General features: G+C 37.0%; 1 protein-coding gene and 2 pseudogenes across 2 annotated transcripts; 1 reads left to right on the top strand and 2 right to left on the bottom strand.

Moving 5' to 3' along the window:
• Positions 1-7,579: 7,579 nt before the first annotated feature.
• On the top strand, positions 7,580-8,866 carry LOC143610366 (uncharacterized). Its single transcript, XM_077084866.1, has 2 exons — positions 7,580-8,161; positions 8,240-8,866. Exons 1-2 carry the CDS (start codon positions 7,580-7,582, stop codon positions 8,864-8,866), a joined length of 1,209 nt encoding a protein of 402 aa, XP_076940981.1.
• An 8,658-nt stretch (positions 8,867-17,524) lies between these two features.
• On the bottom strand, positions 17,525-20,476 carry LOC143610357 (epi-cedrol synthase-like; annotated as a pseudogene). Its single transcript, XR_013149577.1, has 7 exons — positions 20,402-20,476; positions 20,001-20,274; positions 19,532-19,913; positions 18,901-19,119; positions 18,685-18,823; positions 17,927-18,175; positions 17,525-17,818 (listed from the first exon to the last, which is right to left on the bottom strand). The product of XR_013149577.1 is annotated as an epi-cedrol synthase-like (transcript).
• A 22,456-nt stretch (positions 20,477-42,932) lies between these two features.
• Positions 42,933-45,707, bottom strand: LOC143610362 (epi-cedrol synthase-like; annotated as a pseudogene).
• Between the last annotated feature and the right edge of the window lie 17,026 nt (positions 45,708-62,733).

Genomic DNA, 62,733 nt, shown 5'->3' with positions numbered 1-62,733 from the left:
ATCTTATTGTTGTTATTATTATTCTTGTCCCAAAAAGTTTATACACAAACTTGATGTTGCGCAACACATATATAACAATCCGCTGCCTATATATTTTTTAAAATTAAATATAATAAGATATATTACATGTGTTTGAAAAATAAAAATACAAAATTGTTGTTACATTGAGTATTCACATATGTTAAAACTTTTCATTTCAAGTTTGAATTTCACGCTTTATACTACTATATACAATATATGCCTATAATTCATCCAACTATTTTATAACCTTTTTTTTTGAACGGCCAACTAAGTAACGCCGAGTATCCCTACGCGGCCCCCATTGGCTAAAGGTAGCCCGAGCCTGCCACTAGTCCAGACGGACGGAGCCCCTAGCGGTTCACTTGTTGAGGGATTCACCGGATAAAACCCGACCCCCACGCCCGCCAAACGGCACGACAGCGAGGAGCCGGTAAAACCGGGTGAGATCAGGACTCGAACCCTGGCAAGCCAGGGTCATCCCTCATATCTCCCATATAAGTTGGTGGTAGTGAGGTTTGATCCCTCTACCTCTCACTTGTAAAGTGAGTGCTCTACCATTGAGCCACAACCAACTTGTATCTATTTTCTAACTTGAATTTTCTTTTGTTTGTTAATTTTTATTCATTATTTTTAAAATGCTGAACATGCGGTTTTGTTTAATTTTTTTTCTCAAGATGTTCGGGCATAAATTTTGTTGTAAAAGGAGTCATACTCGAACTAGGGTATTTTTTTTTGTTATCATAAGGTACTTTACGTGCCGACAACGTAATGGTACTCTGATGAACGAAATCGATATCAACCGAACAACATCCGTGCCATATGGTTATTATCAAAACCGGTACCAATTCATTTTTATGATTTTTAATCGATGTAAAACGACTTTATTTTTAGGCTACATCAGACAACTTTTATGAAATAGAACCTTTGTAAATAAGCATTTTTTTTGTATCTTAGCGTACCAAGTCGTGTTATTATAATGCATTATTTGTTTTTTATTGATATTATCAAAACCAGTCTTAATATTCGTTTTTATGGTTTTCGATCAATGTAAATATTTTGTTTCTTATCAAATATCACGATTTATAAAATTCTAAATATCGCCGCAACGCGCTAACATAAACCACTGGTTAACTAATTGTTAATAGTTTGAATTTTATCCGACTATGTTGATTCTTTTGAACTTCTATGTGTTTTTACATCGAAATAAAGACAAACAAACAACAAACTATGCCGCTAGCTATCATTTCAATTGCAAAGCCATGTTTTTTATAAACAATTGATTGTTTTGGATTCATAACAGGACTATCTATAACCTCTAGACTACTGAGAATATATGTATATTTTTTTGTTGTTTTTATAATGCTATATTATTCCCAAGAATTTACAAATAAATATTTTGACATCATTTCCGATAACTACAGTTATTAGAATATCTGAAAAAAATAAAAGGATACGTGTAATACTAATTAGGCTGAGGGGTGTGGGGGGCGTGAGAGGGGGCGCGAGTGGGGGCTCCAGCCAATAATATTATGACGTGTGGCAGAGAGAGAAACTTGATAAGATGGGTGTTGGTTGTGGTGCTCGCGCCCCGGGCCATGGTGTGGAGGGGCGCGAGAGGGGGCGCGAGCGGTTTTTTTTTTATTTTTTTATAAATGTATTAAAAAAACGAATTATTATAAAAACTCATAAACACATGCAGCCATTCTATTTCGAACGATCACAAAACACATGCAGCCATGAATAATAATAATAATAATAATAAAGCAACCTCATAAATCATAATTTTAACTTCTCTCTCACTCCAACCCCTTTATTATTATTATTATGATATTATCTCTCACCGACTGCTACCCACTGAATCATAGATCTCCGGCTACAATACCCAGTTCTCCGATCACCGGTCAGCCAGGTCAGTCACTTTTCCGGACAGTATTGCCAACATCATAAAATTTTTTTTTTTTTAATAAACAAAGAGCCCAACGGCTCTATTTACGCATTCCCATGCCGTTCACGAGCGCTACCCCTCTTGCGCCTGCCTCTTTTTCCGCGCTCGCGCCCCTCTCGCGCCCCTCTCGCGCCTCGGTGGTGTGGTGCTCGCGCCCCGGGGCGCGAGCGGCTGGCCTCGCGCGCCCTTTCTCGCGCTCCACACCCCTCAGCCTTAGGATAAATAGTTTGAATTTTAGACATCCCATCGCAGTTTCTCATCGTCTTGTACACACTAATAAGTGTAATGTTAACTATTTATAAATGGTTTAACATTTTTATTCAAAGATTTATTATTTAATACATTTTTTTCAAGACAAATTAAAATACTATTAAATGAAGTATAAAACTGACTCTAACAACATCTAAATTTAAACCATTTCTTGATTAAAAGAAGCATCACTTCATTTTTCAGAAGTAGCATAGAAAGAATGATAATACACAAATCGTGTTACCATTGAAGTTATATATAAATTAGTAAAAAACTTAAAAAAAAGAGAGAGATAAAAAAACCTTCATAAATATAAAATCTGAACTATATATATAGTATAAAGTTTCATATTCTAAAGCAAAAAAAAAGTAAAAAAGTAATTCAAGAAACAAAATAAGAATAGGCCGATAACTAACTCTTGAAGAGCTTAATCATGTACAAAAAGACAAATATAGCCTTGCAAAACAAGAGTTCTTGTTCATGGATGCATGGTGTTGATGCCGATGGAGTTGTGGTGGTGTGAAGGTCCCGATGGCGGTATCGGTAACGCCTTTGGAAGAAACCCCTTAACTGTGGCACCATCATACACATACTTAACTTTTTGGGGCAATATTTGAGGCCTCATTGTCTTGAAGAATTCTGTTTTTGACACTCCTCTTGAAGACCCTTTTGTTTTAGTAACACAAGAACATATCAATATCAAGAACATCATCCATATGAGCAATGAAGGGCAGCCTGGTCTTTTAACACTTCTCATATCCCCAAACTTGACCATATTTTTCAGAGACTTGTGTGGTTTTTGAGAGGGGTAGGAAGATATTAAGATTTGGTGTGTGTATGGAGGTGACTTGTGTCTGAAGAATAAGCAATGAATAATGAATAGCAAATGAGACATGGGGAGGGGTGGAAACATGGATTATTAAATGATGGGCCATACTATTCAAGACTTTTTTCCATACCTCACCTGCTATTTCAAACCTTGGTTTCACCGTGTGTTATTTTCTACTCCTTTTTTTTATATTTATTATAATAATATAAACTACATTGGTTTATATCAATAAAGTTAATTTCAACATGCACACAAGAGCCAAAGGATAGCTGTGTTATTGAAACGTGACATAAGTCACAGTGTCACACATAAATAAATGTATCTAGTAAAATTTTAACTCAAAAGCAAGTTATTTATTTTCAAAGTGTATGTAATAACTTACAAATTACGATTATCATATTTAAAATATTGAGCCATTTTTAATGTCGCTCCCAAGTCTACTTCATAACTTTTGGGCAATAGAATAGCAGACTTAGAATTATTTTTTTCATGGGCGATTGAGATTTCACATGTATGTGAATAACAGTAAACAAAACAAATTAAGGTGAACGATTGATCTCTCACTAAAGACCAAGTCCGCCATTGCTTTTGGGACACCCTTTTGGGGTTAATAACATATAATGGCCCGATTACATTTATATTTAACAAGTGTTATACATGGCATGTTGCGTCAGATATGTTGGTAAAACTCAGGCGATAATAAACCCAAACATTGTTGGTTCCGGGTGTTGAGGCGGTAAGTCGACACAAATTCAGTCGGTTTCAGTTAAGTGCGTTATGATACCTGAACTAAAAACAAAAAAGAAAACAAAATCATATAAAATTTGAGGTGGATCAATTGAGTGGTGTCAGTCAGAAACACTCGGGAGTTGGGAAGATCGAGCGTTGCCGATCACGGAAGCTGAGGCGGTGAGTGTATGCAAATTCGGCTGATTTCCATCACATTGGTTATGGTAACAAAATTAAAACAAAATGTAGTGAGTCTACGCGAATTTGTTCGGTTAATGTTGTATTTGCCATGATACTGAAACTAAAACAAGAAACAAAAAAAAACAAAAAAAAAAACTCAGTAACCAATACAGTGCCGCCAAGTGGCCCAATCGACACCTAGCGACACCAAAGTTTAATTAATGCATTTGATAGTCATATATCCAAAAAGGTTTCGATCCTAACTTATTATTTGTGACAAGTAGGTTTCGCTTACATTACTTTAAAGAAACTCTTCCAGAATGTTTTACTTCTGGATAGCTCAGAGGTATCATATTTTGTTTCTAGTTAAATTTTCTTATATATGTATGTATATAAACAATAAATAAAAAAAAACAACTATTCCATGCGTGTAGAATAAAATAATAATATACGAAGCATAGACAATATACTAGTGCTATGCTGTAACATGACATGACAACGAGGGATGAATCTTTATGGGTCGCTACGTCACTGTATCAGTGTACCCTACACCTACACGGGTTCTAAAAGTGCGGAAAACCGGGTCTAAACAAAACTTCGGATCCGGAATTTTATAAATAATTAAATAATATGTCTTTGAAAGAAAGGTGGCAATATTTTTGAAAGTAATCAATCAACAGTTTTCAATAATAAAAAATCATTATAATGTTTTGTTTGTCGTCCTTTTGTTTATCGTCCTTTTTTAAAGGATTAGGTGAACTCGCATTGAATTCTAGAATATCACATACTTTCAAAAATTTCAAAAATCTAAGATGATTTTGTGACCCAATATGTCTTTCACAAACATGTGTTATCCCTCTAGTACGTTTATGCACACATATATTATACATATAGAGAGTTGAGTTGTTAGACAAATGGTTATTATCATGAGAAGCTTCGAAGCCATCAGATATAATGCTAAATGTTTATATTTTCCGTGTATATTTTATTTAATATTTTAATATTTTAATATTTTATGTTCGTTTTTAGTTGAGATTTGTATACTACTAACACTTTTATGTTTCGTAGGTTCCGAGAGTTGATCGTGATCAAGAAGGGCGAAAAACAAGTTAAAAAGAGCCAAAACTGAGATCCGTAATGCGTCAGGTAGGGGTGCAATCGAGCCGAGCCAAGCCCGAGCTCGACTAGGCTCGAGCTCGGCTCGTTTAATTTACACAGAGCTCGAGCTCGAGCTCGGCTCGTTTCGAGCTTTATTTTTAAAGCTCGAGCTCGACTCGTGAATGAATTTTGAAGCTCGAGCTCGGCTTGGGCTCGGCTTGTTTACTATTTATCAATTATTCTTTTATATAATTATAATTATTTTATATATTTTTTTCTATTATAATTTTATGTATAAAAGAATATATATTATTTAGTTATTTTTATATATTTTTTCATAACATTATATTTATTGATTAATAATTATTAAATATATAATTAAAAAAATTATATAAATGGCAGGCTCGTTTAGGCTCGCGAGCCGACTCGAGCTCGATAACTAAAGCTCGGGCTTAGGCTCGTTTATTAAACGAGCTTATTTTTAGGCTTGAGCTCGGGCTCGGGCTCGATAAAGCTCGGCTCGAACGAGCTTTTTAACGAGCCGATCCCGAGTAGCTCGCGACCAGCTCGGCTCATTTGCACCCCTAGCGTCAGGAAGGAACCGGACAGAGGACCGGTCAGACCAGCCACCCTATTTTGGAACGCCGCGCCGCGCAACCGGGGAAGCCAAAGCCCATCGCGCGACACCTAGGGGCTGCTGGGTGGATTTTATTTCGTTTTTGCTTCGAGTTGGGCCTTGTTTTGGGTATTTAAACATCTTAAACTTAAACCTGAACATAACCTGAAGACCCTAGCCGAATTTGAGAGTTCTTGGAGTATACTTTCGAGTTTCTTGGTGATTTTGAAGACAAGAGGACAGCCGGTGAAGACTTACACGTTCATGTTTGGAGATTACGGGTTTTATCGCCTTTATTCTTTCGTTTATTAGATTTTCACCATGTTTTCAGTATTATTTGTTTTGTTTGATATAGACTATATGATGCTAGGCTAAATTCCAAAAACTACCTAGGTCGTGATGAACCTTAGTTCGGTTTGATTTTGTTTGGATTTCGTTTTGTTATGGATTTTATGTTCTAATTAAACTGTTGAGTTTGATTTAATTGATGTGTTTGATTGCTTGGTTTTGTTTACTTAAATTTATTGTTTCACATTGCCCTTGTTGATTGTTTCATAGGATAGGGTTTTGTTAGGTCATTTACTGTGTGTTCTTGACTAGTTTGTGATTAATATCGATTAAAATCATAGAAACAATAAAATCAATCAAACAGATAAAAGTGAGCTGCTAGTCTAAAAAGCTGTAAGGTGATAGGCTATTGATAGATCTTTGCTTCTCGGGATTGCTAGATTTAGTTCTTCATAAGGAGTCCATCTAGTTTTGATTGTCAGCTTAGTCTATTAAGTTAATTGAGTCTGCTTTGCTATCTTTGAATTCCGCGCTGTAAGGTAGGTTTTCGTCATAAAAGATCCCTAGACATAAGCGATTAAATAACCGTAAGGAAGTTTAATATAAAACTGGCGAGTGTTAAAACTTGTTAGAAATCCATAGGCGTCTTCTTGAAGTTCAAGGGTCCTGTTCGGGTTTTCTGTCAATGGTCTATTTCATGATCTAAGTTCCATAACTAGAGTTTTCCATTTAATTAATAACCGTAACTTTGAGGATTCTAGCATAGGTAGTTTTTTCATCATCTAAATTAATCTAAGCTTTCTAAATTGTTTATTAGTTTAAAGTAAATAGGGTTAAAGTTTATTAATTAATTAATTAGTTTAAGGTTATGATTATGTTTTATTATTATTATATTAATTAGAGTTAGGTTTTAATTAGTTTATTATTAGTTTGATAGTTAGGTAATCATTAGTTAATTATTATTAAGTTAATTATTATTTAGAGTTTTAATTAATTAGTATTAAATTCCCATTCAAATATTATTAATAAATAGTCGTGTCTTGTAGTTGAGTCTTGTTTGCTAATTTCGTAATTTAGAGAGTCTCGTGGGTTCGATATCCGGACTTACTTAGCTGTACTAGAGTCGATCGGTTCACTTGTCGGTTAGTAGTTTAAGTTAAGTTTAAGGGTCTAGAGTATTACTTAGTGTCTAGATTAGTATAATTTTAGTAAATAATTACTTGACTACTTTTAGCACATCAAGTTTTTGGCGCCGTAGCCGGGGGACTCTTAGCGATTGCGTTATTAGCTATGATTGGACTTACTTGCTATATACATGCTATTGTGTTTTTGCTTTTTAGGGTTTTAGTTAATTAGATTTTTTCGTGTTTATTTTTTTGCTTTGAGTCGTAGGTGCCTAATTGTCCGTGTCTTTTGCCATTTTAGATTCTTGTAATTATGTGTGAAATTTGTAATGGACCTCATTTTACCATTAAACGTCCATACCACAGTATCCTTAATTGTGATACGTGTGGTGATCCACATTTACCTTATGATTGTCCATACAAGGGTTCTAGATTTATTTGTTATAGATGCGGTGGTTGTCATATGACTCGTGCATGTCCATATAATCGTACTAACCCCTATGTGTAGCAACAATCTTATCTTTCACAGGTCCCCGTCATATTTTTGTAACGAACCAGATCGGGGATATCAATACAAACATGGGCAAGATTATGGTCAACATTCCGAGAGCAACCCCAACAGGGGTGCTGAGGCGTATTTGAACAAGATCGAGGAGTTGTTGACCCGACCATTAGAGAAGGATGCCCAATACCAAAAAAAATTAGTTGAACATGATGCTATACTAAGAAATCAAATATCTGTTTTTGCAGGTCTCCAAGATGCAGTTAAAGAAATCTCCGAAATACTGAAAAAAGTGGAAGAAGGGTCAAAGCAGATCTCCCAATGCATGTACGAGTCAGATAGCGAATTTATTCGAGAAACCGAAGAGGAGAGTGCCCAGTTGGAGGAACAACCGGCACCTGGTTATAAGTATGATGCGGAAGGCAACTATTTGGGATACATGAATCAGTTGGGTGAGTTGTTCCCGATGTTTCCAGAAGAAGGGAAAGAGCCAATCATGGAGTATATAGATGATTCAGAGGAGAACATTCCAGATACAGAGACACGAGTGGCTGATAAAGTCCCACCTCAGGCCACACAGGTATGCGTTGTTGATTTTGCAGGTTGTTACAGTGACTCTGATGATGAAATAAATGAAGAAGAGTGGGCTGCTTATCAGAGGTCGTTAGTGAAGAAAGAAGAGATAGAGGATGACGTGAATTTGGGGGATTCACTTGAGTTGATATTTGGCGTTGAGGAAAAGGTTGTGAATGAATTGAGTGAGGAAGATGAATCCCTTGATCTAGAGTTGGATGGATTGTCAGAGTATGACGAGGGGGGTACATTGGATGTTGATGGAGATATTGCATTTTTCGAGGCCCTACTTGTAGAGGACAGTGTAGATGGGGATGTGGTGTTAGAGGAAGAACACCATTTCCGGCCTGTGGACTGTGTTTTGAATGATGATCAGGAATCAAAATATCTGGATAAGGTCGAGGATGATAGGTTACCTGAAAATCGAAGTTGCGTATACTTTAGAAGATGGTTTACGGGAGTGAAAAAGCCATTAAAAGTCAAACACGACCAGTCTTCTCGATACTTACAGCGCATTCGACTCTTGCCAGGTAAGTTTAAATATAGGTGGTCTAACTCGTTATTGATTCTTAATTCTAATTTAATATTTTTCGGTTCCACCATTGATATATTACTGTTTGGTAAATTCCGGGTGGAACTAAACGGGTTGGACAGGGTCCAAATCAAAGAGAAGCCTCCTGATTTAGTTCAAGTGTGGGGAGGTTTCTTGTAATTTGTACATGTATCGAGTCAGTAGTTTGTAGTCTTTTTGTTTTGTTTGGTTTAAGTTTGTTTTAGGTTGACGTGTGGGCCAACAAACAAGCGTGGGGATGATGGAGAAGCTGAGCCGTATACTTTATATTTATTTATTTATTTGCTACTCGTTATTCATGTTTTATATATTTGTGGGTTGGTGAGATTCTTTGAATGCATTATATCTATAAGTTTGATAAGATATATTTCTAGATATTGTTTGTTGAATTTTTACCGCTTACGTTCGTGTGTGAGAGGAGGAGTTACTATTTGCTGAGCACGCTCGGAGTTGGAGGTCATTCATGGAAAGAAGACTCTAGCATCATGTTTCATGCGCATATTACCAGCTAAGTCTTTTCTATTTATCTAGCTTGTTAACTTTTTATTTTGTTTTTGTTTTTAATTTTTAGTTTTTAGTTTTTTGTAGTTCGACTTTATTTTTATTTTTATTTTAAGTCGTCCTTATCTTTGCATTGAGGACAATGCAAAATTTAAGTGTGTGGATAGGATATTTGGGCCGTAGTTTAAATTTAACTTATTTTGTTTTAAAAAAAATTGAAAAATGTTTTAAAAGTGTCCCTTGAATATAGTTTTTTTGCGTTAAAGTGGGAGATGATATTTATCGGAAATTGGTTTTTCAAACTACTAATAATATGAGATACATAAAAGAAAGCGCACTTAACTTGGGATGTGTCGGTAGGCTCAGCCTTGAAAATGAAAGGGCAATTTGATAAAATGGGTCGGAAATCTCTTGTGGGTAAAGCGTTTTGTCCATAGAAATAATGAAAGGTCGGGCCATACTCAAGCCTCAATTCTTGGTATGAAAAGTGGAAATATTATAAAAGTTTGAAAAGTTTAAAAATTTTAATACGTTATCATATGATGCTTGGGTAGGTTTAACGTTAGAGTATGCCGTGTAGCCTGTGATATAAATCTTAAACTGCTAGTTTTAGTGTTTTACATATCATTGGCGTATGGCTTTATAACCTTAAATCTTGTATCGATGGGATGCCCCGGGTCCGGAGACAATGAGTCTGTATGTCGACTATTCATATGGGTATTCACAATTTCAAATGGGGTTGTGAATATTAAAAATAAAGCTAAAAAAGAGCAAACCCGCAGTTTTCTGCTACATAAGTCTTTAAACATGATCACAAAAAGTACAAAAGTATAAATGCATTACAGACTTGATCATCCACGCTGTTAGCCATGTAGGGTCCCTTTGCTCGCGTCTCATTACCATTAAGAAACGGACCACAAGGGACACGCCACATGTAAGCCCTACAGATAAAATTTTGCATACTCACCTATGGTAATGGTTCAGTGTATTGCTTGATAACGGAGGTATGTCATGTTGTGGGGAACACTAGCTATACATTAATTGAACCTTAATCATATCTAATGGCTGCCTGGTAGACTTTGATGCTTAAGCTTAGTTGGATAAACAATACCCTTGATCGTCTTAACTATTCATGAAAAAAACAGAGCAACAAAAAGTTTTAAATCTGCTAATTTTGAGGCTTAAGTCAAGTTGGGGTGGTCTGGTCCGGTAAAAGCTGAAAATAAGTGGGTCTTAATTGTGTAAACCACTGAGTACTATTATTGTCGGATCATATTTGTCCCGGTAAAAATTAAGGCATGGGTTTAAGTGGACAACAATATCGGTGATCGCAGTTTTTGCGTTTTTCTGAGCTTTAAAAATTAACCTATATGTTTTTTAGACTGTAATTTTCCAATTCTGACCCAACAACATCAGATTTTTTCAGGGACGAAAAAATGATAAGTGTGGGGATATTTAATATAATGCTAAATGTTTTATTTCCCGTGTATATTTTATTTAATAATTTAATATTTTATGTTCATTTTCAGTCGAGATTTGTATACTACTAACACTTTTATGTTTCGTAGGTTCCGAGAGTTGATCGTGATAAAAAAGGGCGAAAAACGAGTTAAAAAGAGCTAAAACTGAGATCCGGAATGCGTCAGGAAGGAACCGGACAGAGAACCGGTCAGACCAGGCCGGTCTGACCGGCCACCCTATTTTGACATGCCACACCGTGCGACCGGGGAGACCAAAGCCCGTCGCGCGACGCCTAGGGGCTGCTGGGTGGATTTTATTTCGGTTTTGCTTCGAGTTGGGCCTTGTTTTGGGCATTTAAACATCTTAAACTTAAACCTGAACATAACCTGAAAACCCTAGCCGAATTTGAGAGTTCTTGGAGTATACTTTTGAGTTTCTTGGTGATTTTGAAGACACGAGGACAACCGGTGAAGACTTACACGTTAATGTTTGGAGATTACGGGTTTTATCGCCTTTAATCTTTCGTTTATTAGATTTTCACCATGTTTTCAGTATTATTTGTTTTGTTTGATATAGACTATATGATGCTAGGCTAAATTCCAAAAACTACCTAGGTCGTGATGAACCTTAGTTCGGTTTGATTTTGTTTGGATTTCGTTTTGTTATGGATTTTATGTTCTAAGTAAATTGTTGAGTTTGATTTAATTGATGCGTTTGATTACTTGGTTTTGTTTACTTGAATTTATTGTTTCACATTGCCCTTGTTGATTGTTTCATAGGATAGGGTTTTGCTAGGTCATTTACTGTGTGTTCTTTAATAGTTTGTGATTAATATCGATTAAAATCATAGAAACAATAAAATCAATCAAACAGATAAAAGTGAGATGTTAGTCTAAAAAGCTGTAAGGTGATAGGCTATTGATAGATCTTTGCTTGTTGGGATTGCTAGATTTAGTTCTTCGTAAGGAGTCCGTCTAGGTTTGATTGTCAACTTAGTCTGTTATGTTAATTGAGTATGCTTTTCTATCTTTGAATTCCGCGCTGTAAGGTAGGTTTTCGTCATAAAAGATCCTTAGATATAAGCGATTAAATAACCGTAAGGAAGTTTAATATAAAACTGGTGAGTGTTAAAACTTGTTAGAAATCCATAGGCGTCTTCTTGAAGTTCAAGGGTCCTGTTCGGGTTTTCTGTCAATGGTCTATTTCATGATCCCAGTTCCATAACTAGAGTTTTCCATTTAATTAATAACCGTAACTTTGAGGATTCTAGCATAGGTAGTTTTCTTCATCATCTGAATTAATCTAAGCTTTCTAAATTGTTTATTAGTTTAAAGTAAATAGGGTTAAGGTTTATTAATTAATTAATTAGTTTAAGGTTATGATTATGTTTTATTATTATTATATTAATTAGAGTTAGGTTTTAATTAGTTTATTATTAGTTTGATAGTTAGGTAATCATTAGTTAATTATTAGTAAGTTAATTATTATTTAGAGTTTTAATTAATTAGTATTAAATTCCCCTTCAAATATTATTAATAAATAGTCGTGTCTTGTAGTTGAGTCTTGTTTGCTAATTTCGTAATTTAAAGAATCTCGTGGGTCGATATCCGGACTTACTTAGCTATATTAGAGTCGATCGATTCACTTGCCGGTTAGTAGTTTAAGTTAAGTTTAAGGGTCTAGAGTATTACTTAGTTTCTAGATTAGTATAATTTTAGTTAATAATTATTTAACTACTTTTAGCACATCACCATCAGAATATGACACGTGGTTGAGGCAAATGCTATATTTTCTATAATTACCCATTGATAAATTATTAAATAAATCACTCACAATAATTATACAACTATGATGAACAAGTATTAGGACTGGCATATCATGTATATCCGTACTTGATAAGACACGAACACGAAATATGTATACATGTACACGACACCAAAACTTATCGTGTACTTGTATCCCAAACCCGAACACGAACATGTTAACACCATATACCATAAGACACAGACTTGTGAATTTCGGTGGCGTCGCTGAAAACTGCGAGACCGGAGAATCGAAGGGCTGCGACTACTAGACGCGTGGAGGGAAACCACCGGACAACTAGAGACCGGCGAGGGATAATCGGGGAAGGGTTTGTACCCCGTCTGCTTACGTTGGATTGGAATGATGTACTTCGTGTTCAATTGTTTGGTATAAAAATTTAGAGTTAACTATTTAGGGTATATAACATATTATATTATATATTTATTTATTTTAAAAAAAATATAATCATGCAGGTTCTTAACAGGTAAACGAGTATTTTGCCTGTTTAGACACGAAAATTACCAGGTCGATTCGTGTCTACCTATTTAATGCACGAAACTTGTAAAGGCCATACCTGATACATGTTAAAGTCGTGTAGGTTCTTCGTGTATAAATTGCCAACCCAAACAGGTATGTTAATGGATCAACATGAGGCCTTGGACCAAAACCAAATAAGTTCAACATCGAGGACCCAACCATGTATAATTAAGTCAATCTCAGGTTTATTAGATCATTTAGCCTCGGCTATGAGTTCGGTCTGATTGTTATGAAAAAAAATGATCAAAGTAATGTATATGTTGCATATTTGTGTGTTTCTTAAAGGTAATTTGATTACAATAATTTATCTTGATGTTAATCTTACGACCTGTATAAATGTTGGAAAAGTTTATATTTCAATTATGTAACGACACCGAGAAGATTAACATGACCCTCTGTAACACCGTAGGCAAATATCACATGTGCCTTTGCCGTTGATATGAGAGATGCTTGGTTCATACGGAATGTCCTGCCTCACCAACACATTTTGGGCTTAGTTGGTAGTGGCGTTATGAATACCCCATGGTAAAGCGTGCTCAAATGAGAGTAGTAATAGGACGAGTAACTTCCTCGGAAGGCTTCATCGGGGAAACAAAAAAAACAAATCCACGAGTTCCTAAATGGGCAATCAATTGGGAGCAAAAAAGACAATATTGTTGGAACAAGGGGTTGATGTTACAAATTACTCACACAGCCAAAGTAATGGAAATGTTATTAACATTTATACTATGCACTATTTTTCTAGGAAATGTTTGTTTATCATCCATTTACTTCATGCGTTTGGTTTCGTATCAAAACATCATCATCTGAGTAACAAGGAATTGGATTAAGATTAGTAAGCCAATATATGTCACACCCTGATTTAGGGTTTAGAAGTGTGACAATGGATTGCTACATCCTTTGTAAATATTTCAAAGTTGAGTTTATTTTAGTATAAAACTTTGATTATTAAAATATTAATTTACATTGAAATCTCTCGCGAAGTTAATACCCGAATATTGTTTTACAAAATATCTATTTCATATGATTACAAGGATTTTAATTAACAAAATCTAGCCATTTTTGTCACACCCCGACCAAAGGCGGCGGAACATGCCGAGGTGTAACGATTGCCCATAAGCGCATGACACTAATTTAAAGCGACGATATTTAACAAACTCATTTCATTTCACAACATCGAAAATGTCACATAACAATATTCAAGAGATAGTTAACAACAAGATATAACAAAATATAGCAAATCAAATATTTTTTATTTTTGCTAAATAACTTAAAGGTCTTGGCATTCATTTCCTCCACAATCATCAAATCAACCTAGTTGCAAACCTGTAACATTTCATAAAATAAAGTTTGTCAACACAAAGGTTGGTGAGCAATTCATAAGTTTGAACAATAGATATATAGTATGAAAAGCCACAAAACTAGTATACAAAACCATAAATAATGGCTATAAACTTGGATAGTTATCGTTAATAGAATTACGTTAGCGCCACCTAGCTATAAGGGATTGCCAAGTAGTCTAGGATTTAATAGAATATCGTTAATTGCATTACGTTAACGACACCTTGCTACAAGTGAATGCCAAGTAGTCTAAGATTTATAGATTCCACCAACCGAAAGCGATAAACACATAGGCATATAAGCATAGAACACCAAATCGAGCAATTATTCCAGTAAAGTATACAACAACGTTTGTGGTTTAAGACTCAAGTATAAAGAATTTGATTTGAATAAGTATGAAATGTCACCCCAAAACAAAAGATAGAAAACGGGGTATGAAGTTACTCACGTTCAAGTATAAAACTTGATAGGTAAAAGATGAATAACCGGATGGATGAAGTTTAACGAGCAATGCCTAAATGACAATAAAATCTTGGATTTAGAATGGTTGTCTTGAAGATCTTTAAATAAAATAATTGTTGCAAAAAGTAAACAATTAAAGTTCAAGGTTTAAAATGTAACTATTTAAGAATTTATAATAACAATCCTTTAAAAATGTAAGTTTGCTCGAAACCGGGTTAAAGTATCTAACCTTAATATTTACTTAACCAATGTTAAGTAATAAGGTGGGAAAAATGCTAAAATGCAAGTTCCTTTGGGACAAAGATACTAAAACGGGTTTTTAACGAGTGTTCGGGTTGTCGATTCGGGTCTTGACAAATTGTCAAACCTAAAGTCAACTTTCCAACATATTAATTGTTATGAGATAACTCATTAAAATATACTAACATTTAACCAAGTATGTAGATCTATTGTTTAGAACTAACAACGCACGTTAAGCGAGTGTTCGATTTTGTCGGTCCAAACTATGTGATGAGATCAAGTTGGATCCAACAATTCCAAGTACTTAAGAAAATAATTAAAATCAGTTTGTAAACTATTTTTAAAGAAATATACAAGTCTTGATAGCTAAAAACACACTTGTGTGTCTTAAGCGAGTAAAAGTCGGTATAGTTCGGTTTGGTTCGGTCTCCATCTCACAAATAGTTTATAGATGGTTTCTACATGCCCAAATATCATAAAACTTGTATATTGGTTTATAAATGAAGAAAACTTAAATTTTATAACTAAAAAGTTAACTACAAGTCTTTTAAGCAAAAGTTTCGGTTTAGTTCGGTTTCCATCTCCCAACGAGTTCATAGATGGATTCCATATGCTTAATATCAAAGAACTTGTAAAAATGATTTTTGAAACTCAAATCTAGCAATAAACATGTTTAAACAACTATTTTAACAAAACTAGTAAACAAAAGTTCGGTTTCTGGTTTGGACTAGTTTCGGTTCTGGTTTGGACTAGTTTCGGTTAAACCGAGGTTAGTCTTATACAAACCCACACCATGGAACTTGTAAATAAGATGAACAAACTAAAAGAGTTAGAAGTTAGTCATAAGTGATATGTATAATAAGTTATGTGTGTGTATAATATATATATCAAGAACACGAAGTCCTCCATGAAGCCTTGCCTTATGACATTCGAAACTTAACCAACCGAAGTCAGTGAAGTAACAAATAAAGGAAACAAGGGGTGTGTATTATATATATGTTGTACCACCATATTCAAATGTTAGTAATATTAGATGAACAAGTTAAAATGAAAGACTATAGTTAGTTGACCTTAAGAAATCAAAATAACAAAATGTTGAAGATGAATACTTGGATTTGAGAGAGATTTTGGAGAAGATGAACAACCAAAATGGTGTATGGAGCCTTGCTTTTATAATGGTAAGAGTATGGTTCATACAAATAGGGTAAAGATGCATGTGATGGTTGAAATGGTCAAACAGGTTTTTGGTAAATGGCAATAATAGTCCCCAAAGTTTGGTTTAAGTCATTTTTAAAGAGTTTTAAGGACCAAAAAGAATGTTTTCAAGACCCAACAAGTGCAAAACAATATTGTAACATAAAATCCATCATTTTGATTATATCATAAGCTTTGGTTTACAAAATGGTCGGTTTACATGATAAACGAATACAAACGAGACCCGAAATTGACGAATGTCACAATTTTCGTATTGCGATAGTCTAACTTCATATATGACTCTTAATCCTTGTATATGCTTCTTAATCATAGTTACCTGAAATGTTTATAAAATACTGTCACACCCCCGTCTAGGGCCTAGGAGCGTGACTCAATAGTTGGTATCGTAATTGTAAATATATCAGAGTTACGTTTATTTGCGGAAGACTTATAAAACTTTAAGGATCGAAAATGTAACACATATATATATATATATATATATATATATATATATATATATATATATATATATATATAAGACGGGATTATAAAATATCCGTTAAGTTAACAAAACATTTATGTGTTTATAATTACAAAACCATCATAAGAGAGAAGGAAGCATACAAAAGAAAAGAGAGAGAAGGCAAAGGGTGAAAGAACATGCAAAAGTCAGACATATTTGTCGTGAAGAAGACACTTGTATAACGTGGTGACTTAAACACCGATAAAAACAGGTACAATACACTTAGCCAAATTTACAATGTTTAAAGCACCATGTATAACAAAATAAACCAACTATACAACTTGTAAAGCACGAATTTGGTTAAGCTTAGCTTCAGCTCATATAACATAGAGAGGCAAGGTCAGTGTACAAAGAAAGAAGCAAAATGTACAAGTTATGATGCAATAGAAAGTTTCAAATTGTAATATATATATATATATATATATATATAATATAATTCTTATTAATGGAAAGTGGTTTTATGAACCGGTTTCATACATAATCAGAACACTTACTAATTTATAAGTTCATTTGGATTACAGGAAGCTATAAGTTTGAATGGCCTTCAAACAATTTATTTTAGAATACATATAACACAACACCTTATTACACAAACACCAAAATACGATGCAAAATAAAACTTAGTACATGCATAGCAATATTAGAATTCAAGCTGCCCAAGTAACTAGTTAAACCACTTGACATCTTATTTAATGTTACCACAGCTAGCCAAATGCGTGAAATATGGCTGCTGAATATCATATCATGACTGCATTAACAAGAAGAGACTTGATATGACTTATGAGTTCTTCTCCAACATTTGTGAAATGGTCCTTGTTCTTATAAAGAACCTCCATGGAACGTGCGAAATTGATCACCCTCATAGTTATAGGAAGCTTAACATCTTTACACGCAAGGAACTCTCCGTTCAGTTCTTTCCATGCATCTTCAACTCTTTTATTGAACAATTCATAGGTTTTCTGCTCACTAACACCATATTGCTTCATGTAGCATTCAATGCTAGAGGGAACATGGTTTCTATCTTGCTCTTCCTGCAATTTTTACTATAATATTAATCTTCGCATGAATAATAAAGCTATGTTTCAGTTGAAAACTTTCTCTTTGTAGCATTGCGAATATCACAGTTTGATATGATGTGCCTTGTGGGTGGCAATATCATCTATGGTTCTACAAAGTCGACCGCAAGCATTGACGAGTGGAGGACTGCTTAACGCCCATTTGAACGACTAATGTGTGATAACATTACCCATGGCTGCCAAACCTGCTATTAGAGCACATTTATAGCCGATACTAATATATGAAACCTTTAAGTGCTCCTCCACCGTTGGTAGATACCCTTCATTCGTCCATTTCGCTTCTGTCATGTAGCTTTGGACATACTCTATCACCTATACATGACCATAAACATATCGTAAGTGACAATATCAATATGTTTCATAAGTCGAGGAACTAATTAAGATCAGTCCAAAGATGAGTACAAACAGATTATATGGGGTTATTTTGGATTAATTTATAAGTGGTTTGGAGAATGGCTGTTTAAAGGCATTTTTTAAGACTAATTGTAAAAATAGGTATGTGTAGTGAATTCATGCAAAAGCTAACAAAGAATTTTTTAGGTTCGCTTGTCACACACGCGAATTGCGCATACCTTCTAAGAGTTTCCATCTAGAGCAAGATTGTCTATTCACAAAACTTGGAGTTTGCTTCCTTAATCACCAGCGAACATGATGAGTTTGCTTTTCACACCATCTAACTCGAACATTCCAATGCCATCTTTTGAATGAGTTTGCTGTTTATTTGTACAAACACTTTCGGAAAATGTCAAGATACATTTAAATTTATTCTTCTAACCACCTGCAAATACAACACAAATATGCTAGAATGAGCTGAAACTTACCGCCTCTTTCATATAGTTAAGATGAAATGCTTTTCCTTCCTTCGACAAGATTTTCTCCATTTCTTCAAAAAGATTCATGAGGATTCGATATAAAAGTTTCATGTTTTCAGGAAGCTCATCCGATGGTGTAACTGACCACCTATAAATTACTTGTCACTTAGTTTATAAATTGAAATTTAGTTAATTTAACAAACTTCACATTCCTTTATAGCATACCTTTCAATTGCTTCAGTAAATTTCTCAAGTTCTTCATATGTCCCGTAAGCATCATAAGTGTCATCAAAAAATGTTTGAAGCAACATAAATCTTGCTAAGAAGACTCTAGATACAGAATAGTGTGGCTCATAGGACACCATTAATGCCCAAAAGTAGCACTCAACTGGTCTAATTCTGGCGTAAGGTAGATTGTTAGGAACATCGTAATCTTTCCACCACCTGCAATAAATATATACACTCGCTAAGTGATTCTTGAGGGTTTCGCTAGAAGTAGGTTATTTAGAAACAAGACCGGTACTTCTAGATTTTTGTTGAAACCTCTTACTTCTACGCTATTCGCTACCCTAGCTACAAGCTAATCATGCAAAGTTTGTTGGGTTGATAAATGAACGAACCCAATATAGTTTTCACCAAACATTATGGAGTTCTCTTTTATCACAAGCGAACTTGCCATTCGCTTATAGAGGTACGTAGCTAACACCATAAAAGTAGTACAAGAATTTAAAAAAAAAAACCTAGAAGTAGATGTCTCGTTCCTAAACCACCTACTAATATGTACTATAAATTCAATTCTTGGTTAACTTTGATGTATTGAAAGATGAGACAAAAAATAGTAGTTAGAATTTTATACATGCAGACTTGGCTTAGCACTTTCTTGTGCAGTGATTGAAGTAGGTTGAACCCTAACTTAGCAAGTTTTAGCAAAGATTCGTTACGAGAAGCTTGTTGTTTGTAGAATGGTATGTAGCGTAATGCCTCTAGTCTTGGTAACCTTTTATGCAAAGGTTGCTTAAGCGCTTCTTGTATCTCGGTAGAAAAGAAAGAGTTTCTCAAAACAGGATCATTTGCTATGTCACCAAGACAAGTGTTTGTAAAAGCAAGAGCCTCATCCAATATGACCTCCCCAGGCACCCTCATACAGGTTGCCTCATATAACTCAAGTAACAAGTGAACATCATTTTTTAAACTCTCTTTAAAAGCTCCATCTTTGTCCTTGTATTGATTGATAACATCTGTTCAATTCATATATATAATACAACATCAGGTTTTTAATATTGCATCATCATAATATTCAAAATGAACTTAATTATGCCACTAACCACTTGAAACGGAAAATCCTTTTTGTCGCAGGAGACGAAACCAAAGGGAAGCGTTAGTGCCTTTCCAGTTATCACCATATGCATCAAAAATGTGTTGTAATGCTTGGTTAATCTCGTCTTCAAAATAATATGCAACGCCAAGGCGTTGGATTGAGTCGATTAGTTTTAACAGTTTTGCATGTTGAGTCGGAATATCCAGCATTGTCAGTAGTTCTTTACTCACTTTTTCTTTCAAATATTTGATCATCTGTTCAACTTCATCTTGTTCTTGCTGCTTATATATACACAGCACATATCAAGATCAATATTACTCAAATGAGCATAAACATTAATACAAAAATTAATTGTATGAGTCTTCCTAAAAGGACGTTAAATAATTCGTTTATTATGTTTGTAAAGACGAGAAATTGATCTCCCCAGATCTCGGGAGGAAAATTCGCAATGGGTCGAATGACATCATCTTTTCGTAGAGACATATTGTATATCAAGAGAGATGGATTAATATATGTCAATCAAGTCGCTTGAAGTTCAAATACAGGTGAAGGGTATATATAGAGAGGTAAAGATATTGACATCTCATCTATCACGTTACAAGGAAGAACTAGTGGAAGTCCTTGCGTGATGCAGCACGAATCCTGTAACGTTTGGTTTATATGAATGAGAGACGAAATGGAATGAACCATTATGATTATGATGGAATGAAGAATAATGCGTTTGGTTGGTTAATGAAATGGAATCACCCACTACCATGTTCATTCCAATCCATCTAAAATACCACAAATTCATTCCATCTACCTTTCACATCACCTCTACCACCCTCCCACCATTACTTCACGTTGCCCTCTCACCACCACCACCACCACTGCCCATTGCCCTCTCCCTCTCCCTCTCCCCCACCACCACTGCCTCGCTAGCCATCACCACCCACCACCGCCCCGCCACCAACACCAGCCTTCGTCGCTCGCCGCCACCAACACCCGCCTCCGCCGCCACAACCACCCGCCTCCGCCACCACCACCCACCACTACCTACCATCGCCGCCCACCGCCACCACCACCAACCATCGCTCCCAGCCATCACCACTAACACCCTCCAATTACCACCGCCACCACCGCCCACTATCACCACCACAAACAATCGCTCTTGCCACCCACCACCCACCACCACAATTACTGCTCGTTGCGTACCACCACAATCCCAGCGCCACTCACTACTATTTTTATTCTAATATGACTTTTTCTAGTTTAGCAAAAACTAGAAACTAATAATTCATGTCATTCTCACATGGTAACCAAACATGTCAATGAAATGGTAATGATCCATTCCATTACCTCGTCTATTCCATTCCCTCGCTCATTGAATTTCATCGCTTATTCCATTACCTCATACCAAACAGACCCTAAATATTGTTTACAATAGTATCAGACCTAATATAAAACATAAAGTTACGAGTTACAAAGTAAGGTTTTGATATGATTACGGGTAGATATAAAAATACCAAAAACAACTAGCATCGAAACCTAAAACCATAAAAATGAATACTACTAGAATAATTGTTTTAGCAATATCAGTTTGGTAAAACAAACATAATGCGTATTACAAAATAAAAAAGTTTATTCACATAGGTTTATTAATTACACAAAAGTTATCTCATGTAACCCAAAAAAATATGTAATATGCCAAGAAGATATCAACACGTGTTTTATATTGACAAAAACCAAAAAAAAATACTCACTACTAGAATAAGAGATGTTTTTCTACAACTGAATTGTAGGAAATTTGTTGGAAAACTCTAATTTCAAACAGTTTTCTAACAAAAAAGTTGTTGGAAAAACACATGCAAACACATGCTTGAAAATTGTTTTCAACCATTTTCCAACAACTTTTCTTACAGAATTGCTACAAGAACATGTGGTTGTAAAGTATCTACAACTTTCTTACAAAAAACTATTTTGACTTAACATAATGTTTATTAGATAATATTGTAGCAAAGTTGGAGCTTATTTTTTTTGTTAGAAATTTGTTGGAACTACCTATCGTAGGAAATATGTAGGAAATGTTTGTGAGAAAATAACTTGTTTTCTAGTAGTGACTAATTCCGGTATCGATGTCTGGTTCAACATGTCGTCTCTAACATATTATTAGTGACGACTATTTGGATTTTTAGCGGCGACACCGCTATTGCGCAAATTCCTTTTAGTGATAGTTTATGATACCAAAAATATATATTTTAAATGCAACTGTTTACAATAATATAAAGCCAATGATCACTAGCTTAAGTGGTTGAGGTGAGCCACCTAATGGATTGAATTTAAAATGGAGGAGTTCTTCGGTTCAAATCTCACTTGTGACGAAAATATAGGAGGTTTCAAGTTGGGCCAAAATTGTTTTCATATATATGATGGAGTTTCTTTATGAGGTGAAATAAAAATGATCGGGACCCGTCAGTAATTCAAACGACCGATAAAATAAAAACTAGTGATCATAATTGAACATGTTACTATCATGAGTTGTGTTTTGTTATATATGTATAATAACCAATCACAAATATCAAATAAGATATATCGTAAATTTTTTTTTATTTTTTTAGCGACTAAATTTTTGTATTTTATATAGTTTGATCCTCTTATCTCCTATTTCATCACTAACCATCTTACCATCAAGTATTGAATTTTCAGTCATTGTTTGATGGCTAAGAGAAGTTGGTAAATTGCCTTTTTTTTCTTTTTAATATTTTTCATTTGTTTGTTAAATTTGGTTAACTTTTGTGTAAAGGTAGGGTATTAAACCCACCACTCAGATAAATACAACACCCAAATAGAGGGTAGTTCATGCGCTTGACGGAAAGCTTGACGCCCTAACATTAGCGTACAGGCTGTACGCCAGCTATACTGCATGGCGCCAAGGATGTAGCCTAATATAATAAACATTCAATGACACCTATGGAATGGTAGCGCAAAGATTTCCACCAGGACAAAAAGGTACAATCTACATAGGGAATACCACCCAAACAATGGGGATTAGGCAACACATAAAGGGCGGTACGAAACAGTACAACACGTCCATGTCAAAAGACCATGATGTCCACCAACCTCCACCAACCTCCACGACCGCACGGGTGGAGAATATAATTGGTGGAAAACCTGACAAGGTGGTTGGTCATAATCTCTCTCCTCCGGCTATAAATACCAATGGATCTCCAAACCGTAAAAACATATACAATCCGTTATTACTACTCTCAATACATTCTACTTGTACGATCAAATACTGATTCTCACGCCAGAAGGTGGTTACGAGAGAATCCTCCCATTCCTCGTAACGAGCTCACGGTGTTCTATTTTGCAGGATATAATCGTCTGCGCCAAGAAGGTTTTATAACCCATCGTGGGGAATACTTAACCATACCCCTCGGACTAACGTGTTAGACCTTGAGGGGCGGATTTGTGTTTCTTCATTGGCGCCATCCGTGCATATAGCTAGAACAGTTACTCAAAAATCACTCCATTCTTGATTCAGATGAGTGGAAAAACTACACCAACACTCAAAGGCCAACAAAGAAGGAAATATTAAAATTCTGGACATCATAGGTAGTGGTGAAGGCATCGCTAACGCGTCCACCCTTCACCCTACTATCACAGAGAAAGCAAAAACGAAACCACGTTCACAACTAACCATGCCGCTAGACATAATGGCTTGGCTAGAAGCTGAACAACAGAAACTCAGGGATAAAGCCCAGGAAAAAATGGCGGCAGTCGTTCGACCCCGAATGCTGTTCGATGCAGAAGCTAGCAGCAATGGCGAAGAAGAAGAGTACGAAGAAAACTCAACGCCAACTCGTTCAAAAACACCAGCCGCCAAATCACCACCTGATCGGCAAAACAGCAACGCAGGAGACAAATCACATCGGTCACGCCTAGAGGTCGACTCACGTCTAGACGATCCAGACTACGAAGCTAGTTAGAAAGGTCTAGACAATGCCAGGGAAACTGGTAAAATATCATCCAGATGCAACAGAAGATTTTTCCAAGCCATACCGGCCAACAACATCGGCGGGAAAATCAAAGTTTGTGGCAAAAATCGCCGAAGCGGAGTTACCAGAAAATCCAAAAATTCTGCCAAGAGTTGGCCAGTACGATTGCATATCAGACCCAGATGATCATTTGCAAACTTATACAGCCGCCAGGCTAGTATCAGGGTGGACCATGCCGTTATGGTGCCACATTTTCACGCTAACATTGGTTGGGGAGGCTAGAGCCTTATTCGAAAGGTTGCTAGAAGGCCAGATCACAAGTTGGGAGGACTTAGCGAAGAAGTTCATCTAACAGTTTAGCCAACAACGGCGCCACATCAGTGACCCAACAGATATTTTAAATGTGGCTAGAAGAGACAATGAAACGTTGGAATATTTCATTACCAGATTCAACCAGGAGGGTCTGAACATCAGTGGCGTGAGCGAAGAGCTGTTGTGTGCATCCTTTCGCCAAAACTTAAAATGTGACGATCTGATTTGGAACCTTACGGGCAGAGATGGCATGCCACACTGATGGGATGACGTCATGACCGTGACCAAGAAGTATGGAAGAGTGGAGAAAAGTCTGGGTAAAGAGCTGGCAAAGAACGATTCCAGAAAGGATATCAACAGAGCCCGCAAAGACAAAAAGATATCCTTCGTATGGTCAAGATTAAACAATGAAAGCTAGCAAAAGGTGTCCATGGCATACGGACCCTTCAAAAATAGACAGAAAGGGCAGACGAATGCGTCCAGATGGACTCCGCTGACCAAAAGCTCAGCCCAAATCATGTATACGGAAGGAATCCAACTCAAGAAGCCATCTCCAATCAAGCAGGGGCCAAACACAGACATGAAAATTTATTGTGACTATCATGAACAACATGGCCACACAACGAATCAGTGTTCCAACTTGAAGGACGCCATTGAAGAGTACGTTAGGAACAGAAAGCTAGACCATTTTGTCAAGAGTATCAAGGGGAGGTACAGACGCCTGCTTCCAAGAGATAGCAGAAGGCCAGAAAAGAAAATCAAGGACCTCCACGACAACATGATCTCTGGCAGCGTACAATCCAAAAAGCGCAGACAGGTGGAACATGCAACCTGGAAAGAAGAACAGGTCATCTTCCCGAAAGTAAATGGAGGAGCAAACAAGAAAGCGCCATTAGTAATCACGGCAGTATTCGGACACTACCAAACACAACGTTTTTTCATTGACGAGGGAGCAACGTCCGACATCATGTATCGCCAATGCTTCGATTTGCTGGAAGAAAAGGACATGCAGAGGTTGATGCCCGTCAATGCTGCTATAGCGGGTTTCAATCAAAGTATTGAATATCCGCTGGGACAGTTGACATTCCCAGTCAAACTCAATGACGGGATACATTCACGAACAGAAGATGTAGATTTCTTGGTCATGGAAACACCCCACCCACATTATGATATAGTATTGGGAAGAGAAGCGATTGGGGACTTCAACGCTAACCCCTCGACAGCCCATGGCATATTAGGAGTACCAACTCCAATGGGGATAGCAATGATCCAGGCCAACAAAGAATGCAACGTGGCGGAAAGAAAAACACCGCCACAAAAGATATCAAAAACCAGCAAAGAAAGAGAGGCGGAAAAATGGGTGCTCAATAAAGAATTTCCAGAACAAAGCATAAACATTGGATCAACCATCTCAGAGGAGGCGCGGGCGGCGCTAAAATGTTTGCTAGTCAAGAGCGTGGATATCTTCGCTTGGACCCTGTCGGACATGACGGGGGTCCCAAGAAGCAAGGCAGAGCATAAGCTAAAATTTAACTCGGCTTTTGTGCCAGTGGTACACAAGCGAAGGAAGATGGGACCAGACCAAGTAAAAGCCTGCGATGAACAAGTCCAACAACTGGTAGAAACGGGAATAATCCACGAGATCCAATACCAAACATGGGTAGCCAACCCAGTGATGGTACCCAAAGCAAACAGGCAATGGCGCATGTGTATCGACTTCAAAGATCTCAACAAAGCATGCACAAAATACTGCTACTCGTTGCCAGAAATTGACCTCAAAGTGGACACATTAGTCCCCTTTCAGTTCTAATGTTTTCTGGACGCATACAAAGGATACCATCAAATTCATATGGAGGCAGGAGACCAAGATAAAACGGTGTTCAGAACAAACAACGGAACATACTATTACAAAATGATGCCATTTGGCCTAAAAAACGCAGGGTCAACATATCAATGGTTTATGGATAAAGAATTCAAATGTTAGGTTGGGAGAAACTTAGAAGTTTACATGGATGACTTAGTCATCAAAAGCAAGACAGAAGCAGCAATGCTAAAAGACATTGAGGAAACCTTCAAGACGTTGCGATCGATCAGCATGAAATTAAACCCAAGAAAATGTTCATTCGGAATGGAGGAGGGAAAATTCCTAGGGGTGATTATAACTAACGGAGGGTTCAAAGCCAACCCGGAGAAGTTGGAGGCAGTTTTAGCAATGCCCTCCCCAAAATCTGTTAAATAAGTACAAACACTTAATGGCCGATTGGTCGCACTTAACAGGTTCCTTTCAAGTCATGCAGAAAGATCTTTCCCATTCGTCTCAACCTTAAGGAACTTCCTCAAAAAGTCTCAATGTCGATGGACTGCGGAAGCGGAAACAACATTCCGAGAGATTAAGTCACGGTTAGCAGAGTTACCAACGTTAACAGTACCAAATGTGGGAGAACCATTGATAATATATTTAGCAGCTTCTGACAGAGCAATCAATGCGGTGCTAGTGGTGGAACGGAGTGGTGTCAAGACACCAATTTATTATGTAAGCCGTACCCTAGCAGATGCGGAAACAAGATACTCCACCCTGGAAAAATTGGTATTATCTCTGGTACAAACGTCTCGGCGTCTGAGAAGATACTTCCAAGGCCACCCGATACACATTCTCACCAATTATCGCTTACAAAACGTATTGAGCCAGCCATAGCTATCCGAAAGGCTAGCGAAATGGGCGATAGAATTGGGAGAACACGCCATCGAATATAAACATAGGCCAGCAATCAAGGGTTACATTTTGGCTGATTTCATACGGAAGTACCTCACGAAAAAGAGGAAGAATGCCGGAAAGAAAAAGAGCCCCCCGTTGATCAACAAAAGGAACAACTTTGGAAGTTGTTCACAGATGGGGCATCTAAAGACGAAGGTGCAGGCGCAGGGTTAAGAATAACCAACCCAGAAGGATAACACTTCACATATGCAATACGCCTAGAATTCAAAAGTACAAACAATGAAGCAGAGTATTAACCGTTGTTGGCAGGGTTAAGAATCGCCAAGAAGTTAGGGGCCCGACACTTAGAAGCACACGTCGATTCAATGCTAGTGGCAAACCAAATTGGCGTCTTACCTTGCGCAGGCTAAAGAGTTAATGGCAACCTTCCCCATATGCAAAGTAAAGCACATCAAGCGAAGTGAAAACAAACAAGCAGATGCCCTGATCAAATTAGCATCGGTTGGTTTCGTACATCTCGCAAAAGATGTCCGCATAGAGGTACTAGAAACACCTTCAACAATGAACAGGGAAGTCTGTGTGTGTTCAACGGTGGAACCAAACTGGATGACACCAATTGTCTCCTACCTTTCGACAGGTCTCCTACCAGACAAAAAAGCAGAAGCCAAAAAAAATCGCCACAAGGCGCTGAATTATACAATTCAGAATGTCATCCTATATAGGCGATCGTATTTGGGTCCACTCCTACGATGCGTAGATCCACAAGACGCAAACTACCTGTTAAGGGAGATTCACGAAGGGATCCGTGGTGTACATGCGGGTCCAAGAATGGTAGTCGCCAAGATCATGAATACCGGATATTATTGGCCGGGTATGCATGTGGATGCAGAAAAAGAATTGAGGCGGTGCAGCGGATGCCAGTGTCAAACACCTTGCGTCCAAAAAATGCGATGATTCCAGTAACGGCTTCTTGGCCGTTCCAAAAATGGGCGATTGATATAATAGGGCCGTTCCCCAAAGCACCAGGACGAGTAAAGTTCCTAATCGTCGCAATCGACTATTTCACCAAGTGGATCGAAGCAAAGCCAGTGGCGACAATAAATGCGGCTAGCATCAAAAAATTCATATGGGAATTTATCGTATGCCGCTTCGGGCTACCCATGAATCTGGTCAGCGATAACGGAACGCAATTCGCAGACCAGCGCATCCAAGGATGGCTGAAGAAGTTAAACATTACCCAAACGTATACTTCTGTCAGCCATCTACAATGAAACGAAGAAGTGGAGCGCGCCAACCAAACCATTGTCGGCGGCATCAAGAAGAGGCTGGTGAACTACAAGTTAGGATGGGTTGATCAATTTGCCCATGTTCTTTGGGCTATACGAACCTAAAAAAATACAAGTAACGCATAAACGCTGTTCAGGTTGACTTATGTTACCGAAGCAATGATCCCAGCCGAAGTTGGTGTGCCATCACCAAGGATCACACTGCCAAATGATAATGAGGCAGAAAGGCGTTTAGACTTAATACTCCTTGAAGGACGTAGAGAGTTGGCCGCAATGCGAGATCAAAATTACAAGCGCCAACTACAGCAGTACTATGATGCAAAAGTAAAAGTTTGTGAGTTCAATGCTGGAGATTACGTCCTTCGCAACAACGAGGCATCAAGAGCGCAAGTGCAAGGGAAACTTGCGCCATCTTGGGAAGACCCTTATCAAATCAAAGAAGTATTGGGAAAAGGCGCCTATTTATTGATGCAACTCGATGGCTCGCCGATTCCAAGAACATGGAACGCGACATAGCTGCGAAGGTGTTACATGTAAATCGATTCCAAAATTGTAAATACAGGCCAAGGGTCAACATATTTGAATGGTAACGATACTCCGCATTTCAAAAACAGAAAAACAAAACAAAGTTCATTTCATATATTTAAAAAATAATTACAAGCGGGTACCAACACCCGCAAAAGAAGTTACAACCCTAACTATGCAGATCAAGGGGATAAACTAATCAACATCATTCATACTCTTACCCGACTGATCAACAGTTACAGCGCCATCTAAATCGCCGTTACCTGACGGACCAGGTTACGTAGGCTCCAGCAGCTTCCTTTGTAGTTGCACGCCATTCTCCTCTTTGGCGTACTGGGCAACTTCAGAAAGAATGGGAAAGGTAAGAGCATCATACCCCGTCTCAGCGGATTTATACTCACTTTCCACATCGATGGCATGAAGAACATAGGCTTAATGAGGAAGGTTATCACGCATATGCGTCACAGCCTCCTGAAAGCCAGTCTTGTGACCAAGTTGCTGAGAAGCAGTGACAAGGGTCCTAACACAACGCGTTAAATCGTCATCAGTAATGATGCGTTGAGCAACCTACATAACAAGGATGTTAGTACAATACAAAAATACAAAAGTGTTGCTTGAAAGAATTGCCTTGCAGATGGCGTGTTTCAACAGCCAATCGCGGTCAGCAGCAGCGGCACATTCAGCAGCCAAAGATATAACAGTCTCTTCATTGGAGACTAACGTATCAGCCAGCTTGCCCGCATCCGCTTTCCTTAGCTCAGCTTCCGCCTCCAACTCTTCAATACGCTTGTGCAAAGCAGCGTTCTCATTCTTGAGTTTGGCGGAAGCCTCCTTAGCAGAAAGAGCACGGCCACGTGCATCGGCAAGATCAACATTAGACTTCTTGCAGGCAGCCTGAAGCTCTTTGTAGCGAGCAGCACCTCGCGGACAGATTCCACCAAATCTGCCTCAACTTTCGTCAGTTTCTCTTCAGCAACAGTCAGAGCCTGGTGGTTCTCTGCTGCTTCTTTACCCGCCTTCCAGGCGGCAGCCTCAGTGTTTTTCACCGACTGCTCCATCTTTCTCATCGTGGCACTTGCCTCGATCTTCTCCTCATGAAAGCGCGATTTTCGCGCATCAACTCCGCAAAACTGGAGAGAGACTGGACGTGATGAAAAGCAGCGTCACAATACAAACTATTCCGAGGATGAATTTTACGAGCAATGCGCTCTCCGGGAGGAAGAACATGTTCCAAAAAATCTGTACAAGTGGCAGGGTCTTCAAAATTTGCGCCGCGAGTAACCTTCCATCGAGGACGAAAAATTTGGCTTGCCTCCACGGAATCACGGGGATCTGTATCTACACTCAACACCCCGCTACTCAAGCCGCCACCACTGCTACCACGGAAGTCAAAAAATTTACCGTGTACCGTCGCCCCAATATTAAAAGGAGGCGGCGGCACAGCCTCGTCGCCGTCAAGGATATAAGCCTTGTCTGGCGAGGAATGTTTGGACTTCATGAAGTTAGCAAATGATACACCTGCTGACTTAAACGTTAGGCAAATCATCCATAATTGCCTTCATCGGTTCAGCCGACGCCGTTGACTGGGGAGCGGACGGAACAGTAGTCTTCGCCGACACAGGCACCGTCGACACAATGGTTTCGGCCTCAGACGGGCCAACCACACTCGTCATCATCGAAAAACTTAACATCTGTACAGCATGCGTCGCCTCCGACAAGTCACCAATACTTGTCATCATCGGCAAAATGGCAAAAACAGCCGCCATTGAAGAAGCAACAACGGAAACCGTGGAAGCAGCAGGGGAAAATGCACCGCCAACGTCGTAACCAAGCGGGCCTAGTAATGTCGCCGACGAAGATACAGGAGGCCCAAATGGAATGGTGGAGATGAGGACGAAATCGTCATCATCATCCATGGCGTTTTTCGCGGCGGCATCTATCGGAGACGCAACCGTCTCCCTGCTACTTCGTTGTGTGCCTTTACCACTGCACTTAGGAAGGCGCACAATGTTAGACCATTTACCTGAAAAATGTAAGTCAAACATTAGGAAACGAACAAACAAAGCAAGCGTTATCAACAGAAAATGTTTAAAGGCTTACCCTCCTGTGGGTTAACGAAATTGGGAGGTGGTGGCGGTCGTGGAGGCAATGACTGCCCCATAGGAAGAGGAAATACAAAGTTGCGGGCGGTCTTCACAAGGATTGGCTCCTCGCGGGGACCTAACTCCCTACGCCGCAACAATTTGGTGCCCTCAGGCGCGGGTTGCAGGAGGAGCATGGATCCTCCGCCTTTGAAAAAGACAAAACATCATATTACCAAAAAAAAATGCTAACCTTGACCGCCGTTATGGATAACCGGCACCTTCGTCGTATCTTCCCAAATACGACTCATGCCGAATAGCACCAACGCGCGCTCCGAGTAATGACGGAGTGGGGAAAGGATGACCTGTAAAGTGGTGAACCATTCCTTCCTAGAATAGGGGACCGGTTTAGGCTCAGCAAGCTCTTTCACATCCGTAAAATACATAGCATGTGGAACCATGCGCGCAGAAACGTAGAAGAAAAGACTCTTCCACTCATGCAAACTCTATGGTGCCTCCAAGGCAATGGTGTTGGCGCCAGGACGGGTAAACAAATTATACCACCCCTGGGAGAAACGCCACCGATAAAAGACCGATAACTTGTCAGCCGTAGGCGTAATGCCGAGGCAATGACAAGTATACTCGAAATGACGAAGGCAAGCCATTCCGAGTGGATGAATCTGGCTGAGATGCAGCCCAAACGCATCCAACACACCCAAAAGAAATCGGTTAATGGGCAAACGAAAGTTGCCCAAAAGAAAATACTCATTATACACGGCAATCTTGCCGGTAGGAGCTTGTCGAGCCGTCTGACCCAAACGGGGCAACTCGAGCTCGAATTCAGGGCGAAGTCCGTAAACCTTGACCATATTATTGAAGTTTTCGGGAGCCATACGACAACCGACGAACTCCATTGTATTGTTCTTCTTTGCCTTGGAAGATTGAGAGGATTCAGCCATAAAAGGAAACAAGGATTCGAGAAAGAAAGTGTGGAGAATATGCAAACTGGGATGAGAAATGAAATCCCAAAGGGGTATCCCCTCCATTTATACTAATCGTAATTAATTAATGAGAGGAGGGGGAGCAGAAAGGATGAAGTCCACGCGGTCCAATCAACAGGTGACACGCTAACAAATTGGCAGTAAATACCGGTATCGAACCAAGCATTTCGGTATCGGTACCAAATATTTTAAATTTCGGGATCGGCATCGGTCAGTACCGGTACCGTCCCGAGCTCATTTCTACTGTTTTGTATGGGGTAATGGAATAGGAAATGGAATGGCCGCGAGAATAGAATGAACAAATTAATGGAATTGATCATTACTATTTCATTGTCTTGTTTGGTTACCATGTAGAAACTAAATGAAATCGATTATTACTTTATGTTGTTAGGTAGGCAAGAAAGACGAAGGAATTAAATAAATTGGTGGTGAGTGGCGATGTTGGTGGGTGGGGGTAATGGTTAGTGGCAGTGGTGGTGGGCCGGGAGGCCATCAGTGATGGTGTCTCCCGTTGGTTGGAGGCGGTCGGTGACGGTGGTTGGCGGTGTAGCGGGTGGCGGTGGTGGTAGGTTTTGGTTGGGTGGGATGATGGAGGTCTGTGGCGACGAAGGTGGGTGGTGGTCGGTGGTAGTGGTGAGTGAAGTTTGGTGACCAGGATCGATAAACACAATAACAAAGTTTAGATCATAGGCTCGATCTTTATAATTCTCATTAGCTCAAAAAATTACAATACTGAAAACTCTTACTGAGATAACCCACAAGCTCAGGTATATATACTAGTTTAAAAATGAAAACCTAATTAGACTAAAATACAAACTCCTTATCATACTCAAATACTAATTAGTAAAAACAAATTTAAATAATAATTAATAAATAAATTCCTTGTTGTCCAAGTCATTGGCTCGACTTGTTCACCAAGTAATTTATTCCATGTAAACCAAGTCACGTGCTCAACTTGATAAACAAGACACGGACTCATCATAGGCTCGATGAGTCGGCCAAACCCGCCTCATTGACTCGAGGACGGAAATTATGTCCAACAATCACCCCCCTTAATTTCAGACTCGAAAATTGGTGGATTTTTAACTCCGAGCATCTCTCTTTTGTCTCGATTCTCCCATTCTTTTACTCCAGATGTTTCAACATTACTCGTCGATTCACCATCTTGAATTAAAAGTAATTTCGGGTCATCAATATCACTTTCTCTTCCTTGCTCGAAACTAACCTTTCTATCCAACATAAATCATTAATTTTCTTTGGAAAAGTAGTGGTTCGAGTCAACCATCTCATGGTGGATGGACCCGGATCAGTTTGCATACCAGACAAAGAACAAACCGGACCTTTAGCTTGGGTTGTAACATTCTGTGCACCCTTACTCGGGTTTCTTTTAAGCAAATTTACTCGGTTTTTATCAACCCGGTCCCACCCTATTTTCTCATAAAAAATTACATCTCGAGAAACATGTATTTCGTTTTGAACCGGGTCGTGCTTCCGGTATGCTTTTTTAGCGGGTTCGGTACAGAGATTAACCACAGGGGTACTTCGGTCATCAAACTTTTTAACCGAAGTAATTGATAGCAAACACATCGATGTTTCAACCCGAATCGGTGTTTCAACCCGAAGCCTAACCTTGTACAACCGATTTCTTGATCTAACCGACTTCATAATCACCTTTCTCGATTTGTCAAGAACTAAAAGTTGATCATCCTCCATGATCATCTTGCACCCATGCTCGGTTGCTTGTCCCAAACTTAAAATATTGCTCGTTAAGTTCGGGATAAAATAAACGTTTGAGATAATTCTCTCAACATCATCATCACAAATAATTGTAATGGAACCTTTTCCCTTGATGTCGACACACGAACTATCACCAAAACACACTTTCCCAACAACAGTTTCATCTAATTCAGAAAAGTAAGATTTCATACTTGTCATATGATTGCTCGCCCCGTTATCGAGGTACCAAAAACCACCATTCATCGGTTCCGACTCGTACCGTTTAGGATGAACGTTTTCTTCATTCAACATGACTTGATCATTAATACTTATCTTCATCAACACTTTCTTCTTTGTTGCTAGTTCGTTTGCTTCGCTTAAGTTTGCGTCAGCTCGTTTTCCTCTTCTTTCCGGGCATTCCGAAGCGTAGTGACCCATCTCGTCCCAACGAAAACACTGAACCCCAAAATAATCCATTTTCTTACTCGAGCCCGATTCACCTCCTTCGTCTCGATCGTTGCCCTTTCCTTTTCCTTTAAACTTTCTCGCCTTATTGAACAATAACTTCCCATGACTCTCGGGTTCGTCATCAACACTGTTCATACGATCTTCAAAAGCTTTAAGACGCCCAACTATTTCTTCAAACTTGAGTGCGTTGAGATCTACCATCTGCTCGATAGAAGCTACAATATTTATGAACCTTTTAGGCACGCCGGTTAAAAACTTTCTTGCCAATCTTGTTTCATCTATGGCGGAACCAAGTGCTGCGAATTTAGTGGCTTACCCGGATAATCTCCCTGAATAATCGTCTATAGACTCGGAGTCGTTCATCTTCGTTCCTTCGAATTCAGTTATAAGGGTATGTAGTGCTTCTATAACCCTCTCCGCTCCAACATACCGGGCTTTCGTATTGGGATACTTTCATGATTTGATATTCCGTTAGGGATTGAAAGAAAAGAGCGATGGCGGCACCGTTCTTCTTCTCGTCCATACTTCCAGCCTCAATAACATCCCATATTCCGTGGTACCGGAACACCGCTTTGATCCGAGCAGCCCACATGGTGTAATTCGTTTCGGTTAGCATCAGACATTGACGAGAAATAGAGGTTTGATTACTAGGTTGGTTCTTCGGCTGATCACCCATGGCTTCTATTCTTCTTCGTCAACTGTAAGTTTTCAAAAATCTTGGAAGAAAAATAAACTGCTAATGTGTTGATATCTTCAGATGTCGTTAACCACCACAAAAAAAACCCAAAGTTGTTAAAGAAGTATGGAGTGGAATAAAAGAATCAATTCCACCTAGAATTAATTCGTCTAAAAGTATCTGGAACAAAAAACTAATTGTAGTTTTTAGTCAGAAACAATTATTGCCACTTGAATTTAAATTGAATCTTGAAACTTCTGCTTCAATCTTGAACACAACAAGTAGAATTAATTCGCGAATCTCCTTTCACTGCCGATAACCCAAAAATAGTGAATTAAAACCTCCTTCGTAGATCTTGACGAATTAAAGAACTCGGTGTTTTGTAAACCGAGCTCTGATACCAAATTGAAGTTTGGTGACCATAATCGATAAACACAATAACGAAGTTTTATCGATCCTGGCCACCAAACTTTAATAACGAAGTATCGCTTTTGCCCAAAGGTGATGTGTTACATCAACCCTATCATTCAAGTCTAACTGAAAAGCTTTTGTTAGTTTTTGCCTAAGATGATACAAATGTCTCACTTCTTCCCAAAGGTGACGTGTTATATTTTTATCTAACAAAATAGCCCGTGCATAGTTAAAATAATTGTCTCACTTCTGTCCAAAGGTGATGTGTTACAATTGTTTTCCACACATACTTAAATAAATTTTAATTTTGCCCAAAGGTGATTTATTTTTGGTTTAAGTAGAACTTTTAATTAAAGTCTATTAGTTTGATGTTAATAATAGACATATCACATCGTCAATAAAATATAATGATCAACACCTTAATGATCCTTTATTAATCTAATGATCATAAACTTTAATCTATCTTACTTTTATATCCCATAGCATTACCCACTATAATTTTCTTCTATAAATAACTATCTCATCCAAATCATCCACTCTAATAATAAAACATAATATAATTTTTAAATCATAAAGAGTTTCAAGAATATTTAGCTCTTCTCAGTTTTAATTATTCCTTAAGACATGATATGACTACCCTACTGCTCTTTCTAATAACAATCATTGTATTAAAAAAACTAGAGCATAACAAATGGGATGAATCAATCATAATGTCTCTTATAATGATAATAATTAAGAACTTATTTAAATAAATATTATTACTAGAGTTATTGTAGATTTAGTTTTTCCTAAGACTAATCAAAATAATACCTAAGATGCATGCATTCCTTCTAAATTCTAACTATAAGGTTAATAGATATCCCTGAATACATCATAATGTACATTACCATGACCCATAAAATTAAGGGTTCACACATGAAAATAAGTACAAATTTACAGTACATTACATACTAAAATTTTCAGTAGTACAATTTGGTGCCTTAAGAATCAACTATAACACTCAGAAGTACCAAAGGAAAATGAGTGTGTTGATCAGCAACATATGTACAAAAAAAGAAATGTATGATACTGGAAATAAGGTGTTATTCAACTCACACCACTAAAACCTAAAAAAGGATAATTCTAAGGTTCATAGACAAAATACAAGTATTACTTCCAGCTTTAAGTTCTTTAAGGAGAAGTCTCATTGCAAAAATATGTCATTAGATTAGGCATAGAAATTACAAGACTATCCATAATTCAAAAGAACAACCAACTAAAACCCATAGTTGTATAAATGATATTAAAGTCTGCTAATCTTAGTATTCCCATTAACACATGATTGGTTTAGTCTAGTTCTATATGTTTACTCGAAATCAACAAATAACTAACACGAGTTTCAGTGAAAATTTTACATGTTAAAGTTATTAGAATCATGATAAACTGTCTTCTAATTATGCTTTGTGATACCTTACATATTTTAGAGATTAATCAGAATTTAGTATCAATACTTAAGCTACATTATGACAGTTATGAGGTTTGCATAGCCAACATAAAGTCACTCTTACCTTAAACTCTCATATTATTTGTTATCAATATCTGGGTTGAAACATTTATAAAATAGAACAAGATGATACTATATACTTTCACAACTTTTGTTATCATGCAAATAAAAATTTAACGAAAGACAAATGAGACCTATAAAATTCATCCATTAAAACCAAATTTCATGATAAATCATGACATGGTTGATGAGGGTGATTTTTCATATAATCTCATTATTTGTGATTTTAAAACATATGTTAGATGCCCTAAACATTACTTGGCTTAAGAAATAAGTATGAGTCAACGAAAAGTTATATTTCACCTACATTCGTGGAACTTATTTAAACGGAATACTCAGACATGATTCTTTTATCATTTAAAATGCTATTTACTTGTATATAATCAGTCTACTATGGTCCACGGACTTAAAGAGATCCGTTCATATATACTTAATACGATTTCTTCTAAATATGTCCTTTAAGTTTATTATGACATCTGGACGTTAATGGAATCAAATCAAGTCTAACATATATATGACAGATTTCCGCGTCACATACATCATTGAAACTTTTCTTGTATTTTTTCTAGGGATATTAAAGATCAGTGGGAGCCTTAAGTGTCTCGATCATAACTTACAAGATTTGCAAGAGGTGGAGGAGTGAAAACTTGATATTATCTCAATTACACCTCTTGTACAAGACACTGCTCCATCACAACACTATTCAATCAAAAACTTATCTCTTTAGAATTTACTACTACTCTTACAAAAGTTTAATTGTTTCTGAAATGTGGGCATACTCCGATTTCTTACTAAAATTATCCTCATAAGAGAAACTTCAACGACTTACATCATTAACTTGTTTCTCTATTAGAATATATTGATATTTAATTATTGACCTTAAGCATGCTAATATTCTAAAGGTTTCTAAGGTCAGTGGGAGCAGTAAAAGTCTTTATAATGACTTTTAAGAAGTACAAGAGGCGGGGGGGGGGGGGGGGGAGTCATTAAGTTTTACTCCATATTTAAACTCCGATTACACCTCTTGTACACCATACTGCACCAACTCTTACATACTTAGAATCCTAAAAATGATAGAAACCTAACCAAGAGCTAATCCATAAATCCGAGAGTTTTAAAATTACCCAATAATCAACTTAGGAGGCCATCTAGGTTTTAAAACCTACTAACATTGATGATTATGTAACCTCCCTAACTAAAGTTGAAATGGATGTTGAAAAGTTTAATGATCCTACCCCTTATAATTAAACCATTAGAATCAATCATAATTGACTACATAAGTCAGGCTAACGCTTTGAGATTTGGTTGAATCACCTAAGAGTGTTCATTACTAAACTAAATCCCAATACGAAATGTTAAGACAGTAAGAAGCACGATTGATTGTTAAAGATTATATTCAAGGATAAACCAATTATCAAAGAATATTCTTACCTATATTACAAACGATTTCTTTAAGGATCATTATTGTTCTAGTAGCTTATAATAGTTAAGAGCTACATTAGATGAACATGAAAACAACTTTCCCTAACAATCGGCTTACATATTTATATGTTCATAAAACAACCTAAAAGTTATAAACTAAAGGTCAAAGAACATTTAGTCTATAAGTCAATAAAATCAATATATGGGTTAACGCAAACATCAAAATGTGATGAAATCTTTATACAATTATTTTCATCAAAAACCAAGTGGATTAATGTACCTACCTCAAGATGAGTGGGAGCAACTAAAAACAAACTTGTCCTTATATAGATGACATTCTTCTGGCAAGTATATGTTACATGAGTTAAAGCATTTTTCACACATACTTTGATATTATAGATATCAGAGATATTCCTTACACATGTAACAAACAATATTACTCTACTTTAAAGGATAATGGGATCACATAGACAATTTCCTTATGCTTCATCAAGTAGAAGCCTTATATAAGTTCAAGTATACACTCGTTTAGATATTAATCAAATTGCAAACACTAGTTATGTCTAGATTAATGTGAAGCATTTAAAAGAGTATTAAAATATCTTTAAAAGAAACGAAAGACTATAATTTAAAAGAAGAAGTGAGAATTCAAACCGGTAGATTACTCTAAACTTTGTCATATTTAGAGATAAGAAAATGTAATTTTTGGGATATATTCTTATGCCAGTAGATAAATCTATCTCATGGAGGAGTTATAATAAACTGATAACAACCTAAGTCATAACGACATAACATGTTGATTAATCACAACGAAATTAGCAATAAATGTTGTTGAAAATTTATCAGTGGATTTATAAGTTTATTAACTCTATATAAATTATATATTGAAGGCTTACTATGATAAAGTCAACTACCATGTTTTCTCAAACGGTAACAGTTCGAGAAGTGCCGCATTAACTTTCGATATGAAACTAATTACTCGTTTATGAACGAATTAAGGAATCTAAATTTTCTTATCGAATACATTCATGATATGCTTTAGGATCTGATAACTAAAAGTCTCACCCATAAGTCTTATGAAAGCGCTTAATAATTAAGACAGGATTACTAATGACCATGTATAATTGCATATCGTACTATGAATGACTAATTATATTTTTTTCCTCAATTTTGATTTTGTATGTCTCTTAATATGTTTTGCATGCATAATGACATATAGATGAATTAATATGCAAATCAAACATTCTGAAGGGCTTACTTGAAAATTTTGATCATAACTAATTAGGTTTTAAATAAGGACTACAGTATGATTAATGGGGGTTTTGAGCTGATGTTCAATACAATGACTGTATTTCTCTGCTCCAGTTTAAGTTTAAAGCTAAACTGAGTGTTAACTCCTGATCATGCTTATCTAATACTCATAATAAATGATTACTCGGCCAAGTGGGAGAATGTAAGATTTAATATATAATTAAATATATTTATATATGTCTATTATAATCATTTATATTATAATAGATCAAAATATTAATTATACCTTATTATATATTAGTTTGGTAATTGTTGATGGACCATATTACCCTTACTAGCTCGGTGTATATAAAGAGAGATAAATAATAACATAACAATTAACATCAAAACCTAATCATACATACATAACAATTTTGTGTGCCTCCTCACTCCTAAAACCGGGTTCCTCTCAAGAACCCTAATCTCCATTCTTAACTATACATCCTAAATGAGAACTCGACCAAGATGAAAAACATGTCAACTACATCATACCTTGCTACGGTAACTACTCTCTCTGCTGTAACAGGTTCATAGATTAAATATTTATCATGTTTTCTATTACTTATATGAAGAACCGATCAACAGTTAATCGCAAAGTTTATACAAAAACGAAAATTTTGTAAATTATAAACAATACAGGGGACCAAAGTTTAAAGAGTTAAAAGTGTTGGGGCTAAATGGTAAAAGTATTGAGGTTCAAAGTAAAAAAATAAATAATAAAATGATAAAAAGAAAAGTGGGTATAAAAGAAATATACATCCAAACAAACTTGATGTACAAATTAGAAAGCTTAATGTACAACTAATGATGCACACAAAAGTTGCAAATTGTATATATATACTAGTAATTCAACCCCCGTGTTGCGAGGGATTGTGAAACCATAGGCAATGCTTAGATCTTAGTGATTGAGTCAATCAATTTTGATCATGGTTTTGATAAACGACAAACTAATTCAAAGTTCCGTTTCAAATCATCATCATCATAGCTAAAATGAATTTAAATAAACCAACGATACAAAACAAAGGTTCAGATATCCGATACGGTTGCAACATACGTTGCCGTTCCAAATAACGGAGCGTCATCACAGCGAAACTCAATGTACAAACAAATAGCCAAGGTTGCCCTTTAACGGAAAGTCCAAATATGCAGCGAATTTCAACTCGAAATCAGTTTCAACCTGTTAGTGGTAAAAGTTACAATAGCTGTAATTCAATCTCAAACTTGAACCTTGACACCAAAAAAAAAAACGGAAAAAACAACGGCAAAAATAGGAAAAGAGTGTTAAAAATATGCCTAAAAATAAATGTAAAAACAAAACAAACACAGTTGTCATTGCAACAAAAAAAGTTATAAGAAAACAAATAAAAACCCACAAACCTGTTAATAAATATTGTGGTTAAGATATTGAGAAATACACCATGGCTTCAAATCAATAGGTTGCAATGCGAGAGAAACAATTGTTTCTCACACATAACCATCTAGTTTACTCTGCCAAGATGTAGATAATAAAAAATTTTACTCTAATCTAGTCGAACACATGTAAGTTGATCATCATCATCATCATCATCATCGTTTTAGATAGAATGTAACCTCAAAACATAAACCAAACAACTCTACATCTTGTAAAAAAAACTAATCATTATATTTTCTTAAAACTGCATTCAAGTCTTCATAACTGCAGTAAGAAAATTAAAATTAACCTTTAAACGAATAAGAAAACGAACCATAATATGCTCAGATACATGATCATCATAGCCGTTATCAGTGAAACTATGTCAACGCAAGTCGTAAAGCCAGCGACAAAACACCTAATCACAGTAAGCAAATGTCAAATCGGCTCAATCACCACCAAGGGTTACGAATCGAATCCTGGCAACGATAGACGATCATCATCATAGGCTCAGATACATGATCATCATTGCCTTTGTCAACCAAGCCGCGCCAAAGTAGGTAAGACACCGGTAAAACAACCATCTATAGGCTGCCTATACAACCCACAAAACCAACCATCAAAATAGTCACTGCAAATCATAAACGATGACAAACAAAGTTGTCGCTTCGGCATACCACTACCACACAACCACAACCTAGAGTTCGGAAAATGAACCTGACAAAGGTGGCGTTGAATTGTCCCCTCGTTCCTGGCAACAATCATGAGCCCCGTAATAACCATATTAGTCCAACTTATGGTTTAAACTTTCTCGACAAATTGTTAAGTAAATTCAACAAAATTAACCTTTCTATTTTTAATAATATTTTGAACAACAAAGATGAGTACCTTCATTAGTGGAACATAACCACCAACCCTATAACCCTGATGAGAAAGTGGAAACCCCAACTTCAACATGATGGATGAAAAACCTAAACTGTATCAAAATTATTCAATCCTTAAATAAATATGCTACCAAAGAGTCAAATTAATTAACTTTCAACTTCAGCGGTTAAGTCAAATCAAACTTTAAAGGTTAGAAAGTAGTTAATTACCTCAAAATTAGGGCAAAACCCCTCATCCATGACCATAGTGAAAAGTCGAAGTTCCCCACCACCATCGACGCTATTTAAGACTTAAAATGGAACCCCACGACATTCAAACATCACCGTCTTACTTCTGTCATCGCCGCTGCCATTCAAACATCACCGTCTTACTTCCGTCATTGCCGCTGCCAAGGATTCCATAATGGAATCCAGCAACGGCCACCACTTCCAACAACAACGGCCTAAAATTGCCGCCAGCAACGATGGTTTACCACCACCCATACACCTCGTCACGACGCCGCCTAGGTTTTCGAAAATGGAACCCGACGACACACAATCAGATGTGTCAATGAAACCGGATTTATCGCCTGAAAAGAGAGAAGGAAGCATACAAAAGAAAAGAGAGAGAAGGCAAAGGGTGAAAGAACATGCAAAAGACAGACAGGTTTGTTGTGAAGAAGACACTTGTATAACATGGTGGCTTAAACACCGATAAAAACAGGTACAATACACTTAGCCAAATTTACAATGTTTAAAGCACCATGTATAGCAAAATAAACCAACTATACAACTTCTAAAACACGAATTTGGTTAAGCTTAGCTTCAGCTCATATAACATAGAGAGGCAAGGTCAGTGTACAAACAAAGAAGCAAAATGTATAAGTTATGATGCATTAGAAAGTTTCAAATTGTAATATATATATATATATATATATAAATAATATAATTCTTATTAGTGGAAAGTGGTTTTATGAACCGGTTTCATACATAATCAGAACACTTACTAATTTATAAGTTCATTTGGATTACAGGAAGCTATAAGTTTGAATGGCCTTCAAACAATTTATTTTAGAATACATATAACACAACACTTTATTACACAAACACCAAAATACGATGCAAAATAAAACTTAGTACATGCATAGCAATATTAGAATTGCTATTAGAATTCAAGCTGCCCAAGTAACTAGTTAAACCACTTGACATCTTATTTAATGTTACCACAGCTAGCCAAATGCGTGAAATATGGCTGCTGAATATCATATCATGACTGCATTAACAAGAAGAGACTTGATATGACTTATGAGTTCTTCTCCAACATTTGTGAAATGGTCCTTGTTCTTATAAAGAACCTCCATGGAACGTGCGAAATTGATCACCCTCATAGTTATAGGAAGCTTAACATCTTTACACGCAAGGAACTCTCCGTTCAGTTCTTTCCATGCATCTTCAACTCTTTTATTGAACAATTCATAGGTTTTCTGCTCACTAACACCATATTGCTTCATGTAGCATTCAATGCTAGAGGGAACATGGTTTCTATCTTGCTCTTCCTGCAATTTTTACTATAATGTTAAATATTCGCATGAATAATTAAGTTATGTCGCAGTAGTAAACTTTCGCTTTGTAGCATTGCGAATATCACAGTTTGATAGGATGTACCTTGTGGGTGACAATGTCGTCTATGGTTCTACAAATTCGACAGCATGCATTGACGAGGGGAGGACTGCTTAACGCCCATTTGAACGACTCATGTGTGATAACGTTACCCATGGCTGCCAAACCTGCTATTAGAGCACATTTATAGCCGATACTAATATATGAAACTTTTAAGTGCTCCTCCACCGTTGGTAGATACCCTTCATTCGTCCATTTCGCTTCTGTCATGTAGCTTTGGACATACTCTATCACCTATAGACCATAAACATATCAATATGTTTCATAAGTTGAGGAACTAATTAAGATCAGTCCACTCTTAAAAAATAGATATGAGTACAAACAGAATATATGGGGAATGGCTGTTCAAAGGCATTTTTTTAAAAACTCATTGTAAAAGTAGGTATGTGTAGTGAATTCATGCAAAAGCTAACAAATAATTTTTTAGGTTCGCTTGTCACACGCACGAATTGTGCATGCCTTCTTAGAGTTTCCATCTAGAGCAAGATTGTCTATTCACAGAACTTTGAGTTTGCTTCCTTAATCACCAGCGAACACGATGAGTTTGCTTTTCACACCATCTAACTCGAACATTCCAATGCCATCTTTTGAATGAGTTTGCTGTCTATTTGTACAAACACTTTTCGGAAAATGTCAACAAACATTTAAATTCATTCTTCAAACCAACTGCAAATACAACACAAATATGCTAGAATGAGCTGAAACTTACCGCCTCTTTCATATAGTTAAGATGAAATGATTTTCCTTCCTTCGACAAGATTTTCTTCATTTCTTCAAAAAGATTCATGAGGATTCGATATAAAAGTTTCATGTTTTCAGGAAGCTCATCCGATGGTGTAACTGACCACCTATAAATTACTTGTCACTTAGTTTATAAATTGAAAATTTATTTGGTTCCAGTTAACAAACTTCACGTTCCTTTATAGCATACCTTTCAATTGCTTCAGTAAATTTCTCAAGTTCTTCATATGTCCCGTAAGCATCATAAGTGTCATCAAAAAATGTTTGAAGCAACATAAATCTTGCTAAGAAGACTCTAGATACAGAATATTGTGGCTCATAGTACACCATTAACGCCCAAAAGTAGCACTCAACCGGTCTAATTCTGGCGTAAGGTAGATTGTTAGGAACATCATAATCTTTCCACCACCTGCAATAAATTCATACACACACTAAGTGATTCTTGAGGGTTTTGCTAGAAGTAGGTTATTTAGAAACAAGACCGGTACTTCTAGAGTTATCGCTACCCTAGCTACAAGCTAATCATGCAAAGTTCGTTGGGTTGATAAACGCACGAACCCAATATAGTTTTCACCAAACATTATGGAGTTCTTTTTTATTACAAGCGAACATACCATTCGCTTATAGGGGTATATAGCTAACACCCTAGAAGTAGTACAAGAATTTTCAAAAAAAAGAAAACCTAGAAGTAGATGTCTCGTTCCTAAACCACCTACTAATATGTAAAATAAATTCAATGCTTGGTTAACTTTGATGTATTGAAAGATGAGACAAAACATAGTAGTTAGAATTTTATACATGCAGACTTGGTTTAGCTCTTTCTTGTGCAGTGATTGAAGTAGGTTGAACCCTAACTTAGCAAGTTTTAGCAAAGATTCGTTACGAGAAGCTTGTTGTCCGTAGAATGGTATGTAGCGTAATGCCTCTAGTCTTGGCAACCTTTTATGCAAAGGTTGCTTAAGTGCTTCTTGTATCTCGGTAGAAAAGAAAGAGTTTCTCAAAACAGGATCATTTGCTATGTCACCAAGACAAGTTTTTGTAAAAGCAAGAGCCTCATCCAAAGGGAAGCGTTAGTGCCTTTCCAGTTATCACCATATGCATCAAAAATGTGTTGTAATGCTTGGTTAATCTCGTCTTCAAAATAATATGCAACGCCAAGGCGTTGGATTGAGTCGATTAGTTTTAACAGTTTTGCATGTTGAATCGGGATATCCAGCATTGTCAGTAGTTCTTTACTCACATTTTCTTTCAAATATTTGATCATCTGTTCAACTTCATCTTGTTCTTGTTGCTTATATATATACATCACATATCAAGATCAATATTACTCAAATGAGCATAAACATTAATACAAAAATTAATTGTAAGAGTCTTCCTAAAAGGACGTTAAATAATTCGTTTATTATGTTTGTAAAGAAGTTGACACAACACACATATTCTATAATTGGCATATATATACCTGGTTGAAGACGAGAAATTGATCTCCCCAGATCTCGGGAGGAAAATTCGCAATGGGTCGGATGACATCATCTTTTCCTAGAGACATATTCTATATCAGAGATATATATGGATTAATATATGTCAATCAAGTCGCTTGAAGTTCAAATAGAGGTGAATGGTATATATAGAGAGGTAAAGATATTGACATCTCATCTATCACGTTACAAGGAAGAACTAGTGGAAGTCCTTGCATTATACAGCACGGATCCGGTATACGCATAAAATATAAAAAGGTAGCGTTCGGTATGTATGAATGAGAGGCGAAATTGAATAGACCATTTTGATGGAAAGAAAAAAAAATGTGTTTGATCGGTCAATAAAATGGAATTACTCACTACCATGTTCATTCCAATCCCTCAAACACCCTAAATTCATTCTATCCACCTTTCACATCACCTATACCACTCTCCCACCATTATCACCCATTGCCCTCTCCCCCATGCACCACCACAACCCACCACTGTCTCCGCTGGCCGCCACCAACCACCACCGCCTCCACCGCCCCCGCCACCAACACCCGCCTCCGCCGCCACTACCAACCACCCACCACCACCTACCATCGCCGCCCATAGCCACCAACCATCACTCCCAACCGTCACCACCAACACCGTCCAATTACCACCGCCGCCACCGCCCACTATCACCACCACCTGCCACCACCAACAATCGCTCCCGCACCCACCACCACCATTAGTGCTCGCCGCATACCACCACTCACTACCATTTTTTATTTTATTATGACTTTTTCTAGCTTAGCAAAAAATAAAAACTAATAATTCATGTCATACTCACATGATAACAAAACATGTCAATGAAATGGTAATGATCCGTTCCATTACCTCGTATTCCATTCCCTCGCTCATTGCATTTCATCGCTTATTCCATTACCTCGTACCAAACAGACTCAAAATATTGTTTACAACAGTATCAGACATTGTTTACAACAGTATCAGACCTAATATAAAACATAAAGTTGCGAGTTACAAAGTAAGGTTTTGTTACAGTTACCGGTAGTGATAAAAATACCAAAAAACAACTAGTATCGAAACCTAAAACCATAAAAATGAATACAGATACTAGAATCATTGTTTTAGCAGTACGTATCAGTTCGGTAAAACATAATGCGTATTACAAAATAAAAATGTATATTCACATAGGATTATTAATTACACGAAAGTTATCTCATGTAACCCCAAAAAAATATGTAATATGCCAAGAAGATATCAACACGTGTCTTACATTGACCAAAAACCATAAAAAAATAGTAATTCCGGTATTGATGTTGTCTGGTTCAACATGTCGTCGTAGATATATTATTAGTGACGACTATTTGGATTTTTAGCGGCGACATCGCTATTGCGCAAATTCTTTTTAGTGATAGTTTATGATACCAAAAATATATATTTTAAATGCAACTCTATTTACAATAACATAAAAGCCAATGATCACTAGCTTAAGTGGTTGAGGTGAGCCACCCAACGACTTGAATTTAAAAGGGAGGAGTTATTAGGTTTAAATCTCACTTGTGACGAAAAGATAGGAGGTTTCAAGTTGGGCCAAAATGTTTTTCATATCTATGATGGAGTTTCCTTATTAGGATGAAATGAAGGTGATCGGGACCCGTCAGTAATTCAAACGACCATTAAAATAAATGAACATGTCACTATCATGAGTTGTGTTTTGTTATATATGTATAATAACCAATCACAAATATCAAATAAGATATATATTGTAAAATTCTTTATTTTTTTTAGCGACTAAACTTTTGTATTTTATATAGTTTGAACATCTGTTTCTCATTTCATACACTAACCATCTTACCAATCATTTTACCACCAAGTATTGAATTTTCAGTCATTGTTTGATGGCTAAAATAAGTTGGTAAATTGTTTTTTTTCCTTTTTTCTTTTTAATAATTTTCTTTTGTTTGTTAAATTTGGTTAACTTGTAACATCCTCATTTCTTATCATGAGTTGTGTTTTGTTATATATGTATAATAACCGATCACAAATATCAAATAATATATATACATATATATATATCATAAAATTCTTTATTTTTTAGCACGCCTAAACTTTTGTATTGTATAGTTTGAACCTCTATTTCCTATTTCATACACTAACCATCTTACCACTAAGTATTGAATTTTCAGTCATTGTTTGATGGCTAAAATAAGTTGGTAAATTGCGTTTTTTTTTCTTTTTTCTTTTTAATAATTTTCATTTGATTTCTTAATAACCTGTAATATGCTTGGCATTATGGAAAATAGAAAGTGTAAGGGTAATTAACGGATTGTGTGGCAAGGAACTGGTATTCAACACCTAATCATTTTGCCATTACCTTCGCACCATCAAGAAAGAGTTAAGACAGAGAAATTGAGCTAGAGAGAGAAACCAGGAAAAGGTGCATCAAGCTTAGTATTTTGGCTCGGGTTCTGGTCGAATATTATATTGCTAATCGATACCTAAAGAAACCAGAAAATAACAATCTGATTCATTAATTTTAGGAATCGATGGAAGTCACCACAACAACTAATCTAGGGTTTGCTCGATAGAACTTTTGAGGTTCTCTCATCCATTAAAGTTGTCGCATAACATTAGATGTCACATAGTTATAGTTATTGCATGATACACCATGTTATATAATTACGTATTATATGTTTAGTAATTATAAATCTGGAAGTGTAGCAAATCATTTTTAATTTTTATTGTAAACATTTATAAATACTACTAAACCTAAACCAACATTTAAAACTCATTTTATTTTCAAATCATATCTATCGAAGTGTGGTGGAAGTAATTAATGACCATTACGATGATTAAGTAGTGGAAGGCGAAAATTGATGTGACGCTAATATCCAATGAATAATGAGTAAGAAGTGTATACAACAATATTTTGAAGTGGTAATAGTGGTTTAGTCTTGCATCAGTGGCGGACATACATTAAGTTGAGCCGTAGCGGACTTTTTACCGGTAGTGTAAAAAAAAAATTGGTCGATTTTCGTGTTTCGTTACCGTTGGAAAAAATAACGTTACCGCTAAGATTTTAAGCCCAATTAATCTATGTTTTAAACCCAATCAAAAACCAAAGCCCAAACAAAAAAACTCATTAAACCAACCCAACCAAACCACGTGTTTTGTTACTTCAATTTATTAAATTAGATGGAGATAGTGTGCAACAAAAATACAATGCGAAATGTATTCTATCATATTTTAAGACTCTTGAATTTGTGTTTTATATACACTTGTTGGACGAAATTTTAGGCCTCACAAATGTTTTATCAAAACATCTTCAAAAAAAGAGTCAAGATTTGTTGGAAGTGTCTAAGTTGATAAGCGGGACAAATCGAGCATTGAATAATCTAAGACAAACTGGATTTGACAAGATGTTGGCAAAAGTTACATCTTTTTGTGAAAATAACAAGATTAAGATGTTAGATATAGAGGAAAGTTATGGTAATCAAAGAAACCAGTAGTATGTCCTTACTAATCGACATCATTTTGAGGTTGGAGTTTTTAGCATGGTCTTGGATATGCAAATTCAAGAACTTGGAAATAGATTTAGTGAGGTCTCAACTAGTTTGTTAGAAAATATGTCGGGTTTAAATCCTTGTGATTCGTTTTCCAAGTTTGACATATCTAAGATAGTGACGTTTTCAGAGATGTATCCGAATGATTTTATTAACGAAGAAAGAGGGTGTATTCCGTGTGATCTTACGACCTTTTATTATACTTTAAAGGAAGATGCTAAATTTGCAAAATTGGGTGGAATGGGTGATCTTGCTCGTGAAATGGTGGAAACCGGAAAACACACAACTTTTCCTTTGGTTTATCGAATATTGAAGCTAGCATTGGTTTTACCAGTTGCAATTGCAACCGTTGAAAGATGTTTCTCTAAAATGAAGCTTATCAAGATGGATTTGCGCAATCGAATAGGTAATGAGTATTTAAACAATGCTTTAGTTTGTGTGGTCGAAAGAGAAACGTTTGATAAAGTAAATGAAGAATGTGTAATGGCTCGGTTTCAAGCTATCAAAAACCGAAGAGGAGATATTTACAGCCCAAGCTAGATCCGCCACTGTTGGTTCGTTAACCCGATTAGTTTAAGTTTATTAGTTGTGGTGTTGTTTATATTTGTTTCGTTAACATTGCATTAAATATGGGGAAAAAAATTTGAGCACTACGACTCAGTTTCGAGTCTAGACCCGCCACTGTCTTGCATCGGCATCTTGGTTCTCTTGATTCTTGATTGAAAGGATGAATTTATGGATGATTTGGTGATTGGAAAGTGTTAAGATGAAGAATAGATCCAAAATCATCATTGGTGGCTAGGGTACAAAGATATAACAAATTAAGATTAAACCGGGCTTAAATATGGAAGAAAAAAAACCCAAAAACCGTCTTTGTATGTCAGGTCCACCGAAAGTTATGATGAAGCCACCGACGTAGCTTACGGTGGACTCCACCTTTATGGTCGACATTAAATTAATTTATATCCAACTTTCACTTTGTTATCATTGGCAGCCTTAGACAACCTTGAAGGCCAGTTATATATGTTTTGCTAGTAGATAAAAGATCGTAAATCCCGTATTTACAATCCAATTGGATATTAATTAAAATAATATATGTATACTGTTTAAATCCGTTATCTAAGGGCGTGGATCCTAACCCACCTTTTGAAAATTATATCTCGTATGTATACTATATTTTAACGAGTTGGTAATTTAAGAGAAAATGACCAACACTTACCCTTAACTACCCAAGTATGCGTACAACCCGCAAACTCGAAAAAGTAAGTGGATTTCATCACCAATTTTTTTCTTAAAGGTCAAACCGTTAAAATATATACACATCCTAATATTCAAAAAGAAGTCCTATTAAAATTCAAAAAACCGTTAAAATATATACCATTAATATATATATATATATATATGTGTGTGTGTGTGTGTGTATATAATATGACTCGTTTAGGCTCGCGAGCCGGTTCGAGCTCGATAATTGAACAAGATCGAGTTCGTTTATTAAACGAGCTTACTTTTAAGCACATTTAAGCTTAGTCCAATCGAGCCTTTTCACGAGTCAATCTCGAGTAGCTCTACTTGTTTACACCCTATAAATGCTTATATATTACACACACCCCATATATATATATATATATATATATATATATATATATATATATATATATATATATATATATAGTTAAACTAAAATAAAACATTATTTTGGGTAAGATGGAGAAATCTGTGGTTAAACATTAGTGATGACTAATGAGAGCTTATGGAAATGAAGAAGTCAATAATACACCCACACACATTATGGAATAACTAGCCAATTGTTCGTGCGATACAGCAGTGTACACGCAAACGCAATCGATGTTAGTACGTTTGTAACCTCGCAACGGTACGTGTGTAACACGAAGGTGATATGTATTCAACGTGGCATTGAACGTGTAATCGGTGCCGGTAAGCGCGCCACATAATGGCTATACGCGAGCCACCAGGTATGTATAAACAATGCCGTTAACGTAATTGGCGCTTGAATGTGCGTAACTGGTGGCGACAAGCAAAAACGAAAAGATGAAATGTACAGTAACTTCAACAAGCAAGAAGCAAAGATGAAATGTACTGTAATTTCAAATTAACTACCTTTTTAACCCAATCCGTTTTGATGGGCCTGTTCTGACCTGAAAACGTTTTAAGCTGAAGCCCGTTTTGACATGAATCCTTTCTATCTAAACCCATTCCAACATGAACTAAATTAACCCTTTTTGTATTAACCTGTTCCAACTCTAACCTGTTCCAACACCATTAGCCGAGCCTGCCCGACATGTTGCCAGTAATAACTAGTAATCACATAACATGTTAGTTTTTAAAAAATTAATAAACTACAGCAATATTATATCTAAATTGGGCACGCTTTTAAATTGCTTTTTTTGTAGTAGTGTAAACATTATATTTAAAAATAACTTGTATTCTTTTAGCAACATTAGACTATCTCCTATGCTAAGGGAGCCCTCACACGTCCTTAGTGGTTCAGTCAGCTGGCACATCATATTCTTACTAATCCTTTAAAACTTTAATTTCACCTCCAATGGTAAGGGTGTCTTTAGATACCCTTAGGTGCCTACTCAAGTGCCATGTCATCTTCTATTTTTATTTTAAATTTAAATGCTTCTCAAATATAAATTTTTTTTTATTAACTTGATAATTTAAAAATAATTTATTGATTAAATAAGTAATATCTAAATAAAAAACAAACAAGTTTGAAAAAACATTTATACATAGAATTAATAATATCTATATACTAAAATAATTAAAATTAAATAAATTATAGATAAACGAGATCCATATGTGAGGAAAATTCATCTAATTTAATAAAATAATAATTAACGGTATTGGTATATAAAATAATGAAATTATCATTTGAAAAAAAAAGGAAAAAGTTATTATTTTTACTCAAGAATCCAAATGTAATGAGCCCTTAGGCCACCAAGGGCGAGCACCCCTCCCCCCCCCCCCTTCGCAAGGTGAGGTTGGGGGTAGGGAGATCTATTTATCGTCAGAGAGTTTGATGATAATAATAATTAAATAATAAAGTGACCATTGAACGATCATTTAAAATAATAAATAAAAAAACTTAATATAAATACCAAATCAATTTAACAATTTTCACTATATCATACACAAACTCAAATATAAATACCAAACTAATTCAACCATTTTCACAATTTCATACTTCTTCACATTTTCATTTCATACTATCTCAAAATGGATTCCTCGGATTCCTCGAACTCTTTCGAAATTTGGGATCAAGTAATTAAGGAGACTCAAAGAATATGTCAAATGCAACAACGAGCGTTGGAGGAGACAGAAGAGGTCATAAGCGCAATGCGGGCCGTCGCCAATAAGATAGTGTCTGGCTCTACTAGCGTTTTGATGTGGGGAGATCAAAAGTTTACCAAATAATGACGAAATGAGTTATGGAATTAGAAGAGTTTAAAATTAATATTTTATGTCTTTTGGTTTAATCATTAGAAGCCCAATGGTTTTCTGTTTCTTTTAAATACTTGAGATTTGTAATGTAAAAAAAAGAAGGTTTGGAATATGTGAAAAAAATCATTTCCTCTCTATCACAGTGTGTGTTAGTGTGTGAAAGACCTAATTATCGGTATTCTTTGTGAATCAACGATAGTTGGAAGAATTGATCCTGGTATTCGTGTGAATCAACAGGTTCAATTATTTATCTTATTTACGATCTACTTCTTTTCTTGAAGTTTTGGGAAGTTCTTCACGGGTATTTTTAGAATCAACGTATTTGACTTCCAATTTATCATTTTACCGCTGCATCACTCTTCGTTGCCACGTAGGCGATTGTATATCCTTCGAGATCGTAACGAAGCGAATAATCGTTTGACGAAGGACTACTTCAAAGACACACCTACATTTAATGACGCTATGTTTAAACGTCGTTTTCGGATGTCTAAGCGTTTATTTTTGCGCATCGTGGGAGATTTAAAGCGAGAGTAAACGTATTTTCAACAGAATCCCGACGTAAGAGGATATTTAGGATTCACTGCCATCCAAAATCGTACTTCGGCGCTACGCATCCTCGCATACGGAAACACGACCAACATCAACGACGAGTATTTAAAGATGGCTGAGAAAACGACGCGAGACTCGTTGGAGAATTTTTGTATCGGTAAAATTTAAATTGTTTACATTAATTACTGTTTTTAATATAAATATTTTTTAATCATTTATTTGTATAGGAATAATTCAATTATACGTGGTCGTTATCTAAGGATTCCAACTTATAACGACCTGACTCGCATATACGATGTACACGAAAGCAAACATTCTTTTTCCGGCATGATCGGGAGTATAGATTGCATGCATTGGGAGTAGGGCAACTGTCCAATCGCAAGGCGACGTCAATACACTCGTGGTGACCATGGAGTACCAACGGTTAGTCTTCAAGCCATTTATTCACATGACCTCTGGGTTTGGTCGGCCTGCTTCGGCTCCGTCTGGTCCAACAACGACATAAACGTTCTCAACGCGTCCCCCCGTGCTAGAGTATTACATCAGCCGTAGCATACTGGTCTTATTGTTTTATGCCAACGATACATTCTATCATCACGGATACTATTTGGGAGATGGGATATATCTAGTGTATTTGATCATCGTCAAAACGTTTCAAGACCCGATCAAAGAAAAAAGAGAATACTTTAAAAAGAAGCAAGAGTCCGCGCAAAAGGATATCGAGAGGTGTTTCGGGGTTCTAAAAAACGTTGGCATTATGTGAAAAACCCATGTCGTGTATGGATGATGAAAAAAATGAGCGATGCCATGTATACGTGTATCATATTGCATAATATGATTTTAGAATACATTGGCAAAGCAATATGTCAATACTATATACCAAGAAGCGTTCCAGAACAGTTCACTGAACCAACCGCAGAGCAAGAACGCAAATCATTCACGAGCTCACATCAAGTAAGATACATAACCAACTTAAGGCGAATTTGGTTCAACACGTGTGGGATAATTGTTTCGTTGAAGTAGACGACGAGGACGAAGACAAGGACAAAGATGAGGAGGAAAACGAAGAAGAGGAGGAGAACGAAGAAGAAGATGAAGACGAGGACGAAGACGAAGATAATGAATAGATTGGTATTTTTTGTATGTATTTTTTATTTTATTTTTTGGTGTGTTTTTTTTTTATTTTGATTATAATTTATATTTCTTTTATTTAGTTAATTTAATAAATGTTAATAACTTAAATGGTTTTTGTTTGTTTAATTTAATTACAAAAATAAAATAACAAAAAATGGTGACGTGGCACTGGAGGGGCTACAACATCATTACACCTAAAAACAAATTTATACCCTTTGCTAACTGCGCGTCACGTGTCGCAATTCGCCCAATTTGTAACCTCTCCACTACATATAGCCTTAGAGTCAGACGTTTACTTTGGATTTGAATATCTTCAATGAGCATGTAATTATGATGCATTTCATGTCATCAAAGGCATCAACATTTAGGACGTAGTGTAGATAGTCTTATAATCTTTGAATCTGACCACATTCTGTAAGTTTATTATCTTATTGGACGTGTTTCATAAAATACATGTGACTTTGTTGTAATTGTTGTAGACATCTACCCCACGGCAAGCAAGCATGCATGCTTGGACAAGACCACGTTCCACTTTTTCTTCATTTCACGAAAATTGAAAAATAAACGTGCAATCAATGTTTTAAAAAACAGTTCGATCGAACCGCTGTAACCGTACTTCGATCATGGAATTATAAACAAAAAGGAAAAAAAATCTTTTACCCTACCGATAATAATTGAAGACGATTCACATTTCTGCCTTTCTGGTAACTAGTGACGGATCCATTAATTTTTTTAGGTGGTGCACTACTTTTAGATGATTCAATTTCAAAGAGTCGGTTATAAAAAATTCCGGGTCGGTTCGATGGTTTGGACAAAGTTCATTACATAATAAAATTACTATAAAATAATAAAAAAATACACCGTCATTAGAAATTAAAACACACATAATATAAATACAATAGTTGTTCCCTACGAGTCTTTTTTCGTTTGAAATCATTGTATTCGTACTTTGAGAATTAAGATGAGAAAATTGTTCCAAAAAGTTCTTTTTCTCTCTTCTTGTTCTTAGAGCCTAACCCACTCTACAAGACTCTGATATAACCAAAATTTAAAACTAAAACTAAAATTTAACAAATAATTTAACAATTAACAACATCAAGAACAATTAAACATTTAATAAATGAATCTAAACTTACCTTCATAGTTGGAGGATTTAAGGAGGAGTAGCAAGGCAGGAGGAAGGAGCAACAGACCAACGGTACCATAGTGGCGTGTGATCGGCCGGAAAAGAAAAGCAGCAACAGTGGCCGGCTAATGGTGTGTTGTGAGTATGAAGAGGGGAGAGTGAGAGAGACAGACACTTTATAAAACCCTAACCGATATGAAGCCGAATTTAAATAAAATAAAAAACCTCATAAAATTCGTTGGTACATGAATCGAACCCATGACCTCCATTTTATAAAACAAACAACTTACCAATTAGACAAGTACTTGAATTGTTAATAAGGTGGTTCCTTCCTAACTTATAAGGTAGTTCCCTTTAATATTTTCTGTATATCATACATTATTATTTAAAACTCGGGTGGTTCGGGGGAACCACCCATTTGTCATGTAGATTCGCCATTGATGGTAATTAGCCGGTGATAGAGAGACTTTGTTGAAGCTTACGAGTAAAGAAAATTGAGGAAAAAAACTTGTTTTCTGATTATGGAATAATTTTGTATTCACCTCAGTTGAACCTCCCGGTACTACAGGTTGAATACAACCCTCAACCTGTTGTACCATATTTAGCCCAATCTGGTACTAGTAATAAATCGATATTTAATTGTGTACAACTGGCGTGATGTAAGTCCTACAAACGGATCTTTCAATGTGATACCAAACAATCTCGTTGTTAAGAGGAAATTAACAAGAGATGATTCCATGCTAGATGAGTAAACACGCGAAGAACAATAGCAAGATGCTTCAAAACACACGTATTATTACTTCTGGTGCTTAAGCACAATTTTACACGATGTCTCGTTCTCAAATATTATGAACGGCCAACCCATACAATAACCTAGATACAATGTATATATATGCACTACACCCTAGCCCAACATAAGCCAAAATCCCACCGAGATCCAAGAGATCTCGGTTTACATACAAGCCCAAAACAAAGTATAAACAAGCCCAAACCAAAATACAAACCAAACAAATGCTAGCCCAACAATCTCCCCCTTGGTTTGTATCTTCATCTTCAATCATGCTCATGAATATTCGTGTCTGCTTCCTTATATCCACCAACCCACAAACATGTTTTGATAATCGACCCCACCATCTTTGTATACTCTTTAGAAGTACGCTCGAACAATGGTTCAACCATAATCTGAAAATTGCTTAGAGTCTTGATGTCTTTCTCACCAAACTTCAACAAGTCATTTGGGTCGACAAAACGGAATTGTCCCTTTCGTAGACGAACGACGACCGTAGCCGTTTCACTGTCATACATCCATAACGTCATCTCATCAAGCGTCCCATCTGGAATTTAAGTAGTGTCACACCCCCATCTAAGGCCTAGGAGTATGACCAACAGTTGGTACCCACAATTGTAAATAAATCAGAGTTATGTTTGTAAGCGGAAGTCATATAAAATTTTAAGGATCAAAATGTAATATATATATAGATATATACATATATAACAAAAGTCGGGGATTATAAAATACCCGTTTAAGTTGTTAACAAAACATTACTTGTCATAATTACAAACCACCTATTTTAATATGTTAAGTGTTTTACAAAACAAATCTGAGCCATCGGATTAAAGTATAGCACTTCGATGTTCCAAGCGCTAATCTTGTTCACCTACAAAATGTAAATAAAATACGTCAGCAACGAATGCTGGGGAACACGCTAACGCGAAAATATTTTCTTTTACTTTATTACCCCTCGAGACTACGCCTGCCTCGGCCCAACGTGGCTTAGGAATAGCAAAGTCAAACAACACAATTATAAATTCGAGCCTCTACTCTAGGTCACCTCAGCAAACACCGCAGCGTTCGACTTAGTTAAGTACCCGTAAATATACACATAAGGTCGTACTCCCTGCAGGAGAGCGTCCTACGACCAAGGGTGGTGCGGTGTGCCCACCGCGTAGTACCACCTATGTAAGGATCCAGACACACGTATACCACAGCCTGAGGGATAGGTTTATACCCTTATTTATAACGGTTTTAGGAACACATAGTTCCTTGTAAACAATTTTCATATAATATGTTTGACTCATTTTAAATAAGTTATAAAAGTTTGGGGGCGTATTCACCTTTTCTATTTGGGATCGGCTTCAACACCGTCCGAGGGTCTTTCCCTTGCTATCTCGCACCTATAGCACGAGTATAACCATTTGTTAGTCGGATATACAATCCGGCTTAAGACATTTAGTCTTATTTTATATCTTGATGAGCCTCTAGTTCATTTGTCTCATTTACTTGAAAACCTTTAGTTTAAAAGTAATTATAAACCTTTAGTTTATATAAAAACCCGACGTTTCTTCTTCTCCAAGATTCGTATTCTTTTTCTTTTATTATTTAATAATACTCATTATTACTTAAATAATAATTTCATAACAAAGAATATATATACTTGCACACATATATATATTTATCTATTCACATCATATCTTTTATTCTTTCTTTGTTATGTTTTCTTTTCTTTTATCGAGGTATCAAGTATAACCTCGACTTAAAGGCTTAAGCCTTATAAAATGATATTATATTATATTAATTGGTCCTTACGCCTAACCTTATTGGCGTATTGGAAACCCTAGGAACTCGAGCAGCACTCCAACGCCGCTTGGTTTCTTTCGTTGTCTTGATCAACGTATCTCCTTGTCGCCAAACGATATCACCAATTCTTCAATACTCGATGGCACGTTTTTCAAGACTCATAGCCATGAACATACCTTCTTGGTTGTATGTGGGTGGAGGGTGGCACAAATTTCGAGGAAACGTTGGTACACAAACGAGATATCGGGGCACGCTTATCGAGGCGGATCGTTAATATGATTGTCGGGATTTAGAGAGATGTTAGAGAGAGACTTGAGAGCTATGTTTGGATGTGTGGAATGAACACCCCATGGCTGCTATTTATAGGAGAAATTCCGGACCGCGATGGGTCCTTGGGCAGGCCTATCGCGTATCGCGATATAGGTCTGTTGAGTCACAGGGTAGGTCTGCCACGTGGCGACACGTGGCAGCCGTTGCGCCACGTGGCGACACGTGGCAGTAGATGGTGCCACCGTGTGCCACGTGGCACACGTGTCAAAAGGTGTCAGACCACGTCATCGCGATACGCGATGTCGTAGTTTCAACAGCGATCGCGTATCGCTGTTGACCCTTCCATAAGCTTTGACCAAGCCCCATCGCGGTACGCGATGGGCTTGTCTTTTGTTCCGTCGTGTATCGCGATAGGATAAGAAAACAGATTTTCAATTTTAACCTTTGAGTTTGGAATTTGGCAGAATTGATCCTTAGACTTGAAAACTTTACATTTTTGGCTCAAAATTTCCGTGATGTTACGTTCTCCCCACCTTGAAATAAATCTCTTCCTCGAGATTGCTTCACAAGAATAAGTGGGGGTATTTCTTTTTCATTTCCGATTCGAGTTCCCATGTATATTCAGACCCTCTACGCGAGTCCCATTTTACTTTCACAATTTTCAAAGTTCATCTTTTTATTTTTTTTAATTTCGAATCTTCGATTTGAATTGGTTTTTCAATAAATTTTAAGTTTTCATTAATTTCCACATCTTTTAACGGCATAGCTAAAGATTCATCATTCAAGCATTTACGCAGATTCGAAACATGGAATACATCATGTATCCCTTGCATTTCCTCGGGCAGTCGCAATCGGTATGCAACAGTGCCGATTCGTTCAAGCACCTCGAAAGGTCCAACGAATCGAGGACTTAACTTTCCTTTCTTACCGAAGCGAACAACGCCTCTCCAAGGAGAGACTTTTAATAACACTTTGTCACCAACATTAAATTCTAACGGCTTACGACGGACATCGGCGTAACTCTTTTGGCGATCACGTGCCGTCTTAAGTCATTCTCAGATTTGGAGAATTTTGTCGGTGGTTTCTTGGACTATCTCGGGTCCAGATAATTGATTGTCTCCGGTTTCAGACCAGCACACGGGCGTTCTACACTTTGGACCATATAACGCCTCAAATGGTGCGGCTTGAATACTTGCGTGATAGCTATTATTGTACGAGAATTCCATTAGGGGTAAGTGGTCATCCCAACTTCCATCTAAATCAATCACACAAGCTCGAAGCATGTCTTCCAACGTTTGAATAGTCCTTTCACTTTGCTCATTGGATTGTGGATGATAGGCAGTGCTAAGGTTAAGTTTCGTACCAAGAGCTTGTTGGAAGCTTTTCCAGAAATGAGACTTAAAACGACTGTCTCGATCAGAGATTATAGACAACGGTACTCCATGCAAAGCAACGATGTTGTTCACATAAATACGCGCTAGTCTATCCATTGAGTACGACTCATTGATGGGTATGAAGTGTGCGGACTTCGTTAGACGATCCACAATTACCCATATTGCATTGTGTTGTCGAGTCGTCTTTGGGAGTTTGGTGATGAAATCCATTGTAATTAACTCAGAAGTTCGAGTTGCTGAAGCAATCCCGAAGGCTTTTAGTGTTCAGCTTTGACTTTTAAACACGTTAGACATTTCGCAACATGCGAAGCGATATCCCTTTTCATTCCATTCCACCAATAGTTGGCTTTAAGATTGTGGTACATTTTATCGCTCCCGGGATGCATCATATACTTTGATTTGTGAGTTTCATTCAAAATTTTATCACGCAAACCTCCAACGATTGGTACCCAAATCCTATTACCGAGTCTAAGGATACCATCGTCACCTTTAACTAGCGAGTCAATGGTTCCATTACGTTTTTCATCGGAGATTTGGTTTTTGTTGATCGCTTGAATTTGAGCAGATTTGATTTGTTCGAAGAGATCGATTTGAAGTTCTATCCTTAACGCTCGGACCCTTTTTGGCTTTTCGTGCTCTTTACTACTCAAGACATCGGCCACAACGTTGGCCTTACCTTCATGATAAACGATCTCACAATCTAGTCGTTGAGAGTTTCCATCCAGCGTCGTTGGCGCATGTTTAGTTCTTTTTGCTCGAAGATGTGCTTTAAGCTTTTGTGATCAGTGTACACTGTAAATCTTACTCCATAGAGATAGTGCCTCCATATCTTAAGTGCAAAGATTATGGCGCCTAACTCTAGATCGTGAGTCGTGTAGTTCTTTTCATGTACTTTGAGTTAACGAGATGCGTAAGCGATAACTTTCTTTCATTGCATTAGTACGCATCCCAAGCCGGAATGAGATGCGTCACTAAAAACAACAAAATCCTCAGTACCTTCTGGCAAAGCCAAGATAGGTGCTTGGGTGAGTTTTTGTTTGAGTATATCGAACGCCTCTTGTTGCTTCGTTCCCCATTCATACTTGATATTCTTACGAGTTAAGGAAGTTAAGGGAACTGCGATACGAGAAAAAATTTCGATGAATCTATGGTAATAGCCGGCCAAACCTAACAAACTTCGAATCTCGGTTGGTGACTTTGGGACCTCCCACTTAGAGATAGCTTCAATCTTAGCGGGGTCCACTTGAATACCGTTTACATTAATGATGTGACTAAGAAATTGCACCTTGTGTAACCAGAACTCGCATTTCGAGAACTTGGCGTACAACTTCTCGGTTAAAAGAATTTCTAGCAAAGTTCGGAGGTGGACTTCATGATCAGCCTTGGACTTAGAGTAAATAAGTATGTGGTCGATGAATACGATAACAAATTTATCCAAGTAAGGCTTGCAAATATGATTCATCATGTCCATGAATGCGGCTGGAGCATTAGTAAGTCCAAACGGCATGACCGTGAACTCATAATGTCCATACCTTGTTCGGAACGCGGTCTTTGGGATATCTTCGGATTGAACTTTGAGTTGGTGATAGCCGGAACGAAGATCGATTTTAGAAAAGAAGCTAGCACCTTGAAGTTGGTCGAAAAGATCATCGATTCGAGGGAGTGGATAGCGGTTTTTGATTGTGACTTTGTTTAACGCACGATAATCGATACACATTCGCATAGATCCATCCTTCTTCTTGACAAATAAGATTGGCGCTCCCCAAGGTGACGAACTCGGTCGAATGAAACCCTTCTCCAGTAGCTCATCGAGTTGTTTCTTTAACTCCTTCATCTCGTTTGGCGCTAAGCGATACAGAGCTTTGGCGATCGGAGCAGTACCGGGAACAAGATCGATCCTAAACTCTACTTCACGATCGGGAGGGATTCCGGGAAGTTCATCAGGGAAGACATCGGAAAATACAGAGACTATAGGTACGTCCTTTATCTCCTTTGGCTTTGACTCTTTAGTGACGTAGGCCATGAATGCGAGGCATCCTTGATTCAAACATTTGTTAGCCCTAATCATGGAAATTATGCTAACTTGGCTAGCGTCTTTGTCCCCTTCAATTCGAATCGTTCGTTTATCGGGGGCTTAAAGTTCAACAGTTTTGCTATTACAGATGATACGGGCATGGTTATCAGATAACCAATCCATACCAAGTACAATATCAAAACCAGCCAGACTCATGGGCAACAAACAAATAGGCAGAATATAACCAGCTAAGAGAATTTTTCCGTTTTCAAGGGCTTCAGAGATCTTAACGATTTCACCACTAGTAGTCTCGACGCTTAGAGTTTTATCTATTTGTTAACGGTTCGTTTAATAGACTACAAAAGCTATAATCTATAAAACTTAAATTGGCACCCGAATCAAACAAAACTCTAGCATATGTGTCGTTGACTAGAAACGTACCGGTAATGGTTTCCGGCATGTCAGCAGCCTTTTTCGTGTCAAGCACGAAGACTTGAGCCTTTCCCTTTTTGTCCTTGCCACTTCCACCCGCACCACCAGCAGCAGGTTTTTTCTTTGGGCTCTCGAAACTCAGATGGCCCATCTCCTTGCAATTATATCAAGACATCTTTTTCTTCCAGCAATCAGTAGCATCATGACCAGTGCGATTGCATGATTCACACACCTTTGGAGGCGGGGCGAAATTGCAGCAACCCTTGTGATACCTTCTACAGGTCTTGCACGGCGTGGCGTTGGAATTGAATCGGCTTTGGTTCACGCCTTTACCTTTGAATCGATTGTTTCCTCCAGTCCTTCTTTGGTCATTGGTTGTCACAACTTTCTTATCCTCCTCCTTGTTGCGGACCATGCCGCCCATCAAATAACCAGCTAACTCCAATGCAGAGCCAGCGGTTTGTGGAGAGTGTGATCTTACCATGTCGCGGATTTCCCGCGGCATTCCCCAAATGTCACGTGTGACTTTGCTGGACTCAGGGTTAACCAGCTGGGGAACGAGACGACAGTACTCATGGAACTTGGTATTGTATTCTCGAAGATTTGTCCCTACGAACTTAAGATTGAGGAACTTAGTTTGGATCTGGTCGG

Source organism: Bidens hawaiensis, unplaced genomic scaffold (genome assembly GCF_021521415.1).
Source record: "Bidens hawaiensis isolate Kalapana, Puna unplaced genomic scaffold, B.hawaiensis_p1.1 tig00025840_1, whole genome shotgun sequence".
NCBI classification, from domain to species: Eukaryota; Viridiplantae; Streptophyta; class Magnoliopsida; order Asterales; family Asteraceae; genus Bidens; species Bidens hawaiensis.
This window is presented reverse-complemented; position numbering and strand designations above follow the sequence as displayed.

Bases quoted from the DNA above. Each gene is read 5' to 3' on its own strand.
- LOC143610366 (XM_077084866.1), top strand. From the start codon at position 7,580: ATGTGTAGCAACAATCTTATCTTTCACAGGTCCCCGTCATATTTTTGT. The intron at 8,162-8,239 runs GTATGCGTTGTT...GCTGCTTATCAG, and splicing joins TCCCACCTCAGGCCACACAG to AGGTCGTTAGTGAAGAAAGA.